Source organism: Notamacropus eugenii, chromosome 7 (assembly GCF_028372415.1).
Source record: "Notamacropus eugenii isolate mMacEug1 chromosome 7, mMacEug1.pri_v2, whole genome shotgun sequence".
In the NCBI taxonomy this organism is placed as follows: Eukaryota; Metazoa; Chordata; class Mammalia; order Diprotodontia; family Macropodidae; genus Notamacropus; species Notamacropus eugenii.
The window spans coordinates 9,805,979-9,866,373 of NC_092878.1; the positions used below are offsets into that span (position 1 = coordinate 9,805,979).

The 60,395-nt window shown below is 50.8% G+C and overlaps 5 protein-coding genes across 17 annotated transcripts; 4 read left to right on the plus strand and 1 right to left on the minus strand.

Annotated features, from left to right (window-relative positions):
• Nucleotides 1–4,456: 4,456 nt before the first annotated feature.
• On the plus strand, nt 4,457–14,899 carry EFS (embryonal Fyn-associated substrate). 4 transcript variants are annotated; one of them, XM_072625282.1, is made up of 7 exons: nt 4,457–4,578; nt 4,875–6,283; nt 8,970–9,248; nt 11,054–11,194; nt 11,401–12,135; nt 13,002–13,097; nt 13,689–14,899. In XM_072625282.1, the coding sequence occupies exons 2-7, from the start codon at nt 6,272–6,274 to the stop codon at nt 14,121–14,123; spliced, it is 1,698 nt and encodes a 565-aa protein (XP_072481383.1). In that variant the 5' UTR covers nt 4,457–4,578; nt 4,875–6,271; the 3' UTR covers nt 14,124–14,899. The 4 variants fall into 4 exon arrangements, with proteins under 4 accessions (XP_072481383.1, XP_072481384.1, XP_072481386.1 ...); XM_072625283.1 differs by lacking the exon at nt 4,457–4,578 and having other exon boundaries at nt 4,675–5,198; nt 5,637–6,283; XM_072625285.1 differs by lacking the exon at nt 4,457–4,578 and having other exon boundaries at nt 4,675–5,198; nt 5,721–6,283.
• A 962-nt stretch (nt 14,900–15,861) lies between these two features.
• On the plus strand, nt 15,862–23,535 carry SLC22A17 (solute carrier family 22 member 17). Of its 2 annotated transcripts, none has more exons than XM_072625287.1 (10): nt 15,862–16,157; nt 16,299–16,712; nt 16,816–16,919; nt 17,265–17,419; nt 17,896–18,061; nt 18,386–18,531; nt 18,834–18,939; nt 19,171–19,397; nt 19,838–19,949; nt 20,405–23,535. In XM_072625287.1, the coding sequence occupies exons 2-10, from the start codon at nt 16,326–16,328 to the stop codon at nt 20,691–20,693; spliced, it is 1,692 nt and encodes a 563-aa protein (XP_072481388.1). In that variant the 5' UTR covers nt 15,862–16,157; nt 16,299–16,325; the 3' UTR covers nt 20,694–23,535. The 2 variants fall into 2 exon arrangements, with proteins under 2 accessions (XP_072481388.1, XP_072481389.1); XM_072625288.1 differs by having other exon boundaries at nt 16,018–16,178.
• A 3,163-nt stretch (nt 23,536–26,698) lies between these two features.
• Nucleotides 26,699–48,654, minus strand: LOC140514869 (polyadenylate-binding protein 2). 7 transcript variants are annotated; one of them, XM_072625292.1, is made up of 7 exons: nt 29,834–30,339; nt 29,384–29,498; nt 29,135–29,202; nt 28,899–29,005; nt 28,655–28,742; nt 28,421–28,572; nt 26,699–27,674 (listed from the first exon to the last, which is right to left on the minus strand). In XM_072625292.1, exons 1-7 carry the CDS (start codon nt 30,182–30,184, stop codon nt 27,635–27,637), a joined length of 921 nt encoding a protein of 306 aa, XP_072481393.1. In that variant the 5' UTR covers nt 30,185–30,339; the 3' UTR covers nt 26,699–27,634. The 7 variants fall into 7 exon arrangements, with proteins under 7 accessions (XP_072481393.1, XP_072481400.1, XP_072481398.1 ...); XM_072625299.1 differs by lacking the exon at nt 29,834–30,339 and adding an exon at nt 29,589–29,715; XM_072625297.1 differs by lacking the exons at nt 26,699–27,674; nt 28,421–28,572; nt 28,655–28,742; ... (2 more) ...; nt 29,384–29,498; nt 29,834–30,339 and adding exons at nt 36,328–36,553; nt 37,247–37,686; nt 38,154–38,238; nt 48,566–48,654.
• Nucleotides 39,753–42,955, plus strand: PPP1R3E (protein phosphatase 1 regulatory subunit 3E). The gene is made up of 2 exons (XM_072625308.1): nt 39,753–41,640; nt 41,910–42,955. The coding sequence occupies exons 1-2, from the start codon at nt 41,209–41,211 to the stop codon at nt 42,336–42,338; spliced, it is 861 nt and encodes a 286-aa protein (XP_072481409.1). The 5' UTR covers nt 39,753–41,208; the 3' UTR covers nt 42,339–42,955.
• A 12-nt stretch (nt 48,655–48,666) lies between the features above and the next one.
• HOMEZ (homeobox and leucine zipper encoding) lies at nt 48,667–59,030 on the plus strand. Of its 3 annotated transcripts, XM_072625290.1 has the most exons (3): nt 49,118–49,167; nt 55,392–55,428; nt 55,959–59,030. In XM_072625290.1, exon 3 carries the CDS (start codon nt 55,991–55,993, stop codon nt 57,524–57,526), a length of 1,536 nt encoding a protein of 511 aa, XP_072481391.1. In that variant the 5' UTR covers nt 49,118–49,167; nt 55,392–55,428; nt 55,959–55,990; the 3' UTR covers nt 57,527–59,030. The 3 variants fall into 3 exon arrangements, with proteins under 3 accessions (XP_072481390.1, XP_072481391.1, XP_072481392.1); XM_072625289.1 differs by lacking the exon at nt 55,392–55,428 and having other exon boundaries at nt 48,667–49,167; XM_072625291.1 differs by lacking the exons at nt 49,118–49,167; nt 55,392–55,428 and adding an exon at nt 52,428–52,559.
• Nucleotides 59,031–60,395: the final 1,365 nt, after the last annotated feature.

Sequence of the window (60,395 nt, forward strand, 5' to 3'; positions counted from 1 at the left end):
CTGCCTTTATCTCACACTACTCCCCCTCCTGTACCCTTTGCTCCAGTTAAAATAGAACACTTACTGCTCCTCCAACAGGTTACCTGAGGTTGCCTGCCTCTGCACCCTGGCTCATTCCACTCTCTAGGCCTTGAATGTCAATCCCTTCTATCTGCTGAAATCCTGCCTAGGCCAAGTTCAAATATCACCTCCTCCATGTTCTTCCCACTTTGTGTTATAATTACTTGTAAATGAGATCTCATCTCCCCTTCTAGATTATAAATCCTTTGAGGGTAGAAGACTGTGTCTTCTCCTGCCTTGACTCTCCTGAGCACCTAGCACATGCTTTGAATATACAAGGCACTCAGTGTTAGTTCATGAATGAATGAATGAGAACAGCTTGGTCACTTGCAGGTTGCGGGGAAAAAGTGGGAAATAAAGAAGAAAATCAGACAGTAGACTATAAGACGTGTGTGTATGTGTGTTTGTATGTATGTGTGTGTGTATGTGTTCTTAATTATTTTAATCACATCCCGTTTGGAACTCTGGTAAAAACCTATGGGCCCTTTCTCAGAATAATGTCTTTAAATGCATAAATAAAATACATAAGCTTAGGAAGAAAACCAACTACAATGAAATATGTAAAAAAAATTTACATTCACATTGTCCAGGTTAACAACATACTTTTTAGCTAAGCTATCCACCTTTTCTCAGGCAAGAACTTCTCTGAAGACGAGGGTTGGTAAGTAAGCCAGTGGCATGGCGACAGATGTCTACCATGTCCTCATGCATTGCCCATACAGGTCACTGAGTTGCCATCTATCCAGTCTCAACTACCCAGCCAACCAGCTACAAGAACAAATCACCCCATTCTGACACTGATGTTGCTTCTCAGACCAGAAATTGCCCTAAATAAGTTCATAAATGCAACTCTGATCTGCTTAGGTTCAACTTGAGGCCTAAGGCAGGAGAGAAAGTAAAACTCTCACCCATATCTCATGCCCGCCAAGTACATACACAATCAGGTGGAGTTAATAATTCACTTTCCGTGCCTGGGAACATGGTGATCTTTCTACCAAAGACATTCATTGTCTTTCTAGTACATTGTAATGATCCCACGAATCTTGCAAAAGTGGTGGGAAAGTTGTGGTCCCCCTAAAACCTGAACTACGGACCCTTTGGATTAAGTTTTGCCTCTCTAAGGAGCACTTCTTAGAAAAGTAATATCTTTTCCACTCTTGCCTTGACAGGGGTCCTACCCAAGTTTTCATCTCCCCTTTACCTCAACTACTTTATGATCATGATCATAACAGGAACCAGGCTAAGTCACATTCCTACCAGAAAAGGGACCCTACATGACTTCCCAGGGTGTGGAGACTCCCCATGAAACTCACAAAGTTTCATACTCATTTATTCAATAAGCATTCATTAAGTGCCTGCTATGTCCTTGGCACTGTACTGAGGAATTCAGACACAAAAAGAGGCCAAAGACAGCCCCTGCCCTCAAGGAGTTCATAGTTTAGCGGAGGAAACAAAATGCTGTCAAATATATACAAAGTGAGCTCTGTACGGTATAAGTAGGAAAAGAGGGAAAACGTTAGAATTAAGAGGGGTTGGAGAAGGTTTCCAGTAGAAGGTGTGGTTTTGGTTGGCTGGTCGTTGTCCGTTCTCAAAGAGGACCAAAATGACATCACTATGTTAGAGTCACGGTACAATGCATCCAACTATGACTGATCAGACCAAGACAAGCTCAGAATGCCCTACCACAGGTCGGGCACAAATAGTCCATGTGAACATTTGGGGTGGATTCTCTAAATTTGTGAATCTTGTGTTTCTTCTGAGCTACTTCCATTCTGCTCTGCTTACAGAGCACAGCACCTTCTCTGATGTGGGCACACCATGCTGGGCAATCTGATGCCAGCGTCTCCCAAGTCACACAATCAGTTCCAAAGTTCTTAGGAGAGATGTTGAGAGTGTACTTGTATTACTTCTTTTGACCGCCATGTGAGTGCTCGCCCTATTCTCCACAGAATAGTCTTTCAGGCAAGTGTACGTTTGGCATTTGAACAACGCGGCCAATCCATTTGAGTTGTGCTCTCTGCAGTAGAGTAGGCGTGTAGGTGATATTTAAGTTGGTATTTAAAGGAAGCCAGGGAGGTCAGTAGTCAGAGGAGAGGAGGAGAACCTTCCAAGCATAGGGTACAGTCAAAGAGAATGCCAAGAGACAGCATCTTGCTCATGGAATAGCCAGAAGGCCCCAAGATCCAAGCAATGTGTCTAACGTACTCATGATTTCAAAGACCAAGGGGAGTTATCCTATCATAGAGGAATAAATTCAGACCAGGGTGAGCTGGAAATCTATCCTAAGTAACTTGCCACTGTAAGTATAGGGGGAAAGTTAGTAGATAACACTATCTGTTCACGTCTATCTTAGGGATAGTCTGGGAAAATCCCATCCAAACCTAACTCCAGGTCCACCCTGTCCTCAGTGTAGCATTTAAGGACATCCCCTAAGTTAAATTGCCAAAAAAGAAGAAGAAGAAGAAAAAGAAGAAGAAGAAGAAGAAGAAGAAGAAGAAGAAGAAGCCTTTAGTTTCTCTGGCCCAGAATGTACATAACTTACTTACATCATGATGCTACTGAGTTCACTAATTTCTAAGACTCAGGACCTACAAAGTGACATAGCACCTTCCACCTCCAGAAGGAGGAAGGACTAGACAAAGCCTAGACTCCACCCCTCAGGTCGTCATGGGGTGAATCCCACATGGGCCAGTTAGCTTTATCCTATTTCTCAGCCACAGTCTTAAAACTCTAACCTAGTTAAGTGCTAGATCAGTGCGAACTCTTCACTACTCCTGGGAAAGGAAAACTCATGCGTATACTCTACTCATGAAGAGCCAGGGGGCTCTTTTTCATATAAGAAAGATGACAGGTTTTCTAAAGCAAAATGCCTTCCACACTCAGAGAAAGAACTATGGAATTCATTCGCAGAATTAGCAGATCGTGTGTGTGTGTGTGTGTGTGTGTGTGTGTGTGTGTGTGGTGTGTGTGTGTGTATTATGTTTTAATTTGTTATATGATTTCTTCCATTTATTTTAGTTCGTCTACATAGCGCGACTATAGTGAAAACATATTCAATAGGAAAGTATATGTAGATCCTATATAGAATTGTATGCCATCTTGGGGAGGGAGGGGGGCGGTGGGGGGTAGGTGTGGGGGGGTAAAAATCTAAGTTTTATGGTAGTGATTGTAGAACATAAATAAATAAATAATAAAAAAGAAAGATGACAGTCCTTTTTCTTCTTTTTTAAAGCAGGGAAAAAAAGAACTTTAGAGGGGAAGAGAGAAGGTGGAAAGTGAATGGATGATTAAAATAACGGCAGAAAAGAGGACCTCTGTAGATGGACTTGTGGTGGTCCCATTTACCCCTATATGAAATTTTCATGGAAAAAGGATGGTTTTCCATTCTCAGAACCTCACCCAGACTCAAAAATAGCTCCCTGCTCTTCCTAAAGACCATATGAGCCCTCTGTACCTGACAGTCGCCATTTCTGCTCTGCAGAGGTGTTGAACAAGGCAGGGCTAGAATATGGGACAAGCCCAGACTGGCTGAGGAATTTAAGAGTTTGAGAACTGGCCTGCTTCCAGTCCTGGAACCATACAGCTGGATCTGTACAAATTCACTACAGCTTTGAATACCCTTTGGTTGAGGATCTGTATAAATTTAATCTTAAGGAAATCCAATGATTCCATAGGCCCATCACCCACACCTGATACACAGCAACTTCCTTCCCTTTAAACAGGGTTTCTTAACCCGGGGTCTATACATTTGATTTTTTTTAATATTTTGATAACTGTATTTCAATAGAATTGGTTTCCTTTGTTCTCCTATGTGGGTTTTTGTGTATTTAAAAACATTATTCTGAGAAGGGGTCCAGAGGCTTCACCAGACTATCAAAGGGGTCCGTGACACAGAAAAGATTAAGACTTCCTGCTTTAGAATATGGGTTTGGGCACACGTACCAAATTCCACTTTATAATCCTTACCACCACAGCATCTGGGAGTGGGTATCGATATCTTGAGGGATGCCATTGGCAGAGAAGGAAGCTAGGTCTGTGGGACAGCTAGAAAGAGGAGAGGAAAGCAGATATCAGACTGATAAAAGAGAAAGCAAAGAGAAAAGATGAACCAACAAAAAACTGAAAAAAAGGGTTGGAAAAAAGAAAGGAGAAAAGAAGGCGCCAAGGGAGGAGAGAAGTGGGACAGGGAAGAAAAATCTCAGTAAGTCACTGTATCTGATTCTATGTGATGCCGTGAGGAGGAAAGAAGGGAGAGAGCCAGCAAAGGAAGAGAAAACATTGGCGGCAGCAGGAGCGGTTTGGCCAGAGGGGCACTGGAGCTGTAACTCAACACCCTTCTTTAGAGAAATCTGTCCTCCTTTCTCCTCCTCCTCCTCCTCCTTCTTCCCCTTCCTCCCTCCCTCTCTGCCTCCCTCCCTTTTTTCCTCTCTCTTCTCTTAATCCACAGGACTGAGTCTCAGAACAGAGAAAGGGAGAGCTAACGAACCAGAGAAAAGGAGAACTCCAGAAGGAAAGACAGTGAGTGTGACGAAAGAAAGCAAGTGAAGCGGAAAGAAAGGAGGGAAGGAGAGAAGAGAAGAGGGGGGTGGAGCGTGGCCTTCGAGGAGGACTGGGCTGTCCCCCACTAAGGTCTCCTCCCCCCCACTCCCTACCCCGCCTCCTTGCCACAGGGACTGTGTGTGTGTGTGCGTGTGTGTGTGTGTGTGTGTGTGTGTGTGTGTGTGTGTGTGTGTCTTTCCTGGAGGATCCCACACGGACATACCTCCGCCCAGGCATCAGGACACCTCTCTGATATTTGTGTCCTTCCTTCGCAGGTTGCTTTTCTTTTCTTTAGCTGAGACACTTTGGAGTTTGGGATGGATTGTCCTCAGAGCACTGGCCCCCAAGAAAACCAGACACCGGAGCCCTAGCACTGAGAGGAGGGGAAATCACTTCTGAGAGTGGGTGGCAGATCATCGGGGGGGTGGCAGGAGAAAGGGAGTGGAGTGGAGGCGGGAGAGGGGACACATGCATCAGTGAATGCAAGGTGCAGGGGTGTTTGGTCGCCAGCTGGTCGTGAGGATGGTGTATGAGGCTGGAAAGAAGTTTGTGAAGTCAGACCGCTGTGATCATGTCTATTTGACCCAGTTAGTGAGTTGGTAAGTGTACCCAGGTCCCTGTAAGTTTGTGTACGTGTATGTGAAAGGGCAGGTGTGAAGCCAGCCTGCGTCTTTTAAGTTCATGTCATTTAATGTGGAACTCGGTGGGCTGTCCTGAGTGGGTCTGAACCAGAATGTTAGCAGGTCTGTGTTCCTGGGTCAGTGGCTGTCTATGTGCTCAAGCAGCTCTTTGGAATTTATGATCATACAAATCTTCCAGTACCCCCCACCCCACCTCAAACCCCATTTCCGTGAGGTCCCTGGCTGTGGTTCTAGAAGGATTTCGCAATCTCCTGAGAATCTGAAGCACCAGTCTTGGCTCTCACCCTCTGGATCACTGTCTCTCTCTCTCTCTCTCTCTCTCTCTCTCTCTCTCTCTCTCTCTCTCTCTCTCTCTCTCTCTCTCTCTCTCTCTCTCTCTCTCTCTCTCCTTCCCAGCTTTTCCATTCCCTCTATCCCTCTCCTAAGGCTGCTGTAAAGCACATCCCTGAGAAACTTTCCTACAAGTTCCTCTACCCTCAGGTGCCAAGAGCAGGCCTGGTTCATACTTAGCTTCCTACCCAGCCAAACAACTCAAGGATCCTCCCCACCCTGAGCCCTGCCCCTGGAGAGGCCTCGGAGACAGAAGCTGCGCCCAACCCTAGCCTCTCATCCTAGTGGCCCCTGAGTCGTCCCCAGATCTCTGGCATGTGGTATGTGCACCAGGAGTCAAGCCACTCAGCCTCATGAACCAGGTCCTTAGAGACCCTTTCCCTTGACCCTCCATCTCCAAGGCAACTTTGTGGGGGGAAAGCAGCTGTTGGAGCCCCTTGGATGAAGACTTGGAAGAAGCTTCAGCCTCTCCGCTTGTCCCAAAGGGCAGTCTCTCAGTTTAGGGGCTCGCCCGGTTTGCTCTCTCCTCAAACCTCAGCTCCGGCTGCTGCTCGGCCTCCCCAGACTGGGGGCCGCCTCTCCCCATGTGAAGGGGCTGGCACTGGGCCCCAGACCATGATGTTGGGAGCCTCTTGCTGAAATCTGCCCAGAACCCAAAGCCAGTCCAGAGCAAGAGGAGGATAGGACAGGCAACGGAGACCATGGCTGTGTCGGTGAGTCCCCACTCGGGGTAAGGAGAGAGGGGTTGGAAGGTTTGGGGAGAAAAGCCTCTTCTAGCTTGGTTTTGTCTTCCTGCTTTTTGCCCTTTGTGTTCCTCATCATCCCCCCATCCCCACCCCTCCCCTCCTTTTCATCTTTTCTGCGCCTCCCTGGCTGTTTTTCTTTAAGTCTCTTCCTCACTTTTGCCTCTCTCTCTTTCACACCTCCTTTTCTTTTCTTTTTGATCTCTCCCTCCTCCCCTCCCCACACTTATGTTTCCCTACTTTTCTACCCTGGACCGGCTCCTGTGATGTGTGGGGACAGGGCAAAAGATAAAGGCAAAAATCCTATGGGCTTTTTTTAGGAACAGGACAGATGGTCAGTGGCAGCTCCCAAGGAAGGGAGCACTGGGAAGCTAGAGAAAAGGAGGGGGGAGGGGGCAACCTTAAGAGAGAGAGTAAAGAACTGAGGGAGTGAAGGGGGACCTGAAGCACCCCCCACTGAAAGGGAAGAAAGTGAAAGGAGCAAATGGGCCGGAGGGGAGATAAGGAGCCCGAGAGAGAAAGGAAAACAGGGGTGAGGGAGAGGGATGATGTCAGTAGAGCCTCAGGCCACTTTCCAGGGACTGGAGGTTGGGGACAAAGGGAGGAGACAGCTGGCAGAACGGGATTTCGGGAGGGGGACTCTCAGGGAGCACATGGCTGTTTGCCACCCCCCATTAAACAAGCCTCACAGGCGGGGATGTGGGGGGAGGGAGCCATTCCCCCCAAGTCAGCTGGGGGAACCCAATGGGGGCAGGGAGAGCAAGGGAAACCCCACCCCTTCATCAACCAATCAATCAGCAATTATATATTGTTCCCAGCTCTGGGCTTCATCCCCACTGGTCAGATTCCAAAGGGTGAGAGACTCTTTTGCCCTGCCCTGTCTCTATCCAAATATGAGAGTCCCTCCTTTTCTCTCAGGAGACCCCTCTATTCAAAAATCAACTCTGCAGCTTTTCCAACACTCTTCTACCAGAACCTTCCCCACCAGCCCAAAGATATTTTTGAGTAAAAGTAAACACAGTGCCCAGGGAGAACACAAACTTGGTTTCAGACTTGGGCTCATTTCTCTGCCTTGAGAAACTAGGGAAAGCTGGAGAGTCTCAGGATCTCTGTTCTGGGCAAGGGTCCTGCCAAAAGCATCCGGGAATCCCTCCCTCTATGAAAAATGCAGAGCCATCAGGCCAAAAGCCAGTGCCCTCCAATCCTCCAAGGAAAGGCTTTTCAGGCTCAGGGGATAAAGGACTCCTGGGTTCCACTCTTGGGTTACTCCATGGCCCTTCTGTTAAAACTTGACTTTCTTGATTTTCAAAGTGGGGAAACATCTTGAACATGTGACTGAGATGGGAGGGGTGGGAACAAGTACTTACTAAGCACCTACTACGTGCCAAGTGTGTTACAGAAATTATCTCATTTGAGCTGGGAGAGAAGTGCTGTTATCATCCCCCCTTTACAATTGAGTTAACTGAGGCAGGCAGAAGGTAGTTGACTTGTATAGGGTCAAACAATCAGTAAGTGTCTGAGACTCAGATTGAACTTGTCCTCTTGACTCCAGGCCCAGTGTCCTTACCACTGAGCCACCTAACTCCCTCCTAGCTCATACACTAGATCACATTAGAAGTCAGAAGCCCTGGACCAGAAACCTGATTCTGTATTTATCAGCTGTTTGATCATGAGAAAACTGGTTAACCTCTCTTGAGACTTACGCTATAGAGGAATTGCGCTAAGCTATGATCGTTCCCAATCTGCGTTGGGGAGAATATTTATATATTTGCTATACCTTTGAAGTGGCAGCTAGGTAGTGCAGTGGACAGAGCACCAGTGCAGAGTCAGGAGGACCTGAGTTCAAATCTCACCTCAGACACTTGACACTCACTAGCTGTGTGACCTTGGGCAAGTCACTTAACCCCAATTGCCTCATCCTGGGTCATCTCCAGTCATCCTGATGAATATCTGGTCACTGGATTCAGATGACTCTGGAGGAGAAGTGAGGTTGGTGACCTGCACAGCCCTCCCTCACTCAAAACAAAGTCAAGTGCAAGTCATGTCATTATTTCTCTGATGGCATGGTCTTCTTCGGCAAGGAAAGACGAACACACCTTTGAAGTAAATATTCCTTTGTAAGAGTTAATTTGTTAAGTGGTTAAATGAAACTAGAGCAACTGGATCCCTAAAATTGGGGAAACCTAATAGGTGAAGGTGTGAGCCAATAGAGGGGATGAGAGAGGCCCCAACCCCTTTATGCTTACCCTTAGGGGAGGTTAGACGTGAAAGTAACATAACAGGCCCTCAGGCAGCAAGGGCCACAGAATCAGGGTTATACTGGGAGTGAGGACACTTGGGCTAGCCACCTCACAGGGCTATTATAGGGAGCAGAGCTCTAGTTTAAATTCAGGGAACCTGGATACAAATTCTGACTCAGTTCATTACCCAGAAGATCTTGGGCAAGGTTCTTAATCTCACTATGCCTCAGTTTCCCCATCTGTAAAATGGGAAGTTTGAACTAGAAGGCTACTATTTCGTACTAACTCCTATGGCCTTAAATGTAACCTATCATTGTTATTTTCATGGAAAGATTCAGATAGATGTTGCCTAGTTTGAAGGATAATGTTGGTAATAAAATCCTTTCTTCTTCTCTTCTCTTTCCTTCCCTCCCAAGGCCCAGCTGGCCCGGGCCCTCTATGACAACACAGCAGAATCTCCAGAGGAACTGTCCTTCAAACGTGGGGATGTGCTCCGAGTGCTACAAGGGGAGGGGGCTGGGGGGCTGCAGGGTTGGTGTCTCTGCTCCCTTCATGGCCAGCAGGGAATCGTGCCTGCCAATCGAGTGAAGCTTCTGCCCACTGGCCCCAGCCCTGAGTCCAGCCTTTACCAGGTGCCTCCTACTCACCAGAGCACACCTGATTCAGTGCCTGGACCTGGTCTCGAGGAACAGGAGGTAAATCAGGGGCTAGAAGATGATTTTCCCCTCCCCATCCTTAGTTTGAAGACCCCAACTAATCCTACTCCCTAGGACTTTCCCAGGCAGTGCCCCAGGCTCTGTCTATACAGCTCCCTTCCTGGTCCCCCAGATCTCAAAAGCTCTCTCCTCACCAGCCTTCCTTCCCTCTCCCTTTCTCTGCACTCTTTCCCTGACTTACACTAATTTCTTTATCTTCCCCTATCAGACCGAAGATCTAGATAGCATGGTAGAAAGAGAATTGGGAATCCACAAATCACAGTTGATTCTGGCTCTGATGCTTATTAACCAGTGATCTTAAGGAAGTCAATTAACCTCAATGACCTTGGTTTTCTGTTTGGTAAAATGAGATCAGTCAGACAATAAACATTTATTGAGGCCTACTATGTACCAGGCAGTATGCTCAGCAATGAGGATTTCTTTAAAGTGCCTGTCCCCAAGCTGCCTTCCCTCTAATAAAGGAGATGACAGTCAGACCAATACATACAAGTCAGCTAGACTGAAGATAGGAAGTGTTTAAGAGAAAGAAGGCTCTGGTTCAAGAGGGGTTGGGAAAGAAGATGTATATTAGATGTAGAAGATGATATATTAGTTGGGATTTGAAGGAAGCAAGGAAAGCCAGGAGATGGAGATGAGAGAGAGGATTCTAGAATGGGGGACAATCAGAGAAGCCTAGAGATGGAGTCTTGTTCCTAGAAGAGCTCAGAGGTCAAGGTTATTGAATCAAAGAGAATAGCACGTGGAGGAAGGTCGAGGAAGACTGGAAAGATAGGAGAGGGCTAGGTTATAAAGGTCTTTAATCACTTCAGTGGTTGAATGAAGCTGGATTGGAATGGGGAGAGACTTGAGGTGGGCAGACCCACCAGCGGGTTATTGTAGTAAACAGGGTGAGAGATGACATGCCTGGATTGGTGGCAATGTCAGAGGAGTCAAGGGGACATATTCAAGAGGTGCAAAGGTGAAATCAATCTTGTCAAATAGGGAGTGAGAGAGAATGACTAGTGGAGGTCAACTCCTAGGTTGTGAGCCTGAGGGACTGGGAGGACAGTGGTGCCCTTGACAATAATACCGAAGTTAGGAAGAAGGAGGAGGGTTTAGAGGAGGAAATGACAAGTTCATTGATTTTAAGATGACCACTGGACATCTAGTTTGAGGTATCTGAAGGTAGTTGGAGATGTAAGATCCAAGGTCAACAGAGAGGTTAGGATTAGGTACTGTAGATTTCAGGCTCGTCAGCATAGATTAAATTAATTAAATAATTTAAATTATTAAATCCATGGGAGCTGATGGGATCACCAAGTGAAGTAGTATAAGGGGAGAAGAGAAGAGGACCCAGGAGGTCGCATTAAATCAGGGGTTGTTTCCCTTTTTTGCATGTCCTGGATCTCTTTGGCAATCTGTCGAAGCCTATGGGATCACTGTCAGAATATATTTAAATGCCTCAAATAAAATCCATAGGACACCAATTATATTGAAAAACCATTATCAAACAATAATACTTTTAACAGACGCCGTCTTGAGAACCCCTGGAACAGATGTTTTCTAAGTTCCCACTTAGCGTTGACATTTCTTTGAATCTTAAATTTAGAGCAGTAAAGGAACAACCCCATCACTTTACAGGTAAGGAAACTGAGGCCTTGGAAAGTTAAGTGAGTTATGTCAGGTAGCAAAGGGTTTTGAACGTAGTTTCTCTTACTTGAGAGCCCCGTACCTCCTGAGACCAGAGCATGGCTTTCTCATTGCCCACACCCTGTTAACTCATGCCACACTTGCTGCTCATTCAGGTATATGTGATACCCCCACCACCTCGGCCCTGTTCTGCCCCAAGACCCTCACCTGGGCTCTGCCCACCATCCCCAGATGCCATCTACAAAGTCCCCAGAAGTAGTGGGACACAACTAGACACCCCTGGAGATGCTCGAGAGGTGAGGATGGAGAAGCTAGAAAACTGGGGAACTGACTAAGGAGAAGTCCAAGAACAGCCTTGGGAAGGGAAGGGAGGATCATGGGACAAGGAGAGGTGGATCTGCTGGAACTTGAAGGCTGCAAGGATATTCCTTGGGGAGGGAACCAGGGAGAGGTAAGGAGCCTTTTTCTGAGTTTCACTGACCCTAGCTCTTTTTTCCTCTAGGTTTATGATGTACCCTCCACTGTTCTTCTAGTTTCCCCCAGTGATCCCTATGACTCCCCAGTTCCTTTCCCCCGCCCCCTAGCCCGAACATCCACTCAGCTCCCTGGGGGAGGTGATGCCCCCTATGACGTCCCCCAAGCTCTGAAACCATCTCTTGAACATGACTTGGAGTGGGAGGGGGGCCGGGAACCAGAGCCCCCCCTCTATGCAGCCCCCTCCAACCTGAAGCGGGCCTCAGCTCTGCTCAATCTGTATGAGGCACCAGAAGAACTTCTGGGAGAGGGCATCTCCACTAGCAGCGATGAAGCCATCTATGACGTGCCCCTGCTTGGTCCTGAGGAAGCACCGCCTCCTGGACCTCCTAGTCCCCCAAGCTCCAATCCTGCCCCAAATGATCTTGAGACCCTAGCCCTGCTCCTGGCCCGGAGCCCACCTCCACCTCCTCGGCCCAGGCTCCCCTCTACTGAGAGTCTGTCCCGGCGTCCATTGCCTGCCCTGCCTGTCCAAGAACTCTCAGTTCCATCTCCTGTGCCCTCTCCTGCCTCTGGCCGAAAAGGCAGCATCCAGGATCGGCCACTGCCCCCACCACCTCCCCGTGTGCCCAGCTACATGGGACTCAAAACTGAGGGAGACGAGGAGGGAAGAGTGGGTGATGCAGGGGCAGAGACAGCAGACCACCACAATGAGTATGAGGGCATCCCCCTGGCCGAGGAGTATGACTACGTTCATCTCAAGGTGAGCCCCACTTCTGAGCACTGATCCCTCACTGCTCAGTTCTCAAGAGAAACAGAATGAGAAGGAAGCAAAGTGGAGGTAACAGAAAATTCTCCCAAATTCTTGGTGCCATCTAATTGTCGTCATCTTGTTCTTAATGGGGAGAGGGGAGGAGAATTGATTTCATCAGTGCAGGGAACTTCCAGACCCACCACCCCCAATGCACAGATCTGTGTCTGGGGAGCTGAGAGGTTGATTGATTTGTCCCATGGTTATCCCATGGGGATAGTAGCACTTTCAGACTCCAAAGCTAGCCTTTGTATTATATAACCTCTCTGTAGACTTTCTGCCTGGTTCTAGAGGTCAATTCTGTTGCCAAGTTTAAGCTCTTGAGCCCTAAACCCATGCTCTATCTTTCATCCAAATGTCAAATTTCTGTCCCTAAACTCAACCTGTTTCCCTTTAACACTTGACTTACTCTCCTGGGACATCATGGTGCAGGAAAAGTAACATATGTGACCTTAGACAACTACTTCATTTTCCTCATCTCTAAAATGGTGGGGGGTTGGAGGGGCAGGGTGGAGGGGAGGAATGAGGATTAGATAAGTTCTAAGGTCCCTTCCAGACTGAAATAGATCCTATGACCCCTGCACCATTCTAGAAAACCAGGGATCATGCTAAAAATGATCAAATGATGTAAAGGATCAAGTCTTCATCATCTATGTAAAGTGCTTCGCACAAACCTTAAGGCAATTGATGATCATGTAAGATCTGAGAGAAGAGGCAAACTTTCCTTCTGGAAAGGAGCTGAGCAGGCTAGGGAGAGAATGAAAGACCCAGTCAGGCTTCCTCTCCCCTTCACTGAGACACTGGGTCCCCTCCTGCAGGGAATGGAAAGAATCCAAGGGTCTGATCCCCTGGATGGGGCCACACCTGAGGCCCCTGAGTCGACGCTTCGAGAGAGGCTGCACCAAACGGATCAGGTAACACATACCCTGGGTGTGACCAGGGAAACTTGGGAGACTCTTCTGGGGAAAGGGGCAATCATTAGGGGAAAGGGACCAAATGAAGCTCAAGGAGAGAAGATCAAATTTCAAGGGGAAGATTGAAAACTCAGATGGGAAGATGTTAGAATGGGAAACAACGTAAAGTTAGAATTCAAGGGGGTGGCATTAGAATTAAGCAGAAAGAAGTTAAAATTTGAGGAATTGGTGGTCATAGGGGATAGAATTCAAGGAATTAGAATTTAGGGAAAGGGGATAGACTTTGTTAAGAGGCAGAAAACTAGACAGCCATGGAAAGAGCACCAGATGGGAAGTCAGGAGACCTGAGCTCTAATCCTAGCCCTGGACCTCAGTGAGTAACTGTGGGGCAATCACTTGTCCTTCTGGGCCCCTCACCTCTAAATCAATAGGGGTGAACTGGATGATTTCTATCTCAGGCATCAGTGCTAAGGGAAGGGACTGTAAAGTGTAAAGAGGGAAATGCTCACACTGGGAAAGCTCTATCCGCTGCTCCTAAGGGTGGGAGGTCTGGCACAGCGTCCCTAGTAATGCTCCTTCTCCTCCCTGCAGGAGGCCCCCACCCCAGGGGAGCCCCTCGATCTGCCTTCCGGTGACCTGCAGCTATTACACTTTTATGCTGGACAGTGCCAGAGCCATTATTCAGCTTTGCAGGCGGCTGTGGCAGCCCTGTTGGCCAGTACGAGAGCCAACCATCCCCCTCGGCTCTTTGTGCCCCACAGCAAACGAGTGGTAGTAGCAGCTCACCGGCTGGTCTTTGTAGGGGACACCCTGGGCCGGCTGGCTGCATCAGCCCCGTTACGTGCCCAGGTTGGCACCGCCGGGGCTGCTCTGGGTCAGGCACTACGGGCCGCTGTGCTGGCTGTCAAGGGTGCTGCCCTAGGTTACCCCTCAGGTCCTGCTGCCCGAGAGATGGCCCAGAGGGTTGCTGAGCTGGCTGGACAGGCATTGCAATTCACCACCCTGCTCAGCGGCCTAGCACCTTGAGCATGCCACCTCCCTACCTGCTGGACACCCTCCATATCTTCCCGCCCAATTCCAATCCCACCTAGAACTCCCTCCCCTGCCTGAAATGACCCACTGCCCCCTCTCCCCCACCTCGTCTTCTGGAGACCTCAGGGGGGTCCCTAACCCTGTCAGCCCACCTCCCACCCCTCCATGGCTGCCCTGTGGGATGCCGGGAGTGGGATGGGCTACGTCCAACTCGATCATTTTCATTCCCTCTTATCATCTCATTCTCCCTTCCTTCTCCACTGTGGATTCTCCTTCTCTTCTCCACATCCTCCTTTAGCCGCTTTTTATAAGAGCCATTTTATATAAATTATTTAATTTAATATTGTTCCCCAAATTGTTAGGAGAGGAAAAGGGGAGGCACATGGTCCACCACGGTGGACAGGGGGAGGATTTCTCATCCTGCCCCTTCTGGGCATTTGGTCCCTTATCTTCCCCAGCTCAGCCTCAAGAAGAAAAAACACGTGGCAAAGGCAAAAAGCTGGAGGAACAGGGAAGTCACTCCCTTGTATCCTGTGGTCAGGGTAAGCTCAGGACCCTCTGCATCTCCAAAGGAGGTGGGGAGCTGGACACTGAGGCAAGGACACTAAGCCCTTAGGCTACAGGGGAGTGGGTGAAGCTGGAAATCTTCTGGAACTGAATATGGGATCATGAGGAGGCCCCTGAGAAGACTGTGGGGGAAAGAAGGGGAAGGCATAAAGCATCATAAACTGGAACTGTGCACCTCAATAAAACCTGCTCTGTCAACCGTGTCTGTGCTTGTCTACCTCTGTGCTGATGAGTAAGATACTTGGGGAAAGAGAAGCCCTTACTCTCAAAAAATTGTACTTGGGAATGGGGACAGATTTAAAGACTGGCTTGAGGGAAGGCACATATACACGAGGGCTGAGGAAATAGAAGCCTCTTAAATAAATGAAGTGGTGTGGGATGGCGGAAAGAGCACTGACTCTGCAGTCAGCGGTGTTGAGTTCGAGTCCAGACTCTGACACTTGCAAGTGGTATGGCCTCAAACTTTCTGGGCTTCAGGTCTTTCATCTGTAAAATGAAGGGGAGTATGGGGGGGGACGGTGTAGGACTAGGCAGCCTCGGTACATCCTATAATAAACATAGAACAAATGTGGAGAGGATATTAGTGAGCTGGAGTTCTTGCTTGGGGCTGGTTATTAATGCAGTGATATCCACAATTCTCTACGGTTCTTTCCCTTGAAATGCGAGGGTCCCTTTTTTTCAAGGCTTTTTCTCAAGGAGTGGGAGAACGTTATAGGCTAAAGAATCTTGAGCCAGAAGGGAGATCAGAAGATGGTATTTATTCCAAATCCACTTCCCCTCCCGTTCCCCCCACCCCATACACACATCAGAAAGGTGGCTGGATTGGTAGGGGTGGGGGGGTGGGGGGAACAAGGCTAGGATTTAAACCCAGGGCCTCTAGCCCCAGATCCAGCAAGCTTTCCTCACTCCTAGTGTGATGGATGAGCGAGGCGCTGGAAGCCTTGGCATCTACCCTGGGCGGGCTGAAGAGCGAGCTGGCTGAGCACCTCCAACCCACTCGTTCGTTCCCAGCTCCCCCTTGTCGCGTTTCCCTGGTGCGGTGGTGGTTTCCATGCCTTGAGGCCCCTCAGGAGAAGGACGGATAGAGTGAGGTTCCCTCCCTCAGAGGGTGAGTCCAGGAGGACCCGGGAAGGGGAGGAGAGTCTAAAGGAAGGGGAGGAGAGAAAAGGGAGCCCAGAGCTGGAGAAAGGAAGGGGGGTAGGGTGGGAAATCTAGCAAAGCCATGGAATGAGGGCCAGGCAGTGGGCCGGAGCAACGCTAGCAAGGAGGGAGGAAGAAGGCGGGAGAGTGGGTCCAAGGAAAGGAGAGAAGAGAAGGGGCGGGGAGGGGAGAGGAGGCACCCCCCCACCCACCCAAGCCACAGCGGTAGGCCCCAGCTCCTTGGCCACCAGGAACTCCTCTCCCCATGGGGGGAGCAGCCACAGCGTCGGAGCCATAGAGACCCCAGCCAGCCCCAGAGGGGTGAGTGACTGGCCCCAGAAGGTGCATAGACCTCACCCACCCCTGATCCCACCATCTCTCCCCTTCCGCCTCTCCTCTTGTCTCCCCTGACATTCTCCATCCCTCCCCTGCCTCTCTCTTTTTCTGTCTTGTTCCTTACAGGTCCAGTCCCTCCTCTCCCCAGAGTGAATGGAGCCACGGGAGGGCGAAGGGGAGGGAGAAGGGGGACCAGCGGCTCCTGATGCATTGGGGAGCAGCCTGTCCCTGGCAGCCCCCATAGGGCCCCCCAGCTTCGAGCCGCTGCTCTCCCAGGTGGGGGTGGTGGGGAGGGCCCAGCAGGTGCAGCTGGGGTTGAGCTGCCTGCCCCTGCTCTTCGTGGCCCTGGGTCTGGCCTCAGACCCCATCCTCACGCTGGTGCCGCCCCTGAGGTGCCGCCAGGTCAATGCCTCGGGGTGGGAGCCGCCCCTCAATGCCACCGAAGAGGCCTGCTCTCCATCCCCACCCAACAGCACCCGATGCCCCCATGGCTGGGACTACAGTGGTCTCCCTGTCCTCACCAGCAACATGGTCACTCAGGTGAGGGTGAGGGCGAGAAGCAGAGAGGAAAAGGACTTTGGGGCTGGGCTAGAGGGTCTCCAGTCCTCTCCATCCCAGCAAACCCTTCTCTCCCCCTCCACAGTGGGATCTAGTCTGTGAAAAGGGCTGGGAGGTGACCCTAGAGCAGATCCTCTTCCTCTTGGGCTTTGCCTGTGGCTACCTGGGTCTGGGCCACCCTACAGACAGGTATGTATGTGTAAGGCAGGAGCGCATTGCCCTAGACCAGTCTAAGGAGAAAGCGAATTGGTTTGAGAGACATGAAGGGGATCCTAGCCAGAGATGCAAAGAGGAGTTCTGAAGAGAGGGAGGCAGGAGTAGCCCCCCCATCAGAAGACAAGTTGCTAGCTCTGAGTATTTCTAGGTCCATGTTGATCCATAGCCCCATCCCCAACCCCCATGCTCTCATCTACCATTGGATTGTGCTATAGGATGCCAGTCTGAATCTTAGCAATTCAAAGGGACTGACCTTGGTTTGGGGATGAGGGAGAAGGCTGTGGGATGTTGTGATGGAAGGTCCTCCTTTCTCTCCAGGGTAGGACGAAGAGGGGTTGTACTGCTGGCCTTGGGGCTGGCAGGCCCCTGCGGGGTAGGAGGGGCCGCAGCTGGCTCCCCACCTGGCCTTACTGCTCTCCGATTTCTCCTGGGCTTCATGCTAGCTGGGGCTGACCTTGGCCTCTACCTGACCCGTGAGTAGACGCCTTCAGTCCCTTCCTTCTGCTGCTTCCCTGTGGTGATCACCCTAACCCTACCTTGGTCCCTCAGTCTACTGCCACCTCCTACCCTCTTTGCCTCCCTTCCATATCTCCCAACTCATTCAATTAGCAGCCTCACAGATGCATAACGTTAGAGCCCTTAGATCCCACCTAGGTATACCGTAATGCACCTCCTTTTACAGCAGAGGCGCAGAAATGTGAATCCAGTCGCCCAAGGTCAGCTAGTCCCAAAGTAAAAACTAGCACCCTAGTCTCCTGATTCACTTACCAACGCTCTTTTCATTGAACGCTATCTGGTATCACTGATGGCCATGGTGCTCTGTGTAGCAGGTTCCCTCACCTTCCCCAAGGCCTTCCCTAACTCTAACTTCTGGGCCTCTTCTACCCCTCTCTCTCCCGGCTTCCTCCTCCACCTTTCTCTTCTGGACCTGCCTTTGCCGCGTCCTCAGGCCTGGAGCTCTGCGAGCCCTCCCAGCGGCTCCGGGCAGTCCTAGCTGGAGAGCTAATGGGAGTAGTGGGACAGTTTCTGCTCCTGGGCCTGGCGCTGGCCTGCAAGGACTGGAGACTTCTGCTCAGACTGATCACAGCTCCCTGTATACTCTTCTTGCTTTATGGGTCAGTACCTTTCCCCAAGTCCTCTACTAGTTAGCCCATAGATGTAGAGAACTTCTGCTGTAAATCCAATTTTCTCTCCCACCCCAATGCATTCACTCATTCTACCATCACCACCATGGTAAGTTTCATGCCTCCTCTTCGATCCTGCTCCCCAAGCTCCTTTCCCAGCCCTATCTTCCCAGCAGTGGGAACTTATTTTCCCCAGGACTAGCAAAGAAGGTCCCCAGGAGAGGGAATCCCAACCATGGAGGAGCCTTCACTGTGACTAAAACTCACTTCTCCTTCCCTGTCTCTCCCCCCCGATCCTCTCCCCTGCCTGTCTAGCTGGCCAGATCTGTTCCTGGAGTCTGCAAGGTGGCTGTTGGTGACTCGTCGGACAAAAGAGGCCCAGGCTGTGTTGAGAGTTCTGGCTCAAAGGAACAGACCTCAGGGGGAGCCACTGGGGGATGAGGCTGAAGAAGCCCTACGAGGTGAGAACCCAGGGAAGGAGACTGGAAAGCTCCTAGACTGGAAAGATGAATGACATCTATGGGTATACTCCTGGGTGGCTCCGTGTATGCAGACTTGAGACCTTGACAGACCAGAAAGGCCTCCCACTATGGAAACCAGCCTCAGGGAGGCCTCCCCCTCTAAAAACAGGTCCCCATGTCCTAGAGAAAAGTCTGGGCATTCCTTCCCCAGGAACCAGATCAACATGTGTAAGCTTAGGCATGTGTCCACAGAACCACTTTGATTTCTGGAGCATGCTTCCCTCTTTCCATCCTTTCCTAAGATCTGGAGAACACTTGTCCTCTTCCTGCAACTGCTCAGATCTCCTTCTCAGCCTTACTCAGCTGTCGCAACATCTGGAAAAATCTGCTTATCCTGGGCTTTACCACGTGAGCATTGAGCAAAGTGGGAAGGGGTGGTGGACCATGGGGAGAGACCTAACTGACACCAAGGTCAGGAGGAGGGATAAGTGCAGACCCGTTAGCCCAGTGGGCTAGACATCAGGAATTCCACCTAGGTTTTATAGCCTGGGTTCTGGGAAAACTGAAGGTAGGAGCTCCAGCAGAGAGGGAGCTGTGGAATGAAAACTCAGAGTCTTTCCATTTGTCTCACCACCACAGCTTCATTGCTCATGGGATAAGGCATTGCTACCAGCTTGTGGGAGGAGGAGTGGGACGGAAGTCCCAGGTCGACTTCAACCTGTATTCCCTACTGGCTGGCGGCACAGCAGGCTTGGCCTGTGTCTTCCTGGGGGTTACCGTTGACCGTTTTGGCCGCCGCGGCATCCTGCTGCTCGCCATGACCCTCACTGGAATTGCTTCTCTTGTGCTGCTGGGCCTGAGAGATTGTGAGCATCCCAGAGCTGTAACAACATCTGTCCCTTCTTCTTCTCACAGGGGTTCCATCTCTTTTCTGGGGAACCTTAGGCTATGACCCTATCAGATAAACGAAATCCCCTGACTCTTTGCTCAAAGTACATATTTCTCTGATATATGATAATATATGTGATGATACAATTATTATAAAGTAATAAAATTGCCCCATATGTACTTCTTTTCCTACCTTTTCTATCACACCAACTCCACTCTATTCTCATCAACAAACATTTGTTGGGCACTTACTTTGTGCAAAGTACCATACTAGATACTGGGGAGATAATTCTGGGGATACTGCCCAAGTGCCCAGTACATGAAATAGTCAAAATAACTGGACGGGCTGGGGAGTCAATGTTGATCCTGCCCCTCGGGGGTTTTCTTAGCTCTGACCTCTCTCCTTTGGTTCCTGTAGATCTGAATGATGCAGCTCTCACCACCTTCTCAGTGCTCGGACTTTTCTTTTCCCATGCTGCTGGTGTCCTCAGCATACTTCTTGCTGCAGAGGTCATCCCTACAACAGTCCGGTGAGAACTAGGGGTGAGACTTGGATGGGAATGGGTCATTTCCAGCCTGGTTCCAAGGAAGTTAAGGGCAAGATCCAAGCTGGTCAGTGGGACAGAACGCTGGCCCTGAAGTCAGGAAGACCTGAGTTCAATCTTGTCCTAGAATCTTATTTGCTACGGTGACCCTGGGCAAGTCACCTTTCTCAGTCTTAATTTTCCCTTCTGTAAAAAAAAGGATAATATGACTATCTATTTCAGGGTATTATTTTAATGACCAAATGATATAAAATACATCACATACTTTGCAAACCTTAAAGCACTACTGGCCATTATTAATATTAATATTCATATTATTAGGAAGGGGATCATGAACAAAGGGGACAGAGTAAGCTCTAAACTGACAAGGGAAAGTTGCTATTTGGGTCAGAAGTGGGGTCTTCAGGCTATGTCTGAGTTTCATTTTCCCCCTTCCACAGGGGACGGGGCCTGGGTCTAATCCTGGCACTGGGGGCACTAGGCCAGCTGAGTGGTCCGGTACAGCGGCTCCATGCAGGTCGAGGTGCCTTCTTGCAGCACGTGGTCTTGGCAGCCTGTGCCCTTCTCTGCATCCTCAGCATCATGCTGCTGCCTGAGAGCAAACGCAAGGCCCTTCCGGAGGCCCTGAGGGATGGGGAGCTCTGTCGTCGGCCCTCCTTGCTAAGGCCACCACCCCCAACCCGCTGTGATCACGTCCCACTGCTTGCCACACCAACACCTGTCCTCTGAGTGCCACTGCAGGGATGCTGACAGAAGAATGGAGGGCACTACTTTTGAAATGCAAAGAGGCTAACATGCCATGAAGGAGATGGGAAACACCATAGCATGCCATGCTGGTTAAAGGAAAGCCAAGGTACACCAAGAGTAGACCCACAAGCGAAGTCTAACCACAGACATGAAAGAAGCTGAGTGAACCTTATCCAATAGAAAAATGAAGTCTACCAAGAAGGGGGACGTGGAAAGTGGAATTAAGTACATCCCAGCCCATGGGATGCCACATTTAGACAAAGGGAGATCAAAAGCCAGCTTCACTTACTCCTTCCTGCTATTTTGTGGTTCCCCTCAAGATCAGTGTCTCAGGGAGGGATCATGGGGTTCTGTACAGTGATCCCCTTGCAGAGGACACAGGTACGGACAGAACAGCAGGGCTTTCTCTAGTCTTACCCAACGATACCCAGGCTTCACACACTGGGCCTACTACTTATATTTCAATAAAGGAATTTTAAATGGAAGAAAAATGAGGAGACTGAACTTTGCTCTTTTCTTATCCTTTGGCTCTATCCCTTTACATGACGCTTTTTTTGCAATGGGAGGGTACCTCTGAGATCTGAAACACACCAATTCCCTACCCTGCCTTCTCCCTCCTCTTGCCAGGCTCTGGAGAAATGATGCTGCTACTCCCGCTTCCTCACAGTCACCGTCCCGTGAACAGCTGCTAGAGGGCACATGACAGAAGCGGGTAGTAGGTGTATTTGCCTTAATGGGGCTGGACATGTTTCATTTGGGGATCTGCTCTCTCCTCAGCTACAACATCCAAGTTCCTTCAAGAAAAATTTAGCGGCAGGAATGAAAAGCAGCTGTCCAAATCAGGAGCTGATTACCAGCCTTACGAATGACTTGATTCACGCAACAGTATTTACTGAGCCTACTGTGTGTCCTAAGCCCTGTGGAAAGATACAAGGAAGAGCTGGACGGTAGCTTCTGCCCTCCAGGAGCATATGCTCTGGTTGAGGAGTCAAGATGCATATGTAAAAACTAAGTTAACCATAGAAGAGGCAGCACGGAACACTGACGCTTGCCTCCCAGCCGCCTTACTCATATATGAAACAAGATACCTGTGACCATGTTGATGGGAAGAGAATGCTTGTAAATGACAATGTTCTAGAGAAATGTAAGCTATTACTCTTATTACAAGTGCCATTAACAGTTTAGAGGAGGAAGAGGGCAAATCAAATAGAAAGCAGAGTAGGATAGGGCGATAAAGTAGTCCAACAACCTGGTCAGAGGTCATGAGTTTCCATCCCACTGCTGCCTCTGTTTATGTGACTTTATACAAGTCCCTTCTCTATGGATTCCAATGTTCTAAAAGTTAAAATAGATTGGAAAAGATAACTTTAAAGGTCTCTTTCAGATCTAAATTTATGAGTCCTTGATCCATGCTCAGTGGAACATCAGAGCAGGGAGGCTCCTAAGAGGCTATCTAATCCAATCAGCTCATTTTACAGAAGGGGAAACTGAGGTCCAGAGAAGCGATTTGCCTAAAGTCATTGTAGGTTGAAGTGACCTGATGACTTCACTAAGGGTGTTTGGAGGGGGTCAGAAGGATAGATAAGGATCTCCAAAGTAGAGTTTGTTTAGATAAAAACCAAGGAAAAAGACATTTTCAGCATGTGGGCAGAGCATGAAGAAAGGCATAGAATAAGTGTAGTATTTTCAAGGTCGGTTGTTTCATTACCTCTCGGTAACAAGAGCTCTTTTAAGGAAAGCAGAACCCCAGGACAATGTGGACCAATAAAATCACACATGAGACTGCACTTCACGATCGTTAGCGTGCGGAAATATCCTATATAAATCTAAAGCTGTCCCCCATTGGAATGGGAGAACAAATTCCTTTGGAATGTTTCACTAAAAGGGCAATGCTCTTGAAATTTGGACCAAGAAAATCTGGGATGCATGGTTACTTTAAGAAGTAACGTCAAGAAGTTACAAGAAAAGACAATGGGAGACAGAATTCCACCTGTAGCCTTAGGTTATTGGAAATAATGCCCATCCCAGATATATCACTGAAGGGTCTGTGTGAACTCTTAAAATCACATATGAGAAAGGTCTTTGAGTGCTTTGAAAAAGAGATTTTATAAATCTCAGGCTGTTTCATTTGCTAATAATTTGGTATTGTATATGCTGTTGAGTAGTAATTTCAAAAGTAATAACAAAAATGAACTAATTTCCTTGTCAACGTATGCATACTTTTCTTAACAAAACTGGGAAAAGTCCTGAGGAAAGAGATTAAAGTGATGAAGGGTTTAGAGCAGTTCTTGCCCCTACAGAGAGACAGAGAAAGAGACACAGAGACAGGGACAGATATCATAGGGTGCAAAGACAAAAATTAAAATTCTTGGCCCTGGCACAGTTTATGTTCTAGTGGAAAAAACAAGTACGTAGATAAATAAATAAAAATATACACAATTACAGAGGCTGAAAAAGGGCTAAACTGGGGAGATGAAGTGAAACCTTTTACGATGGAGTCAAGGGAGCCAAATCTCAAGAAACAGAGATCGAAGTCTATGAAACGATAAGGCTGCTAAGCAGCGAAGACCTCTGACAAGTATTTATTGTGGTCAGTAAAGTAGTAGACACAGTTAGGCGTCCAGGTGATAAGGTGCCTACCCAAGCAGAACTGATACCGCAGCTGAGTTGGTAAAGATATATATTCATATTGCAGACCTAGGGAAAAATTATAAGGAGACATAAACCTGGTTCACCCAATCCTGGAATACTAGAACTTGGTAGGTACCCCTTTGAACCTTAAAGGAAAGTTCTCACACCCAAATAAATGAAACTGCTACCTTAATTTGCACGTAATAGATGTTTTATGTTTTTATTCAGTTAAATCAAACTGTACTGACTCAAAACCCAGGTTCAACAAAGGCGGAGATAACTTTGTGGATGTTCTATTGATCACAGATGAAAGTCGTTAAGGATATCTGAGAGGCACAGTCTTCCCCTTCTGTGGTTATCATCAAGTTTATCCGAATGCTCTAACTGAAAGATCTATGATCTGGCATGGGTCCCCCTGCCTTGCAGTAGTATGCAGCTATACCAGCGCTTAATAGATTGTCATTTGACAGTCGCTGTGGCTGAAAAATTTTGTCACCCTGTGCCAACCTGGGGATGAGCTTTCTATATTTAGATCAGTATTCAGAGAACATATGTACAGTTCATCACTGGGATCACACTAGATGCCTTCCCAGTTTCGTAAGAACCTGCCAGAACCTTTGAACTCCATGACCAACTCCCAAACCTGCCCCTGCACAGCGTAGGAAAGCTCAAGGTCACGGTGAACCATCTGTGTAGTACTTCAGCAGAAGCCACTTTTACAACACCATCACAAAATCTGTCCAGTTCTTAGACAGGTAAGCAGCACCATGGATAGAGCTGTCTCTGGAATCAGGTACATCGGAGTTAAAATCCAGCCTCAGGCTTTTACTAGCTATGAGACTTGTTTGCCTCAATTTCCTCAACTGTAAAATGGGGGTCATAACACTGACCTCACAGGGTTGTTGTAAGGATCAAATGAAAATAATTTTAAACTGTTTAGCACATAGTAAATACTTAAACACTTAATCCCTTACCCTTAACTTCCCCTCCCCTACTTACATTCTTGGTTTTTAGTAATTTACAGTTTTAGAGAAAGCATGTATATATGCACACATGTGACCGGCTGCCAGTGACTACTCTATAACTACTCAGCACACCAAGATCATCTGGGGCTTTTCCCCAAATTCAGGGTGAGGTAAAAGCTTGGATGAGTCTAGTAAAAGAACTGGGTAGCTTGCCTTGTGGTATACATAACTTTGCCTGCCTCATCTGTTAAGGAATCTTTAGGTCTTGCCACCCATGTGCCAGACAACTTAGCTGACATATTCCAAATTATCTGTCAAAAAATATTAGGCAGATTGTCCAATGTCCTCTTTAATTCCCAAAGAGCTTGATGGGAAGGAAGATGCCAAGGCAGAACTCCTGGGAAATATTTTTCCTTTCATGCTTCTTAGCTTCTAAAAATCATAAATATTCCCCACCATTTAAAAGTGGCTACACTGTATATGGCTCACAGCAAAATAATCAGATCTGGAGCGATAGGAAATTTGAATCTTAGGATGGGAACTGAGATTCATTGTAGAATGGGTTATTCCTGTCACCAACCTCCAAAAGTAGTTTGCAGTAGAAACCTCTAACTGTACATACAGGTTAGGAATATGTACTTTATACTATTTGAAATGTTAAAATCTAGTTTAAAAATTAAATGTAAAATTAGAGATTTGGGAAATTCTCCAATGGAACAGAAAACAAACTAGAACATTTGAACAGGAAATGGGGAATAGGAGGGTGGTCCTAAATTAGAGAAAATAGTAGCTTCTGCCCTAGTGAGGACTGGGCCAAGAAAGGAGAGGAAGGGGTGGTATCATTTCCAACAGCAGCCAAAGGAAGACCCAATGATGCTCTGATCCACAGGACTCTTAAAAGATGGGATACTTTAATTCCTAAGACAATAGGACCATCAATCATGCAAAAAAATTCTCTCAAACCAGCCCTAACCTGCAGAGTAAAATTTAGCTATGTGGCCAGCAAGCCATACTAACTACACCCTCTGGTGGACTGGTAATACTGCGTAATCCACTTCTGCAGCCACTAAGCTAATTCTTAGTCTCACAAATTCCCTAGCTAAATTTATTCAAACGCCAAGCACCGGTAAGTCCAAAGGTCTGGGGAATACACATTTGCTCTCAAATAATTTACCAACTAGGGAGAAAAAACAAGTGAAAGTATTATTAGTGGCCAAACACAACTATTATCTAATACATTCTATGGAAGCTCAAAGAGATCAACATGAATCGGAATGTTAAAGGAATGCTTCCTTCTTGGGAAAGTGGAACTGGGTCTTGAAGGATGGGGAAATTGGCTGCCAAAAGTGAAATTTCAGATAAGAAAAAGCACCACGAAATGCTCACAAAGCACAATTTAAAGTCTACATCAGGATTAAATGATTTGAAAAGTTGTAGATGAGATGGGGAGCAGTTAGGTGGGTGGTGCAGTGGAGGCGGAGCACCCTGCCTAGTCAGGAAGATCCGAGTTCAAGTCCAACTTCAAGACACTAGTTCTGTAATCCTGGGGAAGTCTGTTAAACCCTATTTGCCTCGGTTCATCATAACATGGGGACACACCGTAAGAGGCGAGAAGTGAGGGTTCTCTGATTTGAATCTCTAGACAATAAAGGAACAAAAGGGGATAGATTTTTAAAACAAGTGACAAGTTTCTGAGGTGAGTTTTAAGCATAGACAGCATTAATTCTTCACAACCGAAATAATTAAAACATTTGATATGAATGCCAGCATTCTAATTATCAACTATAAATCCCTCTGGAATTAGTTTACCTCTACAACTGTTCTAGTTGAGTCAATTAAAAGTAGCTTCATTTCCCAAGCTCGCACGGCAACTCAGACAAGGAAGCAGCCTGTCGGCCCAAGGCAAGAGGCTGTGGACAAATGACCCAAAACCAAGCGTGTCCAGCAAAACTGTCAACATGGAGCCCGAAACACCTGCCCCAAAGCAGACCAATATAACAAAATAAACCTAGTATGTTAATGTGATTTTCTAAGTCACTATGTGCCCACAGAAGTCTCATATGTCAGTTTAGTGACCATTTAGCGGTTTGACACCACTGGCGTACAGTACGTATGCATGTAGGTCATTCTATCTAGCCATTTGGGTTTTTCCGGTCTTGGTTTACATTTCTACCTATCAAGTACCCAGGAAAACAGCATATAGTCCAGAAAACTAGTCTTCCTCAAGTACAGCCTTCATTATCCCAACTACTTGCAACTGAATGCCCGCTTTTAAATTTTAAGTGGCAAATCTACCTCCATAACACCAACACTTCCAACCAAGGAGGGTTCACCTTGTAGCTGAAATCTAAGGGAGACAAATATTTCTTACAGTGAAAAGACTGCACACCATTTTCAAAAAACATTTTTATTTTATTCATGACACATATTAAAAAAAAACAAAAAAACTCCTCCCACCCCTGGAAATACCTAAAAAAATAAACAAATCCCCAAACCCTCCCTCCATCCCGTTCCCACTTCCAACCGCCCCCTCCAAAACCAAACGAAAAGAAAGTAGAAATAAGGAAAAGAAAAAAACACCCAACTCCCTCATCCCCCCCAAACAAGGTGGTGCATTTCCCCAGGGGGAAGGGGAGTTTACACTGGAGCCGCTGGGAGCGGAACGGAGATCTTCCGGCTACAGAAACCTGCAAAGAAAGACACTCAAAACAGAAACAGAAACACAAACGGAAACAAAATAGATCACCAGGGAATCTCTGGAGGGTCAGGAGAAGTAGTCCCAGGGATGAGGGACAGGGAGCCAGGAAGAGGGGAGGTGGGCAATTGGCAGGATGAGAGGCAGGCAGGAAGGAGAACAGGGAGGAATGGAGGGGGGGTGACAAGCAGAACAGTTGTGTGTCCTTACATACCCTTAGGTAAAACCTTTCCCACCATCCTGCCCCCACCCCTGAGCAGCCCCAGTGGGTGAAGTGAGGAGAGGAGGCAGGGGGGAGAGGGGTAGGGAACAGCTTTCGAAGTCGAGACTTGTCCATGTCGAACCCCCAGAATGAATGAGCAGCCCCCTGTCCCATTCCCCGGGGGTTGGGGGGGGCCCTTGCCCTGACCAGACCCTCAGAAGCAGGTCCCTCCTCAGCAGTTAGTTATGGGATTCTCCCCCCTTCCACAGTATATCTTTTTTTTTAAAAATATTTTTTTTCCATCAAGGTCATCTTCTGTTTTTCTTTTTTTTAATTCCTTTTTCCTTCTTTCCTTTTTTTCCTCTCTCTCCTCCTAATACACACTTTTTTGTTTTTTTGGTTTGGTTTTTTTTTTGTTTTTTTGTGTTTTTTAGTAAGGGGAATACCATGACGTCGCTCTAGCCCGGCCCCTAGAAAAAAGAAGGAGAGTTGGGTGTAAACATGGTTAAGGGACACCTCAGCACAGCCCCCTCCCCTGGTCCTCCTGGTCCAACTCCAGCTCCCTCTCAGGGGAAAGGCTTCAGGTCCCACCAGAGGGCACATGCCAGCGGAGGGGAAGCTGCCCAGAGCACGGCCCAGTAAGGAGCGAGAACAAGACTGAGGACAGGCTCAGGTTCCAAACACTCTCCCCAAAAGCGCTCCTGCTGCCCTGGCAGGGGATTTCCCCATCACCCCCCAGCCCCTTCCCCAACTCTCCAGGCACCAGGAACAGCAGCTCTTCTGAGCTCCTAGGGGCTCACTAGGATGCTTAACTTCCCCTAGACACGTCAGGGAGACTAAAGTAAAGGAGCTGACCTAGGATCTCAAGGCAACAAGCATCCAGACACTAAGGGAACGAGCACCCCTAAAACCCTGACAAAAGCTGGCCACCCTAACTCCAGCACCCTCAGCAGGGCTGGGCAGATCCACTCGGACTGACACTGCCCAATGCCTTCCCACCACCTGAGGGAAACAAAGTCCATCCCGCCCCTCCCCCTTCCCAGAAGGGGCACTAAGACCCGGTTCGACCCAGGCCTCCCCTGAAGCCCTCCTACTAACAAGCCTAGGAGGGACGCCTCCCCCCGCCACTGCCCCCCAGCCCAGGCTGGCAGCTCCTCTAGGGAGGAGGGCACGAGGCCCAGAGGGAAGGAGGCGGGAGCAGCCCATCTATCCTGACCTGTAGACTCGGCCCCGGGGTCTGCTGTTGAAGCCACTATAGAATCGAGAGCGTGAACTGCTGTAGTTGGTAGCCCTGGCACGATAGCGGGCACGAGGAAAGCCCCGATCCGTGGTGCTGATTCCCGGTCGATTGGTCCGTTTGGGGATCACCTGAGCCAACGCAAAGGCCAAGGCAGGTTAGGGGCAGCCCTCGGTCCTGGAGACCTCCCGAACCGGGGCAGGAAGCGCTCACTTTGATCTGTCTTCCTCGGAAGAGAGAGTCGTCCAAGGCCATCGACGTCCTCACTGAATCTTTATCTGAAAATTCTATATAAGCGAAGCTGGAGGGGAGACACGGAGGCGGGCGTTCAGCGTGCCCTCACCCCCAAGGCTGGCGCGTCAGCTCCCCGCAGGGGGCCCCTGCCACCCTAAGCACAGAGGGCAGGACGCTCCCTGTCGGCGCTGCCCAGGGCGCACCGCGGGGACCCCCCACTCACCCCTTGGGGTGGCCGCTGAACTTGTCACAAAGGATGGTGACTCGGTTAACGGAACCACAGCCATGGAAATGGGCCTCCAGCTCTTCCGCTGTCGCGCCGTAGTCCACCTGGGCACACAGAGCCCCACTTCACCCACAGGCCGGGCCCCAGCCCTGGCACGGGGGGCGGAGGCCCCCGGTGCCACCCCCCCGCCGGGCCCCGCCCCCTCCCCGAAGCCCCGCAGCGCGGCCACTCACGTTGCCCACGTAGATGGAGCGGGCGTCGGCCTCCATCTTCTCCTCGATGGACATGATCACTGGGCCGGCTACAAAACACGAGCGATGCCCGGCTCCCAGCGGCCCCCAGCCCCTCCAGCGCCCCCCCCGGGCATTAAAGGCCCTCCCCAGGCCCGTGGAGTGCGGGCGAGGGCGCAAGGTCACGGGCGGCGGCCCCGCCCCTCCCCCTCCCCGCCCCCCCCCCCCCCCCCCCCCCCCCCCCCCGCTCACCATTGCCTGGGGGGGGGCTCATGTTCATCTGCTTCTCCACCTCGTTCTGAAGCTCCTTCAGCTTCTCCGCCTCTTCCTCCATCTCCCTTACTCGGGCTTTGATGGCCTCCAGCTCCTGGGGAGGGCGGGGTGGGAGAGCGGGCTCAGCCGAGCCGGGAGGGGACGGCCCCCGCCCCACCCCGCCTCGGCCCGGCCCGGGCCCCACCGCGTCCGGCTCCGGCTCCGGCTCCGGCCTGGGCCCCAGCCTCGGCCTCCCGCCCGCCGCCGCCGCCGCCGCCAGCCAGCCAGCACTCCGAGTCCGTCCCGTCCCGCCCAGCTCCGCGTAATTCCCCGCCCACGACCCGCCCGCCCCCTCCCCCGCCGGCCTCCGCCACGGCGGCCCCTCGCCTGCCCCGGGCCGCAGGCCCTTCCCCCATGACCCCGACCTCCCGCCCGAGCCCCCGTCCTCACCGGGTCCTCGATAGCGCCGTCCCCCGGGTCGCCCTCCACCAGGCCCGGCTCTTCTTCCTCCTCCTGACTGCCGGGGGCTCCTGCGCCGGGCCCAGGGCCGGAGGCTCCCGGGGGGGCGCGGGGCCGGGGCGGCTCCTCCTCGGGCTCGGGCTCGGGCTCTGGCTCTAGCAGCAATTCTTCAGGCTCCAGCTCCTCCGCCTCCAGCCCGTTCCCGTAGTCCCCCGCGCCGCCCGGGGCCCCCTCCCCGGGTTCCCCCCCGGCCCCGGGCACAAGATGGCGCCGCCGCCCCGGCCCGGAGCCTCGACCGCCCGCAGCCCCCGCTGCTGCTGCCGCCGCCGCCGCCGCCGCCATAGCCGCTCAGACTGGGGCCCGCCGCCCGGCGATTGGAGAGCCGCGCCGGCCACGCTGGGGGCTCATTAGTCAAGCAGCCTGCCCGTCACCGGGCGCTCGGAGTCCATTGGGTAGAAATACTTGGCAGTCAAACAAGACCACGCCTCTAAGGCGGGGCAGCTAGCCAAATCCTCGAATCTCAGTAGGGGAACGTGCCTGTCAGTCAACGTCGGTCCCGCCTCCCCCCGTCATTAGGTCACAATCCTGCCACGCTGTGACGCCATCCCCAACGGTCTCCCTATGGGCCGCGCCCCTCCGCGCTCATCTCGCCGTGCCGTGCGATTGGCCGCTAACCACGAAAGGCGGAACGGAACCTCACGCAGCCCGCCCGCAAGCCTAGCCGAAGCTCGGCTGCCCATTGGCCCCAGGGCTTCGAAGGGCTCCGACCTAGGTTACAACACGTGACCGCTCCAGCCAAACGGACCGTCCCACTCAGAGCACGGGACCCCGGGTCATATGATCGAATGTGAGGGCGCCGCCATCTTGCTTCCCTCAGTCAGTCTGAGGGCAAGCGAACCCTGAGAAGGGCAGCGCGGCGAGGCCAGGCCCGAGCCCCCGAGCGCCGCCTCGGCAGCGCCCGCCCCGCCCCGGCCTCCGCCAGCCTCCCCCGGACACAACAGCGCCGCCTGGCCTGCCACCACTGCCACCACGAGAAGGCCTCGAGAGGCCCCCTGGCGTGCGGCAGGCACGCGGCCCGTTCCCTGCCCAAGTCCGCCCTCTTCGCAGTACGGAGCCGGCACGCAGACCTGGCAGAGCTAAACCCGAGCGTTCTCAGAGGCGTGCCCACTGGGCCTAGGGCTTCACCTCAGCACGGCCTACAATGCCTTCATCCTGCAGAGCCCTGGCAGGGCGGCCTGGTGGCACTGAGCTGAGCCGGGTGGCACTGAGCTGGGCCCGGTGGCACTGAGCTGGGCCCGGTGGCACTGAGCTGAGCCGGGTGGCACTGAGCTGGGCCCGGTGGCACTGAGCTGAGCCGGGTGGCACTGAGCTGGGCCCGGTGGCACTGAGCTGAGCCGGGTGGCACTGAGCTGAGCCGGGTGGCACTGAGCTGAGCCGGGTGGCACTGAGCTGGGCCCGGTGGCACTGAGCTGAGCCGGGTGGCACTGAGCTGGGCCCGGTGGCACTGAGCTGAGCCGGGTGGCACTGAGCTGGGCCCGGTGGCACTGAGCTGAGCCGGGTGGCACTGAGCTGAGCCGGGTGGCACTGAGCTGGGCCCGGTGGCACTGAGCTGGGCCCGGTGGCACAGAGCTGAACCGGGTGACACTGAGCTGAGCCGGGTGACACTGAGCTGAGCCGGGTGGCACTGAGCTGGGCCCGGTGGCACTGAGCTGGGCCCGGTGGCACAGAGCTGAACCGGGTGACACTGAGCTGAACCCGGTGGCACAGAGCTGAACCGGGTGGCACTGAGCTGGGCCCGGTGGCACAGAGCCGAGCCCGGTGGCACAGAGCCGAACCGGGTGACACTGAGCCGAGCCGGGTGGCACTGAGCCGAGCCAAGCTGGGTGGCACTGAGCTGGGCCCGGTGGCACTGAGCTGAGCCTGGTGGCACAGAGCTGAACCGGGTGACACTGAGCTGAGCCCGGTGGCACTGAGCCAAGCCAAGCTGGGTGGCACTGAGCCGAGCGGCACTGAGCTGGGCCCGGTGGCACTGAGCTGGGCCGGGTGGCACTGAGCTGGGCCCGGTGGCACTGAGCTGAGCCCGGTGGCACTGAGCTGGGCCCGGTGGCACTGAGCTGAGCCAGGCTTCCCAAACACTGTGACTAGAGCAGGGCTCTGGCAGGTCTAACCAAAGCAGGAGGCTTTCAGAATGGGTCTGACAACCAGACAGACCTCTAGCCAAGAGGCTCCTCACCAGAAGGCTGACCACCCAGTGAACTTTCTTTGGCCCTGCCTACACTCATGAAGACCTACTAAGATGATATGGATGGTAAAGGAAGAGATTAGAAATAAAGTCCGTTAAATATCATACAAAGACAAAATTCATCAAGTTGAACAGCTTAGCACAACTGGCAAACGTTGATTGACTGAGCATGTACCTTAAAACCTAAGAATAAAACTGACCTTAGCTATAGGCTTGAGTAAGGATGCAAACCAGTCTAAACAAAGGAGTTCACAGTATAAAGCAAGCAGGGAAAGCAGAAATGCATTGATATTGAAACAGATCCTCTCTTAAGAGTATAATGAATTTGGAAAAGTTTTTACTCACACTCCGTATTAAAGAGTTTGTATCAGAGAGAAACACAATGGATGCACAGAATGTATGGTACTACAACCTCATTAGATACTACTTTTAGTGCAGTCAACACCATATGAAAAACCTCAAAAAGATAATCATGAAATTTTTACTTGCCTACTAGATTACAAGGTCCTTAAGTATAAGGGCTATTTTATTTCATATTTGTTTCCCCAACTTCTAGCATATTAATTAAGGACTTGGCTTAACAAATGTTTGTTGAAGTCAACAATTAATGGCGAGAAATAAACACTTTCTGGGGAAGTGAAGAGATCCTGAGATGGTAGAAAGGTGACAGTTGAACTACTGGAAATAGAGCTGGTCAGATGTACAGTGGGAGGTTGTTGTAAGCAACAGTTTGAACACTGGGAAGAGGCAAGAGGAGGCAGGTGGTCAAGAAGGAGTGAAGGAAAGATGCAGGAAGACTTGGCTGGAATCTGAAGTTTGGGGGAGTTGATGAGGGAGGCAAAAGAGGCAGTCGAGACAAATGAAAGGATTTCCTAACTATAATGAGGATGAATGTTCAGAGCTTCAGAGCGGGGGAGGGTAACACTATATTACATAAAAGACTGGAATATTGTTGTCTGAAGATTTTTGAAATTCGATTTTTGTCAGAAATGGTTTTGAAAAAGCCCCGTGTAGAAGCAGAGGAACAGACTATGTATAGTCTATGGCTTACATGTAGAATGACAAGGATCCATTGATTCTGGGAATTGGAGAAGGAACAAAACTCTATTTTTTTCATAACTGAATTTAATATAAAACAAGCAGCAGCATTTTTTTGTAATCCAGACTGTGATTTCGTTGGTAATGCAGATGGATAACTGTTCTGAAACCTATAGTCTCAAGAGTTTCCTGGGCCACTGAGAGGGTTAGCTGACTTCCCCAAAGCCACAAAGAGCATGCAACAAAAGCCAGACTTGGCTGCCTCAGTCAGCTGTTTGCTGTACCACTCTGACTCTCAACAGAACATTCAAGCAGAAATAATCCCCCAAACTGAAGTTTAAGGCCTGAGAATGATAGCTGGGGGTGAAGGGAGGTGGCAGGGAAGGAGAGGATGAGACAGAAAAGTATGCTTGGGAAAGGCCAGGACTTGCCCAGGCCCTTGTTGTCCAAGAAAGACTGGCTTAGGTCATATGGATGGAAGGAGAGGCCCTACTAGATTAATTCTTAATCAGAAACCCCGAAGCTTACTTGGAGCACTTCCCACATCCCTCTTGCCCTAATTCCTTCTCCTAACAAAATCACAAAAAGTTGTTTGGGAGTGAGGCCAGTACCCACCCACCCCATCCTTCCAGTTGTCAATGCAGAAGTCACAACCCTGTTCAGTCCTCATTAAACTTCTGGATTTTATTTCTTAATACGACCATTACATATTACACAAAAATAAAAGTCAAATGAACCCAGTATTTATAAATTATTAAATAAAAATACATGAATATATATTTATATTTATAGAGCTTTTTTCTTTTCTTCTAAACTAACCAAATCCGTTCTCGCATTGTTTTCTGACTTGAAAAAGAAAAATAATGTATGTCCTGGCAGAAGTGGGAAGTGGGAAAAGCACTCTCAGGACCTAGCTGCCCCACCTCCACTCCTCCCATGGCCTAAGCAAAGCCTCCCACCTGCCCCTTTGGGCTCTTGGGAGCAAGAAACACTCCCCTCAGCCTCTCCACCAAGTTTATCCTTTAGAAAATGGCAATTAAATGTGTTTCCCCCTACTTTTAATGAAATGGACTTAAAAACAGGGAGTCACACTCAGCCTGCTTGGCTAAGAGACAACCCCCAGGAACTGAACAGCCCCAAATAGAAAAGTCCCTGGTTTTCTGAAGGAAAGATCTTAGGGGATTCCACTGCCCCCAGAAGGAGTGTCTGGCCAAAACTGCCCACTGTGGTCCCATGCAGCCATGCTTCCAGAGACCAAGTCTGAGCATCCTCCCCTTTAAACCAATAACCCCTGCCTCCATCCAGAGGCAGGAGCCTTAGAGCAGTGCGTTTTTTGTCCTTCTGACCATGGGTCCTGGTGCCCCTGCTATTAAAGACCCCCAAGGGAGCTAACAGGGGCCACAGGTTAGGAGTCTGTGGTAGAGGGTGGGGGAAAGAGCTGCGTTGTAAGGGAAGAGGAGCACACGCTCCAGTTGTGAGCTGTTAGTTGGTCTGGGTTTGTCACTGTTAAGTCAGTGCTAACTGTCCTCTCCACGCTAACCAACTGTGACTGACTCAGTGCCTTCTGGCTCATGATACCATCTCACCCAGTACAGTCTCAGCAGAATGTCTGTCACCTCCCCTACAAATTCCTCTAAGGAACACAGCTTTCAAAAGCAAAAGTTTGGATTAAACACCTGAGGCCAAGATTGGTCCCACATTCTAGAGCAGCGCAACTAAGTTGCCACATTCTGGGACCAAGTAAAAGTCTCTACCCAGAAGAGCCAACTGTGTTCTAGATGAGCAAGTCAGTGCTCTGGATCACAGGCAGGGTTCTAGAGCACAGCATGTCTGGAGTCAGCATTTAAGAGCAGCAATTTTAGCACCTTGGAAAGTGCAGCAGCAAGGTCTGGCTCAGGGCCATGCATCCAGAGGAAGGGAAAAGCTCCTTCCTTCAAAGAAAGAGTTATTTCTGGATCCATTTGTGGGTTATAGAAATCCAGCATTCTCACGCTAAGAGATGCAGACAGTTAACACCCATGCAACCAGCCTGGCTTCAAAGCATACATAAATGTTTCTAGATCATGGTATGCACTCTAGAACCCATATACCTGGCCTTTGATCTAGCAGCAGCAATGCCCACCACATGGAATGGGTTGGCTTCTAGAGTATACCCTACCCCCACCCCTGAGTTCAGAGCTGGGAATGTCCCTCTCAAGGCATAAAGACTCAGTTTCACTGAGGCTTAGTGTTTAGTACACAGAGCTATGTTCTAGATCAGCATCTGTGTTCACACTTTCAAAAAGGGAAATTTCAACCCCAATTTAGTGTTTAAATTTGGGTAGAGAGGTCCCAGAAATAGGGAACCTGTCCAGGCACCACTGCGCCCCAGTGGGAAAAGGGGGACAAATGGTAAAGTGTCCTTCCTTCCCAAAGCTCCTTAGCTCCACTTTGTCCAGAGCCGTAGAAGGGGCAGCAGCAAGTGCTAAAGGCATGGGGAAGGGGTAATGAGGGAAATGAGGACAACTACAAATCCGAGCCATCTCAGCTAGCGCACACTGCCCTCTTCCCCCAAACCTTGCTTACCACTTTCTACAGAACAGCCTCAGAATTCTCAGTCTATAGCGTCCCTACCCCCTACCCCCAGCATTGGGGCAAGCAAAGGGAGATCTAACTCCTCCTGTTCATTGCTAGGGAAAGTTAGTTTTCCTTGAGGAAGAATTCCATCACCACACCAGGTACACAAAGCTTACAAGTACACACATACACACACATCCAAGCACCCCACTTGTAACACCCACTTCTCACTGCAAACGGAGAACCCCAGGGTACCCACAGCTATTCCAAAGAGCCTACAATTATATCCCCGAATCTTAACTATCCAATGAAGACTTCACCTCTCATATAATTTTACTGCACTCTCTGGATAAGTCCACCACCCCCGAGGGTTGCAAATCCCAACTTTTCTAGAGGGTGATTTCTCCATACTGCTCAATTTACGGGTATTGCCCTCTAAACCCCACCCAACCCAGGCCCCAACCCTGCCGTGACTCTTCCTGTCTTACACACATTGACTTTCCAGATGTGTCTTCCACATTTCCTTGGCTCAACCTTCCAAACTCCTGCCTGACATACAGAGTTCACTTATTCCCCCCCCAACCCTCCCCACCTCCCCCATTCCATCCCCTTTTATCCCTGTCCCTTCCCCATTCATCCATCCCACCTCTCCCAAGGGGTTCTCTCCACTCTATCCTACTCTCTCCTTCCCACAGCCACTCTAGACCCAACACTGGGCTGAGTTCTCACTTGCTGGCAAAGAAGGCCCCCACAGTCACCAGAGCCCCCAGTGCCACAGCCCCTGTTAGCACTGTGCGCACTGAGGCCCAGTTCCCCTCCCGCAGACGCCTTGCCTCCTCCAGGGCCCCATCCCCGTACAGAGCCGTGAATTCCGCCTGTGGGAGAGAAGGGAAGTGGGGAAGAGAAAAAGGAGAAGGAAGAAAGGGATGTTAGGAGAGGAGATGGAGAGAAGGGGAGGGGAAGAATTCCAGTTCCATCTATACTGTAGCTGTATCCCATGTCCCAGCTTCAGCCTTGCTTGGTGTCCCTCACAAATGCCTCGTGTGTACCCTGTCTTTCCTCTTTGCAAAAACATAATAATACTAATAATCCTTCTCAACACTAACCTCACGCAGATTTATCAAGTTAGCGCTAGACCATTCTGGTCACAGCCCTTGCTCCCATTTCCCCTTAGGATTTATGTTTAAACTTAAACATGAATTACCTTGGACCTCTCTTCCTTGCATGTATTCTTTATGCTTTTTTCATGTGTGTTTATTCTGTCTCCCCCTTTGGATTATAAGCTCTTTAATCATGGGGACTTTTATATTTTCCCAGAGTGCACAGCACTTCATACTGTACACAGTAGTAACTCCATAAATGTTGACTAACATGGCCTCTCCACCCATAATGACCTAACTCCACCCAAAGTATTGCTCACCCCCCACACCCTAGATTTACCATGCAACACCAGCTCAACTCCCATCCCATCAGAGACCAGCCTCCCCATCACAACTGCTCCCCCTCCCCAAGGGAGGCAAACTTTTCTGGGGAATGTGCAGTTACAGTGTAAGAGGGAAGCATCTTACCCAGCCCCCGCTGCTGTGGATCCAATCTGCCAGCTGGGTCTCTAGGTAGGTCACCATCCAGTCCTGCACCTGTCCCACCAGTGGCTCCATTTCTTTGTTGACACTCTCTGCACAAAGCGCCGCCCCAAAGACGAAGAATGCCACAAGACGGCCCCAGTTAGGCCCCCCTTGGAAGAGCTCATCTGAGACCTGGGTAAAGCGCTGCTGGGCTGAGCCAGGAGTCACATGCAACTGAGCAGCCAGATCAGAAAACGTGCGTCTGAAGCGGGACTCAAACTCATCTCCAGCAGCTCGCATGGCCCGGTGCAGGGGCTCAGTTGTAGGACCCTCTCCTGGGCCAGTTCCACAGGCATAGCCCTTCTGCCTTAGCTTGTAACCCACAAAATCTGCCACCAGGGCTCGAGTATCTGGGGCTGAGGCTGGAGTCGCCATCTGGGTGGCTATAAAGGCAGAAGAAGAGAATGGGACATAAGCAATGCTCCACTATAGGCTGAGCATAACCACACAGAACCCAAATGGGTACTTTTCAGGTTTGATCAGCCTACTGTGACAGCATGAGCCATGGGTAACAGGAGTAAGAAATGGGATAGAGACAACGAGATAATTAAGCAGTAACAAGGGGGTCTAGATTTAGTAGATTTGGTTATTAAACTAAGAAATATTACAAATAATAAGCAAAATTTGCTGTTTCTCTTAAGAATAATTAAGAGTACCGCCTCTCCTGCTTTTTGGGACCTATGGCAAGCTAAGAGAGAGCAGAGGCTAGAATTCTCCCAAATGCAGGATGAGAAGAGGAGCCGGATTAATATAGTACATTAATACAGAGCACATATAGGCTGAAAAGGGTTAAAATATATTCATGGAGATGAGGAAAGCAGAGGGTTAACAAGATACTGAGGACACTTACCAAGCCTGGGCAGCAGCTCCTAGGACACAGCGCTGGTGGCAGGGAGCCCCCAGCTAAGGCCTTTCATCCTCCCAGCTATGGAGCCCTAGGGGTAGAGGGTAGGGATTATGGTCAGTGGTCGGGAAAGCTTGATGGAGCCCTAGGACCCAGACCCAGGCCCAGCCCCCACCCCTCTGCCAGCTGTGGTTACTGACTGAATCCATGTTTAATGACCGTTCTCCTCAGGAAGCTTCAGACAGAGGGGACTCCGGTAGATAACATTCCCGGCACCCCCCGCCACACACACATAGAACCCAACCCACAGGGCCTGCTCCTGCCCCTCCCTTACCCCCACCCTCAACCCTGTCTCCACCCCCCAGCCCGCCAGGTTAGGGATCTCACGGGTCAGGCCGCTCCCCAGGCTCTAGGCAGTTTCCTGGTGCAGGAGGTGGGAGGGAGGAAAGGAGGGAGGAGAAAAGAAGAGGGAGGGAGAGAGGGAGTGCCTGGCGCTTGGTGATGATGGGGTTCAGAGATGCGTCCAGAGCAGAGAGGCGGGGCAGGAGAGGAACCGGGAAAGGAATTGGGGGGGTGAAGTGGGAGTAACTAGGAAAGGAACAGTCGGCCCAAGAGGGTCTAAAGAGAGAATTGGAGCAAAGCAGAGATATATGATCCAGGAGATGAAGGAAGAGAAGGGCGGCAGCCTGAGTGACTAGGTTTGGGATGCTGGGTATGGCCTTTCTCCTGGGGATCTGGGAACAAGGCTGGCACCCAGTAATCAGCACCAAGGAAATTGAGCTGTGGCAAAAGAGAAAGCTATTCTGCCTGAGGGCAATTCAGGGTTTGCCAGGTGTTCTCTAGGGTAATCTGAGCTTGCTAAACTTCTTCATAGAGGGAACTAGTGGTAAAAAAGAAAGAGTGGTCCAAAAAATGGTCAGCTTCCTGGTGGCCTGGAATTTTAGAAATGTATAGTGGTGGTTTGACCCTGGGAAAGGAAATAATAGCTGATGATATATAGCACTTTTAAGATTTGCAAAGTGCTTTAGAACAATTACGTATAGTAATGAAATACATTCTCTCATTTGATTCTCACAACAATCCTGTGAAAAATGCTACGTGTATTATTCCCATTTTGCAACTGGGTAAACCGAGTCTTAGGATGTTAACTAACTTGCTGATGGTTATGTAAGGGAGGCAGAACTTGGACCCAGATCCCTCCAGCATTCTTGGCACTGAAACACAAGCTTGAAGCCAAGAACGAATGAAGCCAAAGTAACAGAAAAAACAGTCTTCACACCTCTGTGATCTCTTTCATCCCATGGTCTTTAATAGGGCCTAAAATCCCCAGGAAGTTGTACAAATTACCAACCCTTCCCGACACACCTCCCACCTCCACCCAGAGCAAAGGTTACATAGAAGATTCTCCGTCTGGATTCTATTGCCACAGAAATCCCAATAACTTTCTGATATACTCTTCCAAGGGATACTTAAGGATTTTTCCTTCAAACACATGCAAAGAAAGGTTTGAACCCAGGTGGCAGTGGGGCAACGGAGAGTACATTAGATTGTTTCTGGAAGATGACTGTTGAAATTCAGCCTGACACCTACTGACCTGAAACAAGTTCCTTACCTTCTATGATCCTTCCTAGGATTTATCCAGTAAGTCACCGGGCCAAGAGTGAATGAATTAGATTCATCTAAATACTACAGTGTAATAATAAACTGGGGCTATGTACTCAGGATCCTGCTGTCAAGCAAAATAATTTAACCAGAGGCATGTATGTCCATAGAGCCAGCATACACCTGGAGGTGCAGAGAAGATTCCAATGCTGCTTGGGCACCAGTTGCGTGACCCCTAAGTGTGCCTCAGGCAGCGCCCTAGGTCTAATCTACTTTAAGATACCAACAGATTTCTTAATCAACGGATCAAGGCAGCTATCTAATTATGGAAGCAGACCCGTAAATGCAACGCCAGCCACCGGAAGAGACAAAGAAATAATCCACACTGGTTCCCACTCCTAAGGAACTTATAATAGGTGCAGACACAGTGAAATGTAGCCCCAAGCCAGATCAGCAGAGAAGAAGGCAGGTCCTGACGCATAAGTCACCGAGCCCTTGGGAGCCCGCGGGCCCCTCCATACAATGTAACCATCTACTTCGCAGAGGAGTGAGTGGATACAATGTGACCGTGCATCATAGTGCATCATCGTGCCGGGTTACCGCACGCACGGCTCTGCTTCCCTTCTGCCTCCAGCCGCCTCGCAGCTTCTCCCCAACGTCCTCCAGCCTTCCGTGTCGGGGCTCCCCCGCCAGCTCTCCCTGCTCCCACTTTGAAAGGCCAAGCCCTCCGAGGGGGTTCATCCTCCTCTACCATGTCCCTCCAAGGTGTAATCGCTCAGACAAAGCGGTGCTTTATAAAGGCAGCGCTTAAGGGGGGGTGGGGGTGGGGGTTTCGTGCCCCGAGGTCCAGCCTGGGTGCCACAGGCCTCCTGACGCCCTCCTGGATGCCCAGGCTGGCTCCTCATCACTGTTAGCTCCTTCGCAGAAAGCTCCTCAAGGGCTCCTATCCCCAGAACCTGGCTCACTGCTTTGCACACGGTAGGTGCTTCATGTTTGTTGGACTGAAACATCTCCAAATCCACAAGTGAATTTGGGTAGGATTTATTTTGATGTGTTTTACTTCCATTGGTTTATTTTTAAGAAAATTGTGACAAGGCGGCAATCTCTGCTTTTGGTATGAGAAGGCGGAAGGCACAACGGGAGCCCTGGGCTGGGGGCCCAGGAGGTTGTGCCCCTCCCGGCGCCCCCGGGGGCGGCCGTGCCAGGCAGCCCACCTGAGGACAAGGGGGGCGCGGGCACCCGGGCTAAGCCCCGGGGGGCCGAGTCTCCGCCCCTGGCGCAGCGGGCCGCGGAGACAGATGGGGAGCCACCTGTCAGGCGGGCTGCGGCCGCGGGGCACGGAGGGCGCGGGCCGCCCCGCGCTCGGCGCACGCTCAGAGGAGCCCAGAGGACGCGGAGCGGCCATGGAGGGGGACGCCGGGGGCTGACGGCGGGCCGGGCCGGCCGGGGCGCGGGCGCCATGTCTCGGGAGAGGCCCCCCCGCGCCGACATCCCCCGTAACCTCAGCTTCATCGCGGCGCTGAGCGAGCGCGCCTACTACCGCAGCCAGCGGCCTGGCCTGGAGGAGGAGCCGCCGGCCGAGGAGGAGGAGCCGGAGCCCCGCGATGGGGGTGGGCCGCGCCTCAGGCCCCGCTCCCGCGCCTCGGCCCCCGGCCGGGAACGGCGGGCCCGCTCTGCCCCCGCCGCAGGGGGCGCCCGGGCCCCGCGCAGCCGCAGCCCGGACACCCGCAAGCGCGTGCGCTTTGCCGACGCGCTGGGGCTGGAGCTGGCGGCTGTCCGCCGCTTCAGCCCCGGGGAGCTCCCTCGCGTGCCCCGCCACGTGCAGATCCAGCTGCAGCGCGACGCCCTCAGGCACTTCGGGCCCTGCCCCCCCAGAACCCGCGGCCTCCAGGTAGGAGCTCGGGGCCAGCCCCCGGGGGGGCGTGCGGACGGGCGGGTGAAGTGTCGGGAAGCGGCCCGCCCCATCCCCCACCCCCTCCACCCCAGCCCCCCTCGTTCTTGCTGCACGATTCCCTCCCCAGGGCGCTAGGCCAGGCGAGCCCCGGACTCCCCCAGCGGACAGACCGGTGCAGGCTTCTTATGGGTCCGGTGCCTCATTCTGACACTACTCTCTCTCTCTCTCTCTCTCTCTCTCTCTTCCCTCTCCCTGCGCCCCGACAGGAGGCGCGCGCTGCCCTCGAGCCCGCCCGCGAGCCCGGCTTCGCCGCCCGCCTGCAGGCCCAGCGCATATGCCTGGAACGAGCAGAGGCGGGCCCGCTGGGCGTGGCCGGGAGCGCGCGCGTGCTGGACCTGGCCTACGAGAAGCGCGTGAGCGTGCGCTGGAGCGCGGACGGTTGGCGCAGCCAGCGCGAAGCTCCCGCCACCTACGCAGGCCCGGCTCCGCCCCCGCCGCGTGCCGATCGATTCGCCTTCCGCTTGCCCGCCCCGCCCCCCGGGGGCTCCCTGCTTTTCGCCCTGCGCTACCGCGCGACGGGGCTTGAGTTCTGGGACAACAACGGCGGCCGCGACTACGCCCTGCGCGGGCCCGACCCCCCCGGGGGCGGCAGCGGCAGCGACCCGGAACCCCAGGGCTGGGTCCACTTCATCTGAGCGCGGAAAGGAGCGCCGAGATCGGCAGAAAGTGCGGAGAACGGCGGGAGAAACCAAAGGACCACGGGGGCGGGGGGAGCCGGAAGCTTGGTGGAGGGGAGGGATCAGGGAGGTGGCTCGCGCGCACGCGCAGGAGAGCGAGCGAAGCCAGAAGTTGGGGGGGAAAGGCGGTTGGATAAATCCAGCGGGAACGGGAATGTCGACGAAAAGACGGAGAGGGGGGGTGGGGGGAGGGGTACGTGCTGTTCTCTCGTTAGCCGCTAGAGGTCATCCGGCCTGAGCCGTCCTTTGGGAGCTCTCCAAAGTGAGCCCCCCGGAACGTAGAGAAGGCGGGGTGGGGAAGACGCGGGCTGGGCCCCGCGGGCAGAGCTTGGCCCGGGGCGGGGAAGCCAGGCTCGGGCCGCGGCCCCGTCCCACCGAGGTTGCCCAGCCCTGCCTGCCCTCCGCCCCGTTTGTCCCGGACCCCTTGGGTGGGGGCGGGCTTCACGTGCCAGCCTTGCCTTTCATAAAGACGGGCGTTGTAGGAGGAGGAAATACTTGTCTGTTTTACAGGAGAGGGAATTAAAAGGGGGCCCCAGTCACAGTCAGAGGTCTCAGCTGGGTGGCACCGGACCTACCTTTTAGCTGTGGGAAACTTGTGTGTTCGTCTGTAAAGCGGGGGAGCCGAAGTAAATGACCTCTCTCTGAAGGACTGGCAGAGCCCGGACAAGATGCCCAGGGCCCCAGCGTGGCGTCCTGAAGCCCGGCATCTGCCCGGTCCTGCGGGCGGCCCAGGCGTGCTCCACAGCGCCCTTCTTGTCCCCGAGAGTGTTTCGGGTTCTTGTCCCTGAGAGGGAAGGCATCGCTCAGAAGCCCCGGGTACAGGGGTGACGAGGCAAGGGCAAGCACTAAGAATCCCAGGGGTGAATGCCGGGAAGGGCAAGGAGGGCAGCCTCCCGAAGCAGCCCCTCTCGGTGCCCCTCTCTCCCCTCGCCCTCTCCGTCCTGCAGAAGCAATGGAGAGCTTGCTTGCTGGCCTCCCAGACTGCCCCATTTGCCCTCTTCCGGCCTCAGCCCTCCTCTTGGGGTCTTCCAGAGGAGAGGTGGGAAGAAGGCAAACAGCAGGACCCTGTTTCCCAGGTAATGAGCATTTCCCTCTCCGCTTTCTTTGGGGTCTTGGAATGTGGGGGATTTACTGACTCCTCTCTGCCAGCCTTCTGCATTGGCAAGGAGGGAGGGTGGATTCCCCTCAGAAGCGGGGCTGCCACGGCTGCTTTGGCCTCTGCAGCCCACCTGCGCTCCTCTGAGTACAGGTCAGCAAGAGTGCAGCCTGCGGCCACCCCCGTTTAACCAGACTAGCACAAAGATCAATGGAAAACGTGTGTTAGGAGAAAGGGCACCGTCAGTAAGAACCGCGCACATGTTATATTCTAGAAGCAGATCTTTGATTCTCACTTCCCTGCATTACTACATGTCATCTCCAGACATGGCTTGAACAGGTCAAAGGACTGGGGGAGGAGGGGAGGCTAGAGTGGGGCTTTTCAGGCTGCTATCCCCTGGATCATGGCTGTAACAAAGCCTGTGCAGTGTTAGCAAAGGTCTGCTATAGAACCTGGGTCCCAGGTTCCCTTCCTGATGCCTTCACCCCAACATCAACCTCCATAGAAGTTCCTCCGACCTTCTGCCCTGGAGATCTCTGGGCTCATCTCTCCTTCCAAACTCTTAACTTTGCAAACTACAGTTTGTAAGGTGTATTCTTACAAATAACCTAAGTACTTTCCTGCCTGGTTGGGTCAGAAGCTGTGTCCATAGAAGTGCAACGAAAGGGTACATACTAGAAGCCAGTTGTAAGGCCTCTTTGGAAATCTGATGAGTGGTAAGTGCAGAGCCTGACTGAGGATATGAGAACCCTAATGGACTCGAGCGCCCTCTCTCTGCAGGTGTTCTCTTCAGCTCCAGTTCAGTGGAACTCTGGGGCTCAGTTTCTGTGACTCCTGGTTATCAGTTGGAATTCTAGGAAGCTGAGCAGATGTCTCTTACGCCTCCTCAAAACATGCACCCACAATACATGTAGTCATGAACCGCACTGATGACTTGGTTTCTCTCCTTACTGGGTTAGTCAGTATTCCTATGCCTGCTGTACATTTCTGAAAGGAGTGTGGTATGCACCGCAGTGCTCTGAAGCTTTCTGGGAGGGCTCTCTTGGGGTTGTGCTGTTCCCTGCCTGAGCACTAGAAGATGAACCCCACTACCTCCTGGACTGAATTCTCATTTTCTCTGTCCTCATACCCTTCCATGCACACATTTCACGCAGCAGCACCATGGATTCCACCAATCCTGCCACCCAAAAGATGTCAACGTGTACATCTATCTTCCCCCACACCTACCCCCTTCTCCTTCCAAAACTTTGCTACCCATTGACTTTCTGTCCACATCCTTAACAGGAAGACAGGCAACACCAACCATCCCCAGAGTGATACACTAGTTTCCCAGGGCTGGCCCGGCCCAACTTACAATGGAAGAGACTTCAGAGTACAGTGAAAAGGAAAGTACAGGGGTTAGGTTATTTCTCTATTCAAACATTAATAATGTGACAAAATATATCACAGAAAATGCCAAGCAACAGAAAGTAGTACCATAATGAAAGGGCACACATTCACTCGTTTTGAACAAGAGGTGTGATCTGAGGGGAAAGAATTATGAGATGGTTGGAAAGGGGGCTTCTTTGTGTTACCAGATGCCATCACTTGCACCTAAATTGTAGCCTTCAGCCATCTGACTTCATGTTACTCCGGGTTCCAAGTCTTGTTTTTTCATGTATAGCTCACAAGGGATGGTGGTAATTCATCATCACTGGCTCTCAGAATCACAAAATGTGTTAAAGCTAAAAGGGAACTTCAATTGTCTAGTCTGGCTGTGTTAGGAGACTGAGGTCTGAAGAGGTTTGGTAACCTATTCAAGGTCACTCAGACGAGCTAATGGTAGCATTAGGGCTGTAACTTGGGTCCCCTGTGTTCTTTCTGTATTAGTTCCTAGGACTAGATTTTCCCCAGAAAATCTCCGGCCAAAAATACTTTCTCATTCAACAAACTCCTAGCTTTTTGACAAAGGTAAAAATAAATCAAACATCTGTTTCTCTTCAAACACTATCTTTAGGCAAGAATTTTCACTGTTCCTCTCCTAAGCTTTCTAAATGTTTCAGTTCAGCAGACTTTATTAAGCACCATAAACGTGCAGAGCATTGTGCTAAGTGGTTGTAGGTCAGATGAGGAATATACAAAATCCAGATAATGCAGGGTCCCTCCCTGCACATACAGAATCTAGTCTGGGGTATGACAGATACATAACAGCAGCAGTCATAGGAAAAAGCAACCCTGTGCATCATTAGAGAGCTGCAGCCTGGTCTGGGAGTTCCCAGGAAAGGATGTGAGGAATGGTGGTTACCACCTGAGACTGGGGGGCTGGCAGAGGACTTGGGGAGGCTTTCTGTAGAAGGTGACATTTCATTAGATTATGAAGAACACATAGGAATTCAACAGGTCTGTGGGAGTGGGGAGAGTATGACAAACAAGGAACTGTGAAAACAAAGGTCCCCAGACAGTCAAGTATAAGATACAGCAAACAGTCAGTTTGACTGGAGCATGGTATATGTAGAGGGGAATAATATGAGGTTAAGCTAGAAAAGGTAGAGTGATACCTTGGATTACAGACAAGAAGGAAGCTTTGAACAATTCTGAATAGGAGGGCACAACTAGATTAGTGCATAATGCAGACATCTGGCAGTAGGGGGAAAAGATGGCTTGAAGGACGAGAGCAGAGGCAGAAAGACCTATTAACATTTAAGCAGGTAATCATGAAGGCCTAAGCTAGGTTAGGAATGCTGGAACTGGAGAAGATGCAGGAGATGCTACAGAAAAGAGTCAATTGATAATGGTTGGCCTGTGAGAGGTGTGGAAGAGGTAAAAAAGAAAAAATAAAAGATGGTGACAAAACAGTCCTCAGAAGAGAGAATGGTTTTGGGGTTTTTTTGGAGCATGTGGAATGAGTTTGTAGTTGAGGATAGCTATGTGGAGCTCAGGAGAATGGTCAGGGCTTGAAACAGATCTGGGATTCATTTATGTAAGGACCACATTGGAGAGAAGGGATGTGCAGAGAGAGGCAGTAGGGAGAAAAGGACTGAGAAATACCTTCCTTAAAGGGTCAGGAAGAAGAGAGAGATGGAGCCTTCCAATTGAAATTCTATGATTCTAAGCCATTAGAGAAAAGAATCAGAACACTGTGATGTCTAAGAAGCAAGGGAAGAGAAAGTATCCAGTAGGGACTGGACAGTTACCTGGAAGTAAAGGTATATGAGTACTGTCATGAGGCAATAGAGTTCTAAGTGTGTTCCCTTTATTAGAAAGGTTGGCACTTGCCAATAAAATGGATCCTCAATAGCCAAAGACCTCAAGTTGGGGACAGGCGGCTCTTTTATAGTGATTAACAAGATGACAATAAAATCTCGACCAACACAGGCATGCCTTCTGATGGTCTAGATGTTTCATGGAGGAGGTGGGATGAATGTTTACTCAGCTCCCCCCCATTACATCACTGGAAAATGAGCTCAATTCTCAAGTGATGACGTCAGTCTGTAGGCAGTGGGAGTTGCTACGGCAGTTGTGAACGATGAGCCTGACCTTTACCATGCAAGTTTCTCCAGAATGTGGGGGAAAGGGGGAGGGAAGGTCAAGTTACCAGAGTGGAGGTACAAGTCTTCAAACTAAACCAAAGTGACCTGAGATTACCTGAGTACACTTGCAAGGTGTAAGGGATTTAGACTCACTGGGAAAGAAAGTATTAAATCTATGCTGGCTTAGTTAAGTTTTAACAAATAGAATTAAAAGTTAATTTTCAATTTCACAGGGCTAAGAAAGGTCATTAGGTTTTGGCATTAAGTCACACCTTTGAGAGGCCACTTGCAGTTGAGTTGTGTAGGACATAAAAATGTAAGGGGTTGTGGAGAATGGTTCGTATAGAAACATCAGATATAAACAACTTTTTGTTGAAGATTGGTAGTGAACCAAAAGAATGCCTCTATGTAAGAATTAAGTAAAGAAACTAACTGATAATGGCACAGGATGAAAAGACTGTATTATAATGAATTATAAGTGTGCTTTATAATCTGGATTAGTGGAAGGAGTTGCCCAAAGAAGTAAAATCATAGATCCACCAGAATATTGGCAGTGAAAGGAAAGAAATAAATGGGGTAATTGTTGGATTTGCTAGAAAAGTGAAGGAAAGATTTGGAGGGGGCGACTAGAAAGATTTGACCATGTTTATAGTCTTGTGAGAATGAAGCAGTGGAGATAAAGAGGGTGTGTGTGTGTGTTTTGGGGCAAGGGAGTTGGTTCAATTACTGGAACAAGGTCCTGGAAGGAGCTGGGATAGAGAAATACAAGAAATGGGTGAAAGGGGTCAAGGGCACAACTAAAAAGACCAGCCTTTGCAAGTAGCTGGGGATGCAATTTCTCTGAAGTAGGATATACTGATTCCATTCAACAAATCAGAGCCCTTTGGATGGCCTCCGTCTTCCCATTGAAATAGGAGACTGTTGCCTGCTTGGAAAAGGTCTGATAGTTTGAGAAAAAGTTTTACAATGTTCACAATGGGGTATATAATGTTAAGAAGTAGTAAAATGAACTGATGAGTTTTTCCTCTGCCCTCAGCCCTTGCCTTCCATTTTACTGGAGATAATAATGAACTGAAGTTGTCTGAAGGCTCTGAATCCACGATTCTAACAGCAGCAGATAAGAGGAAATTAAAATCGGCTGAATGTATACTTGCATCCTCACCCGTGCCCTCACATCCCATAACACTGTATGCCTCCAGTTCCAGCATGACAGTATGCCCCCAACCTCTCTATTTTACGATCTTGCGCCTGATTCGGGACCACCCATCTGAACACAACACCTTCCCTTACCTCTTTTCCAGATAGAAAACATTTTTCTAACAAATAAAAAATAGAATTAAAATGGAATCTCAAACACCTGCATAAGCAGATGTGTTCTGGGTCTGGGAGAGGGGATTTTGTTAAAAAGTGGGCAAATAGGCATCCCCTTTGTCAGATGGGGCAGCACCCTTCTACCAAAACAGCTGACTTTTCAAAGTCCCATCAGAACCTTGCTCCTGGTTGGTAAACCTGTGCAAGGTGAGGGTGTAATGGAGTGGGGAAAGGTAGCAGAAGTTTAAGGGTCATAGTAGGACACTTACCCTAGTGGTTTTCCAGGATCTTTCAGGCAGTGGAAAAGCCAATAGTGGAAAATTTGGAGTCCTTTTTTACATATATCAACAGCTGCCACTAGTCACAGGAACCACCTTGGGAAAAGAGCTCAGTTTAATTCTTCTTTAAAGCAACCCCCAAATCTTGAGTTAGTGAGGGGAAGGGTTCCCTGAGGGTTACATCCTTCTGTGCCATTGGTCATCTTACAGGCAGGCGTGAAACAGGGAAGATAAGAAACGATATAGAGAAGCTATAAAAGCCTTTCTGCCCTGTCTGGAATGGGACAGCAAAGAGTAGATTAATAATAAAAGAAGAAAATGAGCTTTCCCCCACCACCACCACCACCTTAAAGGACAAAAACCTTCAAGTCTCCTCCCCCATCCATCCTGGTGGTGGTACAGTCTGACTGACTCTAGCTTTGGGGCCAGAATCTTCCTACCCCTGGAAGGCCCTGGGGCCTGCCCTAGTTACATCATAATGAATGAGCTGTGATGTCACTACAGCTTGTCCCCGCTTCCCACCAAGGTTTTTTAAGTAAAGTCTGATATGCTGAAGGATAAACCCACCATGAGGAGCAGAGCCTCAGAGCGAGGTGAGTGGGGACAGCCTCATGACGCCCGATCCTCCTAGGCTCTCCACCACACTCCTGCTTTTCTCCCCTCGCCTCCCCCCACACTGCTCAGTTCCTCCCAGCTTCATCTTTTGTGGTCCCAGGCCACTATTCTAAAAATTACAAGTAGCTTCTCCAGCTTCCACTAGCTTTGTCCCTTCACGCAATCAGAGAGAGCATACTCGTGGCCAATAGAATCTGACCAAACTCATGTGCAAAGTGCATGAGCAAAAAAAAAAAAAAACTGAACAAACCTGAGAGAACTGGTCAAGTTGAGGGAGGGAAAAATCCGCTTTGCTTCCATACTCATTTCTAGCCATAGGAAAAGTGGTTTTGTTCCCTTTACTGCTTCAGTCAATCCAGTCTTTCTTGTGCTCCATTTTCTCTCTTCCCTCCCATGGGAAATAATTTTTAAAAGAATAGAGGGAGTCTCTGTGCTCCCTTCCCCCTTGTGGACTCTTCCTGAATTCAAATCTAGCCTCAGACATTAGCTGCGTCACCCTGAGCAAGTTACTTAGCTGTTAGCCTTGGTTTCCTCATCTGTAAAATGAGCCAGAGACTGAAATGGCAAACTACTCCAGTTTCTTTGCCAAGAAAACCCCAAGTGGAGTCAAGGAGAGGCAGAAGATGGGAGCAACAAGGCACTTGCCATCCCACCCTCCCTTGGTCTTTCCAGAGCTAGCTCTTCCACCTCTCCTGAGCCACAAAAACAAGATGCAATAGTCTGCCCAGGGCTAAGTAGCTGGGGGAAATCCCCACAATCTGTTTCCTTTCCACCCTCTATTCTGGTTTTAGAGCCACAGTGGCATGTCTTTGCTGGTCAATCCAGGTTTGTTTCATTTAGGTCCTATCCTCTAGACTACAAATTTAAAGCTGGAATGGAACTAGAAAGGTCATCCAGTCCAACCCTTTCATTTTCTTACAGATAAGGAAACTGAGGCCCAGAGGGATTTGCTCAAGGTCTTCTGACTACAAATCCAGTGGCCCTTTCCACAGAGACTCTAACTTTGACCAAGCCTGCACTGCATGGCGTGGACAAATGTCTCTGGCTTCCCTCCTAACTGAAAGTGATGTCATCCAGGGCTCTAACCTGAGTGGAAAGGTTCTGGGCCTTTACTGTGGATCTGTTTGGTGAAGTTTTGTCCCCAAATGATTAACATTACCAAATTTTAGTTTGAAGGATACCTACACAATATATACCGACTGGTGGGCAGGAGGGGGAGCAGGGATCATGATTACATGTAGTTGTATTTCAAAATTCTGAAAGAAGACTCCTGGCCAAAAACAGTCCTGACGGACCCCATCACAGTCTTGCGCAGTTCCCTACAGTCAGGCTATCTGATAACCAAAAGGACTCTAGACCCTGAAGCAGACCAGGAGAGCCTAAAATGGAAGCTGGAGTTCTCCCTTGTGAGGGAAGAATTGAGGCCCCTGTATTGAGCAAAAAACATTTCATCTCCCTCAGGCTATTCCCTTCCCTTTAAAACATAATGACCCTTACTAACTACCTAGCAAGGTGGTTACAAGAAGAATTCCATAGGAATAAGAATTGAGTGTACTGTGAAGAGGACCCAAATGGCAAGAAATTAAAAACTGCACAAGAAAAGGTGTTATGTAGTGGAGGGCCAAGGGGACGGCAGAGCCAAGTCAACCAGATGGGTTTCTTAAGCCCCTGCTGCCTGGCACTGCGCTGCCCACTGGAGGTAGAAACCCAAGCAGAAAGCAGTGCCCGCTCCCAAGGAGCTCACAGTCCGACAGGGCTTGGGAAGGGGGTGCGAGGAGAACAAGCACGAAGATGGGGTGCTTGGGAGAAGCTGGGATGATCAGAGGAAAAAGGAGCCAGAAAGGCTTCCTGGAGATGAGCTCCGAGTTGGGGCGGTGTCTGAGAAGATGAACGGAGAGCCCTGCGGGTGACACGGCGTGCCCTCGAGGATCTAGAGCAGAGGCTGCCAGACGTTTTTAAGAGAACATTTACTTAGTGCCCACCTGGAGACCTACTTTATTTAGCCCTTTGCCTTGGTTTAACTTCCATCATTTTTTCTAAACTGATGCAGCTTCAATCTAGTAGCTGGCTGTAGCTTTGGGAGGCTTTTCCCACACTGAAGTGCTGCCGACAGCAGGCCCGCAGCCCGGCACCGCACAGCGCGGCACCGCACGGACCCCCGCCAGCTTACCCCCGCAGTGACGTTAAGCCGCCGCTCGGCCGGGAAACGAGTCCGAGCACGTGTCTGGGACGCCTCCCCCGCCTCCCGGACGGCCCGGGCCCCGCCCACGGAAGGGCCCCGCCCACGGAAGGCCCCGCCGGCGCGCTCCCAGGCTCCTACCTGGTCGGGGCAGAGGCCTGGCCGCTAGGTGGCCGGAGCCAGGGCTCCGCCCCGGCCGCCCACGCGCGCTTAGTGTGACCCTGGCCCAGTCACTGCGGGCCTCACCTTCCTCCTCCGTCAGCGAGCGGCACAAGGGAAGGGCAGAAGCACTTCAGGGTCCGGAACGACTGAACAAAGGGAAGGAAAGGCCTACCAAAGGCACCATTCCTTCTCTTGCCCTCGACTTAAGCAGCCGCCCTCTCGGGGTCTTTTGGCCGGCGGGTCTCCAGGGCGCAGTTTAGCCGGGAGCTTTTCTCTCGGTTTGTAGCTAGCCCGGCGAAGGCGAGGAAGCGAGGAGGCGGGCTCCGTGGACCACGTGGGCGGCGGGAGGCGGGGCTCCGCGAACTATGGGCGGCTGGGGGCGGGGCTCCTCGGACCACGTGGGTGGCGGGAGGCGGGGCTCCGCGAACTATGGGCGGCTGGGGGCGGGGCTCCTCGGACCACGTGGGTGGCGGGAGGCGGGGCTATGGAAATCCGAGGCCCGGGGCCCTCGGAAGCCCACGGCGTGGGCGGGGACGAGGGAGGCCGCACCCTGGCACCGCGGACGTTGCCCAGTAGGCGGCCTCAGGGTTGCAGGGCCCATCTCTCAGCACCCTGGGCTCGGGGGACTTCTTCCCGGAGCCACACGCAGCCCACAGCCCGCCCCGGCGGGGCCGCACACAGCCAATAGCGGGCCGGGCAGCGCTCCGCCTCCCCAATGGCGCGCCCCAGCCTGCTTCTCCCGCTGCCGCCAGTCCGGCCCCGCCAATCGAGGCTCGCGAACCGCCTCGGCCCGGACGCCCCGCCCCCAACTCTGCTGCTCCGGCCGGGCTCGGCTGGCAGGACCGGCGCTACCCGGGAAGCGAACCCGGCCCGGCCCGGCTCTGTGCCGCCTGGCCCTCTGCGCCGGCAGGCCCCGTGCTGGCCCCGGGCGGCGGGCCGGTCACTCGGGAGGCTCCCGGGCCCCTGTTCCCTCTCTTTCCCTCCGGTCCACGGTGCGAGGCTGGGAGCCACCGCCCGGGCCGGACCGCGGTGAGTGACCCCCCGAGTGCGGGACCTCCCCCCACCCAGTCCTGAGGCGAGGCGACGGGTCCCCGTAGCTGGGAGCCCCGCGGGGGCGTCGCCGCCCGGCCCGGGACGCGGGCGCTTGTTGCTTGGGGCGATCGGGGCTGTGGGGGCGTCTCGGGCGGGGAGCAGGGCCCCGCCCGCCGCTCCGGGCGACCGGAGGACCGAGCCCCGCCTCCGGCCCCCGGCGCCCCCCGATCCGCGGCCGAGCGCGGGAAGGCAAACTGCCGGTGCGCGCCCGGGCCAGACAGCTCCTTCCTGCCCTGCACAAGCACCTCCACCTGGCCGCCTCCCGGGGGCCGGGCCGGGCCGCCGGGATCGGGAGGGCGCCGGAGCCCCGAGCGCGCTTCCAGGGTGCCCCGGACCCCGGGATCGTCTTCCCCCAACTCACTGGAGTCAAAGCGCCCTCCCGAGTCGGGCCGGGGTTGGGTGCAGCTCCCCCACCCCCCGTTAGACTAGGCACAGGCACAGCCCCCCCCGTTAGACTGGGCGCAGCCCCCCGCCCCCCGTTATTCTAGGCACAGACCCCCCCGTTAGACCGGGCGCAGCCCCTTTTTGTCACGCACCCCCAGTAAGCCTGCCTCTCTGTTAATGCCACCGTTTCCTCTGGGATCGGCCCAGACTGTGCGCGGCGGGCAAACTTCGGGGTCTGTCTCCACGGCCTCATCCCGGTTTTCTCGCCACTTACTGGAGCGCACTTTTCCTTCTCCAGATGAGGAGCTGGGGGAAGCAGAGGTGAAGTGACTTCAGTTCCGACCTCCGCCGTGGCGGCGAAGCTGGGGGTCTTTGGCCCCCTTGCACACAAGCCTAGGCTCTGCCTCGGGCGGACGCCATCGTCCCCCCCACCTCCGCCAGCGTTGTCCGCTTAGGGAAAGTAGGAGAAAGTGGGAGTCGGAGTCGAGCGCTGTATCTGGTGCTTGGGAAGGTTAGAAGTGAGGGGGCGGGAGCGCCCAGACAAAGGGACCTTTGCTGAAGATGCAGTCACCCTCAGCCTCACCTCAGGCTGGACATGGGACGCCGTCTGCTCGTGGGCAGGACCCACTCGAGCCCTGTTGGATGTGGCCATGGCTTTCTCCCCTTTCCAAACCGAATCCTCTGGGGAGGAATGCGTTTTTCCCAGGAGGATCTCGGTGGTGTTCCTGGTGGGTTTCATTTTCTGGGCTGAAGGATTCATAGGGCTTTTGTGACCATACTGCCAATGATCCCTCTGCCACCACCACCCGCCTTGGCCAAGCCTTAGGGGTGCGCCTCTGAGAGAGGCCAGACCCTCTGCTCTATGGTTCATAACCGTGGCACTCACGTTTACATGGCACTTTAGCAATTCTAAACGCATTATGGAATTTGATTTTTACAATAATGTGGTCTGTTATCCCCATTGTACAGATGAAGAATTGAGGGATCTGCCTGGGGTCTTTCAGCTGGTAAAGTGCCTGAGGCATGCTTCTCGACTTCTGGTCGGGCAGTGTAACCAGCAAGGATAGCTGACCCTTAGAGATGGCTCTTCTGCCTTAAAACATGTCCCAGATTTGCCTTTTTACCCTAAGTTCCCCAGTATGTGCTGATATGTTCCTTGTCTCAACCACCCAGCAAAGCTGAGAAAATAAAGGGAAAATATAGGAAGACTCTATTTCCACCTATCCTTCCTAGTCTTCCTCTTCCCCTATCTTCAGAATTCATTAGGCATTTTCCTCATGTCTTATAGGATCATAGGAAAGTAGATTTGAAACTGGAAGGGACTTCATAGGCCATTTGTCAACAATTCTTTCCTCCTAACCCCATACTTTACAGGGGAGAAAAGGAAGGCCCACACATACGGTGAGCATCAGAGGTAGATTTTGAATGCAGGTCTTGACTCCAGAGCCAGTTCAAATTCAGCTGTATGGCCCTCGGTGATACTCTAGAGTGAGCTAGGAGTTGCAGTGGATTATTCCTGAACTCAATAATTGTGAAAAAACCTGGGAAGTATTTCATCATAGAGATAGAGGGGAGGGGGGATGATTTACTCCAAGTAACAGTTTACAGTTTACCAAGCACTTTCCCATTCATTATCTCATCTGGTCATTACAACAACCCTTTGAGGTAGGTAAGGGAGATAGTATTCCCATATTATATATAAGGAAGCCTGGGCCCAGAAGAGAAGAATGACTTGATCCATATCTCAGGGCTAATAAATGGCATAAGGCAGCTGTGACACTCGAATCCAGGGTTCTACCCACCATTCAGTAGTCTCAAGAGGCATGGTAAATACACTAACAGAAGCACACAGTAGCAAAGCCATGGAGAGCTAGGGTTGTAATTCAATGTATTAACATGTTTAGGAACATTAGCAGAGTTTATGAAAACGGGGAGTCTTCAAGGACCATCCAGTCGTTGGGTTTCTTATTCATTCTTCCCCACGCTCACCCTTCTGCCTGGCAGATGCCTTAGAGCTACTGTCTAGTTTAGGCAAAACTATCGAAGGAGCTGCCCTGTAACCCAGAGTCTCTGCCAACTTCTGTCTTCAGAGGACCACTGGGCAGAAAAGAAGAGAGCAGCCTTCCTTCACTGTGTCTGTGTGCAGGAGCGTGCTAAGCCCCCAGGGGTCCCTAAGGAGAAGCTGAGCAGCTAGAGGAGGCAAAGGCAGGAGGAGTGGGGGTGAATTTGGGGAAAGGGTTAACCTTTGTTCAGAGGCTGACTTAGTGATGGAGAGAATCCTCTCTCCCTTCTCCACCCCCCACGTGACCTGTGTGTATGTATGTGCCTGGTGGAGTGAGCCATCTCCAAAACCTGACCTGTTTCTTCTCTTTTTTGCCTGAGAAGAGCAAAAAGTGAAGCCACCAGGTCTGAGCTTAAGAAGGTACTGTTTTGTTTGTCTTACCTAAGCTGAAAACATGGAGGGTATTCCTTTCTCCTTCCCATAGGATCCCCACTCCCAAATTACAAAGGACTCACAAACAGGGATTTGGGGGAGGGGAAGAGCCCAAGGCAGATAAAGCTACTTCCCCACCTGGGAAGCAGGGACCCATTGTATAGCTAGCACCTTCTTGTGATAAGTTACCATTAAAATTATAGGACAGGGAAGAAAAATAGACCTGTCTGCCCTTGTCAAAGCTTTCCACATCCTAGTGAACAGTTTGTGATGAATATAAATACTAAACCTCCTATTTCTTTTAAAAGAGACCTTGACTGTTTACCTCCCACTAAGGCTGATAGGTGAGGGTGCAGGTCTCCTAGAGAAAACTGGAATTGGGACAAGATAGGATACATAAAGGTGTGCACACGGTCATCTCCTCCCCTCATTGCCACAGATGTTGATGCCAGAAGCCAGCAAAGATAGGAGGCAGGTAAGAGAGCCTAGTGGTTAAATTATTTCTCTTGTTGTTGCAGCCATCTCAGAAGGGCACAAGTCCGATCTCACCATGCCCCCCAACAAAGAGGCTAACAGTTTTGCTGGCCCCCCTGCAGGGCTCATCTGCCTCCCTCCTATCTCAGAGGAGCTGCAGCTCGTGTGGACCCAGGCTGCCCAGACCAGTGAGCTCGATGACAATGAGCACTTGTTAAGGACTTTCAGTTACTTTCCCTACCCCAGCCTAGCAGACATTGCTCTGCTCTGTCTTCGCTACGGACTGCAGATGGAGAAAGTTAAGACCTGGTTTATGGCACAGCGCCTCCGCTGTGGCATCAGCTGGTCATCAGAAGAGATTGAGGAGACTCGGGCTCGGGTTGTCTACAACCGGGACCAACTCCACTTCAAATCCCTTCTTTCTCTTACTCATCATGCAGGGCGACCCCCTGAGGATGTTCCGCCCACCCCAGTGCTGCCCCCAGACTCAGCTGGCACTCTGGCACTTAGTGAGCCTCCTCTGTTGAAACGATTAAAGATGGAGCCTGAAGAGTCCTCCTCACTACCGTTGAGCCACCACAAGGCCAAGGAATCCCTGGTTGCACCTGGCAGTGGAGCCTTCCTCCATCAACCTGGTCTCTGGCAGGAGCAGCAAAGTGGTCTCAACAAGGAGCTGTTAAGCAGAGGTCCTGACCACCAACCACATGGCCCGGGAACTACAGCCTGGGATCACTCTACTGCCTTCCATCTGTCACACACGAGGGACAGACCTTCACCTATTGCATTACTTGCCAATAGCTGCAAGCAGGAGCCAGCATCCATCTTGCCTCCTTCCTCTTTCCGAGTAATGGCTAATGGAGCCCCCACCTCCTCTAAACCCCTTCAATCCCTCGGATGTGTTCCTCAGCCACCCTCTCCCAAAGAACAGGCACTACCTCCACATTTGGAGCCAGCTTGGCCCCAGGGTCTAAGACATAGCCCAGGGCCAGGCAGAGTTGCTCCAGCAGAGTACTACTTCCCAGATGTGCAGCGCCAACGTAAGACCAAGCGCAAAACCAAAGAGCAGCTGGCCATTCTCAAGTCTTTCTTTTTACAATGTCAATGGGCTCGGCGTGAGGATTACTGTAAACTGGAACAAATCACTGGCCTGCCTAGGCCTGAGATCATCCAGTGGTTTGGTGACACCCGCTATGCTCTCAAGCATGGACAGTTGAAGTGGTTTCGTGATAATGCAGTGCCTGTTCCCCCAAGTTACCAGGAACCAGCTACCCCTACTCCACGACCCCTAGCCCAGCCCTTGCAAGAATGGGCTGAGATGCCTCCACCACCAGCCCTCCCTCCCCCTCCCCCAGACACAAGTCCCCTGGAACGGTACTGGGCAGTTCACCAGCAGTTACGGGAAGATGACCTCCCTCGACTGAGTCTAGAGTCAGGGTTGAGCACCCAGCAAGTGTTAGACTGGTTCTACTCTCGCTCACCTGAGCCAGCAGAGGTGGTAGTTTGTCTGGATGAAGAGGATGAAGAAGAGGAAGAGGACCTTCCAGAAGAGGATGGGGGGGAGGAAGAAGAGGAGGAAGAAGAGGAAGAGGAGGAAGTGATCATACAGGATTGAGTGGGGAATTGGGGAGGGGGGCAGGTTGTTATAGAAGATGAACCAACTTAGTGACTGTTTAAACAAACAAAAAAACCCACATTTTTCTTACCTTGTTGGCAAAGAACTGAAAGGCTGTGTGTTTGGTCAGGGGAAAGTAGGGACATAACACAAAGTGAGGGTCTTGGGGTGGGTGTGGAGGACAGGAGACCAGAAATATGGGTCTCCTGTCCTTTATCAATCTTATTGAAGAGAGTTGGGAATTTGACCCAAACTACCTTGGGTTGCCATGGGAACCTAGATCTATCTGTGTCTCCCTCTCTCCCCTTCTCCCTCTCCCTCTCCCTCTCCCTCTCCTTCCCCTACCCCCAGCTTATGTTGCCCTTTTTGTCCTAGCTTACCGCAGTGACTGGAATTAGGTCTCGATTCTTAGAGGCCAAAATGAGTCATGTAAAGATAATGGATGGAGGAAAGTAAAGAGAGTTTGCATTGAAGTTCAGCAGGAACTATGTATGGTTCAGTGCATCTGGCCATTTCTCCTACATTTTCCTTAGTATAAGGGTCAGAGCTGCCTCCGTCTCTTCCATCTGAGTGCATATCCAAGGCATGATGTAGGGTAGAACCTTGGCCTGTCTCTAACTCACATATTTTCTCATTCTCTCCTTTAACTCAAACCTTACACCATTCTTACCTACTTATCCATACTCTTTCACCAGCAGAAATGCCCTACTTCTAATCGGAAGATCCTTTTTTTTAAACTAACTTTAACATAACCACCCTGCTCCTTATACATCCCCTTTCTGGATCAAGCTTTGTCCACATTTGGCCCATATCATGGCAGTTTCCCCAGTGAGCACCAAGTACTGCAGTAATGCAGTGGCTGCTTAGATGGAATCTATAGGTGGTAGAAAACAGAGGAGAAACTCACCCCTAAGAGAACCAGATGGCGATGAGGTGCCTGCTGCTGGGGAACCCAACGGAAGATGGAACCAGGTTTGGTTTTACATCTTTCTTCCCCATTCCCCAAGGCGAGAGCCGCGTAAGAAACTGGCACTTCATTTGTTTGGGGGACTGCTTTTGTCACTAGGAGAAGACTCTTTTTTCCACCTTAATTTATGTTGAATGTCTTGGCATAGAGGGGCTATGGCCTCTGCCTAAGTTAATCTTTGGTTTGTTATGAAATGGTTTTCCTCAATTGCGGTTAGATAAAAAGAAAGTATACGTCATTGGGCTGGGGGTTTTTTGTAGAGAAAAGAAAAGGGGAAGGACCCCCAAATTGCTAGAAATGTAATAAAAAGGCAAAGAAAAAACTGTCTCTTTTTATCCTCCACTTTTCTACCCCTGTACACTAGACTCCTGGCATGGAGTCTTATGGAGTAAGCTGAGATAGTATTTAATGCTTATGATTTACTATGTTTTTATTTTATTTTGGAGGAAGTGTGGGAGGCTGATTGGGATAAAGGAAACGGAAACCAGTTTCCTAAAGGAAGCAATAAACCAGCATTCCTAGAAGAAATTGAATAAACTCAATGTAGTTCTCTCTCTCTGCCAGCAAATGGTAATATTTAAGGATTTTTTTTTTTAACTTTTCCAACAGGGTAATAGAAATGAAAGAACATTGGCTCTTAAAGGTATCCTTTCCACCTGCTGCTGTATAAGCTCTTTGCTACATAAGATGTTTAAAGAGAGGTATTCAGGAAATCCACAAGGAAAAATGGGATCCTAGCCCTGTTCCAGTCACTCTGTCAAATGTTTTGTTCTAAGGTTTGTCTAAGTATTTTCTACTCCAAACCTGAAAAATACTCAGCCTTACATATGGAAAGGGTCTCTGAGACCGTACAGCCCAAGCTCTGCCTGAGGCATGTATCTCTATGACATTCCAGACACAAAGACATCTAGCTTCTATTGCAGTACTGCCTCATGAGGCTGCCCATCCTAGTGGGGGATTGTGTGTGTTTGACAACTCTAATACAGCAGTTACATTAAGATGAAGTGATAAAGTCTGCCATAAAATACTTTGAACAATTAGCATATACTATCTCCTTCCCAACAATCCTTTGGGCTAAGTAGGTAAAGATATTCTACCCAATAAAGATGGAGAAACAGGTTCAGAGAGAGGTTAAGTGACTTGTTCCTGGTCACACAGCCTAGAGTGTTGGAGAATCTGAATCCAGAACTCTCCAGACTCTCAAGTGCCTCAGCCTTCCCACCCCCCCCCATGATGCTGCCATGGAATTTCTTCCTGGTTTCTAATGCTGACCTCTGGCACCAAAGAATAAGCCTATTGCATTATACCCTCAAGACTATGAACACCTTAATTTTCTAGTCCACACACCAAATCACTCCACAGGAAATTGGGTTTAATTGATTGTTTCACATTATAAAGAGTGTATGGATACATCTCCCATGTATCCATAAACTGAACTGAACCTTTTACCATAATGCTGCCTAATTTAATACACTCCATAGTCATCAGTTATGTTTTAGACTAAAGGCCATTCAGAAGCTACATCTCTCCACCCCCCCCCCCCCCCAAAAAAAACTTTAAAAATCACTAAGGAATGCTGAGAGTATACTCTATCTAGGATGGGGAGATGTGATTACTGCTTGAAATTATGGCATGGTGCTAGTGGCTACCCTATTACTAACAATATACTGCTTCCCAGTGGACTTTACAGGGTTTACCTGAACATACATAGGGAGGTACACTTGCAATAATAGTGTGGATAATATTTAGTAGTTGGGGATTCAGTTCTGCCCTGTGCTCTTCCTGGATGGATTGTTATTCCTAAAAAACCACCCCTTCTCCCAGGACAATATATGAACTTCTCTATAAACACACATAACCTCTCTCTGCAGTAGGAGTTATTTGATGTTTAATAATAATGGA

Bases quoted from the DNA above. Each gene is read 5' to 3' on its own strand.
- LOC140514869 (XM_072625292.1), bottom strand. From the start codon at position 30,184: ATGGCGGCGGCGGCGGCGGCGGCAGCAGCAGCGGGGGCTGCGGGCGGT. The intron at 29,499-29,833 runs GTGAGGACGGGG...CGCCCTCCCCAG, and splicing joins ACGGCGCTATCGAGGACCCG to GAGCTGGAGGCCATCAAAGC. The intron at 28,573-28,654 runs GTGAGCGCTTCC...GCGTTGGCTCAG, and splicing joins TCCGAGGAAGACAGATCAAA to GTGATCCCCAAACGGACCAA.
- HOMEZ (XM_072625289.1), top strand. From the start codon at position 49,122: ATGCTGAAGGATAAACCCACCATGAGGAGCAGAGCCTCAGAGCGAG. The intron at 49,168-55,958 runs GTGAGTGGGGAC...TTGTTGTTGCAG, and splicing joins GAGCAGAGCCTCAGAGCGAG to CCATCTCAGAAGGGCACAAG.
- SLC22A17 (XM_072625287.1), top strand. From the start codon at position 16,326: ATGGAGCCACGGGAGGGCGAAGGGGAGGGAGAAGGGGGACCAGCGGCT. The intron at 16,713-16,815 runs GTGAGGGTGAGG...CCCCCTCCACAG, and splicing joins CCAGCAACATGGTCACTCAG to TGGGATCTAGTCTGTGAAAA. The intron at 16,920-17,264 runs GTATGTATGTGT...CTTTCTCTCCAG, and splicing joins CTGGGCCACCCTACAGACAG to GGTAGGACGAAGAGGGGTTG.
- PPP1R3E (XM_072625308.1), top strand. From the start codon at position 41,209: ATGTCTCGGGAGAGGCCCCCCCGCGCCGACATCCCCCGTAACCTCAGC. The intron at 41,641-41,909 runs GTAGGAGCTCGG...GCGCCCCGACAG, and splicing joins CCAGAACCCGCGGCCTCCAG to GAGGCGCGCGCTGCCCTCGA.
- EFS (XM_072625282.1), top strand. The intron at 9,249-11,053 runs GTAAATCAGGGG...CTGCTCATTCAG, and splicing joins CTGGTCTCGAGGAACAGGAG to GTATATGTGATACCCCCACC. The intron at 13,098-13,688 runs GTAACACATACC...TCCTCCCTGCAG, and splicing joins GGCTGCACCAAACGGATCAG to GAGGCCCCCACCCCAGGGGA.